The sequence below is a fragment of the Sycon ciliatum genome, chromosome 1, assembly GCF_964019385.1.
Source record: "Sycon ciliatum chromosome 1, ocSycCili1.1, whole genome shotgun sequence".
Taxonomy (NCBI): domain Eukaryota; kingdom Metazoa; phylum Porifera; class Calcarea; order Leucosolenida; family Sycettidae; genus Sycon; species Sycon ciliatum.
In genome coordinates this window covers 826,170-897,761 of record NC_088643.1, presented here as the reverse complement: position 1 = coordinate 897,761, position 71,592 = coordinate 826,170, and the positions used below count along the sequence as shown (strand labels likewise).

The following is a 71,592-nucleotide window of genomic DNA, read 5'->3' as shown; positions in this document are numbered from 1 at the left end:
GCTATGAACAGTTAAGAAGTGACAAATATTGTGTGTAGTTCATGGACAATAATGTGAAACACTTTGAATGCAGAAGAATGAGGACAGTGGCATCAAATGCTGCATGGATTCTGTTTGATATGCTACTTTTTTCCCTTCCATGGAAAGGTGAGTACATCCTCGAACTTCATCTCGAAACTTCACACAAACCTAGAATGGAACTTGGACAACATGAAGGGGCCATGGGCATGGTGTGTTCAGTGGAGAACTATTCCGAAAACAGGGTGTCATTCGCACTTACTCAATTCAAATTTGAGTACATTTCGTGAATAACTTACCTTGACATTCCGTCGTCTCCAAAGCAGTGAACTTCCAAAAAAAAATTAAAAGCCACGGCTCAACCTAAGGTAATGCGTGATACGTATCAGAAACAACCAGCTTTCGCTCTGGAGATCCAGAATAGGCCTCGAAGCATAGCAAAAACAATTGAGAAAAAGAAGATGACGACGACGTTTCAATCACGCATCAAATTTCGCGGGTCGAGTGCAGCAATCCTATGGATCCTCGGATCGTGAAATGTGTGGCGTGTCGCCTCCCGGTATTTTACGACTCCCTGCTCAGCACCAAGTCCAAGGCGACAAATCTCGTACCCGTACGAAACCTCGTAACCGTCCTCCCCAGCAGGGCCAGCCTGACCCAGCTGCAGCAGCAAACCAGCTCGACCCAGCCGATGCAGATGCTGGACAACAGTCAGGGCAGATCGACGTGGCCTCTGGCTCTGCACAGCACGAAACCCGTACCCGGCTTTGTCGATCCTGAGCCTGTGCAATCAGACTGCGAGAAGAGCCACCCTATCATGGCCGTCATCAAGGATGACAGTTGGAAATTAGTTGCGGCGGGCCCGCCAAGAAAGAAGCGATCTGTGTTCTTTGTGGGCAACTTGAGCCCCGACTGTACGGTAGACAGCCTCACTGAGTTTGTACACCGTAGGTCGGAAAGCGTGGGGACGCCTGTCAAAGCCCACCAATGCAGCCTACACACAGCCGGAAACGGGAAAGTGTCCGCCAGGATATCAGTTGATGCCACCTGCAAGCTGACAGTGATGTCAGCCAATTTCTGGCCAAGGCCGCTCTACTGCAGGCCGTGGAGATTCCACACCTCCACAAATGCAAATGCAGCCAAAAGCATCAGCAGCAGCAAGAGCAGCAGCCACAACAAGCACAACAACAGCAGCAGCAACAACAACGCCAACAACAACACCAGCAGCAGCAGCAGCAGCACCAGCAGTCGCCGCAGCAGCACCAGCAGTCGCCGCAGCAGCACCAGTGGTCACCGCAGCAGCACCAGCAGTCGCCGCAGCAGCAATAGCGACAGTAGCACCAACCAGTTGGAAGCACAGCAGCATGATCAAGAGCAACAGCAACTTGGGATTGGCGCCACAATTAATGACTTCCTGAGCGCGAGTCGTGGCCTGTCCGCTGCCGCTGCCGGCACACCTGTAACCCCCCTTCACAGCCACAAACGTTCCTCTGCAGAACGGTCACCAGATTCGCTGCCGCAGGATGCAAAGCGAGCTGACCAGCATAGTGCGCAGCCACCCCAGCAGGATACACAGACCCACGAGCCCACCACCCAACGTAGGCCATGCACCAACCCAAACAACGCCAACGGTCACAATGAAAACTAAGGCCCCCTCACTCCGTCTTCTGCTCACGAATGCATTCAGCATTTACAACCTGAGCATGATAAACAAAGCAACCACGTGGAACTTGACCTGACTCTGTCTCCTGACAGCAGCTGGGCCGAGGAGTCGGACTGTCCACCTGAGGGGAAACTCTCAGGGGGCGATGAGGCTAGAGCATTGGCGATATTGGCAGACTGCTTCCACAAGAGGCCGCGGGAGTCGACCTCCCCATTGGTAGTTTCTAGTGATAACCAGAGGAAGAAGAAGGCGAAAAAGATCACTGCGTCAAGCAATAAGCAGTTAACTTGGCGCAGATAACATCTTCTCCCCCTGTGTAGCCCTAGGTATACAAACACAATCTGGTTTTCCCTGTCCTACTTCAACCTCGTGTCTTCCTCCAGCTTCCTCATTCTTATCTTTAGCTTGATCCTTTTAGGTACTTCATTAGATTTTAGGACCCTTAGCCATACATGTAACTATGCACCCGCTTACGCCAAATGTCCCTCCCCTTTTTTAATTACTTCCTACTGCAATGAAGGGTAGCAAGCATCTTCGCATTCTCTGCACAAACGCTTTCGGCCTAGCCAGCAAACTTCCCGACCTACAGCACGCACTCCTGCAGCATCAGCCCGACGTAGCAATTGTGACAGAAACGAAGTTCACTGCGGAGAAAGTGCTTCCCTCTGACATTAGCTTCCCTGGATACAGCTCACCACTTCGGTTGGACAGAACGGCACATGGGGGAGGGGTAGCCATCTGGGTGAAGTCGTCACTCCCCTCCATGCTCATCCCTGAACTCATGTCCCCCGCACATGAGATCATCTGGGTTTCTCTCCAGCTGGCCCCAGGTCTCCGCACCGTCTTGGGAGCAGTGTATCGGCCGGGGTCCTGTGCCCCTGGCGATCTTACCTTAATCGATCATCTCGACAACATCCTCCCAGAAGCTAGACACCAGGGCTCCAACATCATCCTAGCTGGCGATTTCAACGTGCACAACCGGGCTTGGCTGAACAGCTCGAAAACTACGCCTGCAGGCGAGGCTCTCGAAGATATCTGCGCTGTCCATCTTCTTGTCCAGCATGTCACAGTACCGACTCGTGGAGACAACCCGCTAGATCTCATAATGTCAACGTTCACGTCCCCAGTAACTACACGTATACTTCCGCCCCTCGGTCGATCTGACCATGCAGTTGTACTGTCAGACTTTTCTTCCGTGCTCCCTAGACATGAACCCCCTGTTAAGCGAACAGTATTTCGCTACAACAGGGCAGACTGGGATCGCCTCAGGGCGCACCTTCGCAACGTGGAATGGGGTGATATCATCACGGAGGACCCAGAAACTTCCTGTGAGCAGGTTACCGCTTCGATTACTGCAGCTGTTGCACAGTTTGTCCCATCCAAAGTCCTGGAAACGAGGCCTTCCGATCCGGTATGGTGGACGCCTGAATGCACCCAGACCGAGAGGGAGAAGGAGAAGCGCTGGCGCGACTGGAGAAAACACCCTTATGACCCAGCACTTCAGCAGGCATTCACCGATTCCGTGACTGTAGCGATCGCCACCCAGTTCCGATCACGACGTGCAAAGGAGGACAGCCTCCGTCGCAGCCTCTCAACTGGGTCCCTCAGAGACAAACAGTGGTGGACGAAGTTGAAGAACGCTGCTGGCAACCGCACACAGCCCGGAATTCCCCTAGTTGTCGACTCTGACGGCCGCGAGTGGGCAACGAGCTCAGAGAAAGCAGAGGCATTCGCTCGCTTCTTCTCGAAGAAATGTAGCGTTGCCGGTCCGGACCTTGTGGAGGCTGACCTACCGGACCCTGCTCCCTCAGAGGCTCCACCTCTTCGCACCATCCGCTTCCGCCCACAGGCTGTACGCCGCCTCCTGGCAAGGCTCGACGTCTCCAAGGCTACCGGGCCTGACGGTATTTCTGCTCGCGTCCTTAAGGAATGTGCTCATGAGCTCGCAGAGCCACTGTCCAAGTTATTTGCTTTATGCTTTTGGTCTGGAGTGCAACCTAGGATGTGGAAGACGGCCAACGTGGTTCCGATCCACAAGCGGTCTTCCCGCTCAACCCTTTTAAAAGAACTACAGGCCCGTATCCTTACTGTGCATAATCTCGAAAGTAATGGAAACTCTTGTAAACAGACACATCGTAAACTATTTTGAAGACCATCATCTGCTCACGTCGCACCAGTTTGGATTTCGCAGAGGCCTCGGAACATCGGACGCTTTGCAAGCTCTCCAAACTGCCTGGGCAAGCGCTGTGGGCGGTGGAGGGGCGGCTCGTATCCTTGCTGTGGACATCGCAGGAGCGTTTGATCGTGTCTCGCATGTCGGCCTCCTCCACAAGGTACGTAGCCTAGGCATAGATGGTCCGCTTCAGAGATGGCTGGCGTCGTACCTGGACACCCGTTCCCTACAGTGCCTCGTTGGAGGGCGGACGTCATCTAGGTATACGACCTCCGCTGGAGTCCCCCAGGGAAGCATCCTTGGACCAACGCTTTTCCTGGCCTACGTCAACGACGCGCCAGATGTTCTCGCTGACGGCGCCAGCTTGGAAGCCTATGCTGATGATACAACTTTGTACAGCTTAGTCACCTCCCAGCAGACCCCAACAGCCGCCGCGTAGTCACTGCAGGTGTCCGTTGACCGACTGCACGAGTGGGGTCGTACATGGAAAGTGATGTTTGAACCGACCAAATCCCAGGCCATGACAGCCACCCTCAGACGCACCGGCTTAGATCTCCCCCCACTCCTGTTTGGTGGCACACTGGTGCCCGAGACAACCACCATCACCCTCCTTGGTGTGAAGGTGGACGCCAAGTTGACCTTCAGCGATAACCTACGCTCCGTAGCCACCCGTGCACGCCAACGGCTTGGGGTCCTAAGCAGAGCCGCCCACATACTCACCCCCGCCGGCCGGACGACCGTATACAAGGCGTTCGTACGACCAGTCATGGAGTATGCGCCTCTTGTATGGATGGGAGCTGCGCAGAGTCACCTCCAGCGTCTGAACAATGTTCAGCGCCGCGCGCTTCATGCTATCGGCCCTGGGGCACACCTACCCAGCCTGGCCATCCGCCGCACTGTTGCCTCGCTTGCCTGCCTGTACAAGCTGCACTACTTGCCTGGTCCTCCGCAGCTGCTCTCTGTGTTGCCACCGCGCCACATCATCTCTACCAACCCCAGAACTCGCAGCGAGCACGGTGCTGTCAGTGGCCATGACCACCAGCTCCAACACCAGCTGCCTGCATCTGCCCCGCTGGCACTGAAGCGCTCGTTCCCACACTGCAGCATCAGCGATTGGAACTCCCTCCCTGCCGCTCTCCTATCCCAGCCTCCCCACAGCAAGAGAATGCAATCATTCAAAACGAATGTTTACCGCCATCTTCGCAGCACAAACTGGCTCTGGGCAGTCGATTCCCTATGAATAGTATGACGCTAAGACAGTTTCTCCCCCACAATCGCTCGTGTTAAGCCTTGGGTTTTTGCATCTTTCTCACCTGTACAGCTCTATCTTCTTCTTTTTTCATTGTTTTTGGTGCGTGTTTTTGGCCGTGACGCCGAGACCTCAGGTCGGCAGAGTCATCAATGCCCCACCATCACTGCTGCGTCTCGGTGCAGCGCCTGCTCATTAGTTGTCACGTTTGTCCTAGTCTCCGTACCATTGTCTTTCCTTATTCTTTTCGAGCTGGTTATGTGAACGTAGTAAAAAAAAAAAAAAAAAAAAAAAAAAAAATGGATGAGCTTCAGCATACTCTGAAAAGCCTGCATGTAGACATCGCTGTCGTCACCGAGACCAAACTATCGCCCGACAAGGCTTCAGTTGCGGAAGTCTCAATCCCTGGCTATTACCCCCCAATACGTCGAGACCGGACAGCGCAAGGCGGCGGAGTCGCCATATGGCTGAAAGAAGGGATGGCGTACAAACAACTGGACATCAACTCTGAGTGTGAAACTCTTTGGATTAGTGTTGCTGCACCGTCAGGCATGAAATTTGGCATCTGTGCTGCCTACAGACCTGGGACGAGTGCAGACAGCGACTGCAGTATCTTCACCCAGCTGGAATCTGACATCGACAAAGCCCGGCAGTCCTGCTCACACATTATTGTGGCAGGGGACTTCAATGCCCACAACCGGGAATGGCTTGGAAGTCCACGCACCTCGGCTGCTGGAGAAGCTGCAGAAGACATGTGCTGTGTACATGGTCTCCGACAACACGTCACCTCAGCCACTCGTGGAGAAAACATCCTTGACCTCGTCATGTCAGATGTGCCTGGAACTGTGTCTACCACCACCCAACCACCTCTTGGCAGATCAGACCATGCTATTGTCATAGCCGACTTCCAGCTTACTGCATCTGTAGACCAACCCACCACTCGTACAGTATGGCGATACCAGCCGGCTGACTGGCCCCGCCTCTCTGCCTTCCTCCGGACTACTGACTGGGACACAATAATCGGCGACGACCCTAACATATCATGTGAGCTTCTGACCATGCGAATCACTGAGGGAATGCAACGCTTTATACCATCCAAGGTCTTCAAGACCAGACCGCAGGACCCAATCTGGTGGACGCCAGAATGCTCTGCAGCAGTTGACAGAAAGCGCAATGCCTGGCGGAAATTCCGCGATGACCCCAGAAATGGAGCGCTCCAGTGTACTTACAAGCTAGCATCCCTTGACTCAACAAGATGTCTAGCAAGAGCCAAAGCCAGACATCTCCACCATGCCAAGCAACGGCTCCGGACGGGCAGCCTGCAGGACAGAGAGTGGTGGAGCGTGATTAAACGAGTTGGAGGGCATGGCCAGGACAGCTCCATCCCAGTCCTGGTTGACCCCGATGGCATGGAATGCACCAAAAGCCACGACAAGGCTAACGTCATCGGGAAGTACTTTGCCCAGAAGTGCAGCCTAGACGATGACTTCGCAGAACAGTCGGGGCCGATCCCGCATGTCCGCCAGCGCACCGCAAATACGCTTGCAACAGTCCACTTCCGCCAAGCCACCGTACGCCGGACACTCCGAGCCCTGAACCCAAGTAAAGCCACAGGGCCTGATGCAGTACCTGCTAGAGTGCTGAGAAAATGTGCCGACTCTCTGGCCCTGCCCCTATCCAAGCTGTTTACCCTGTGCTTCTGCAGTGGTCATCAACCTGCCATGTGGAAAGTTGCCAACGTCGTACCGGTACACAAGAAAGGCCCCAAGTCGAACCCCAGAAACTACCGACCGATATTACTACTGCCCATAATGTCTAAGTGTATGGAGTCCATCGTGAACCGCAGCCTGTCCAACTTCCTGAAGAAGAATGACATCCTTTCTCACAGGCAGTTTGGCTTTCGCACTGGACTGGGAACCTCTGATCTGCTGATTGCTCTTTAGCATGAGTGGAGCCTTGCAGCTGCCAGTGGAGGCCTCGTCAGGGTACTCGCAGTAGATATTGCCGGGGCCTTCGACAAGGTCTCGCACAACGGCGTCCTCCACAAGGCTGAGCGGTGCGGCATAAGTGGCCTCCTCCTTGCCTGGCTCCGGAGTTACCTGACAGACCGCCACATCCGTGTCGTCATAGGTGGCCAGTCTTCACCGACCCACCGAATCCAATCTGGCGTGCCACAGGGCAGCATCCTCGGCCCCACCCTCTTCCTTCTGTACGTCAACGACGCAGAAGACCACCTGCCTGATGGGGCGAAGCTGGCTGTATACGCCGACGACACAACTCTCTACAAGTGCATCACCACCCGACTCAGACTGCCAGAAGAGACAGCAATCCTCCAGCAGGCAGTAGACTCACTGGCAGCATGGGGAAGCAGGTGGAGGATCAAGTTCGAGCCCACAAAGTCGCAGGCATTGACCATCAGCCACCACGGCTCGCCAACCCCCCCCCCCCCCCCCCCGAACGCAATACGCTTCCAAGGAGCAGTCGTGCCAGAAGTAGAGGAGCTCAAGCTTCTTGGCGTCACCTTCGACAGGCAGCTGGCATTCCGCAGCCATATCCGACAGCTTGCAGTACGCGGAGCCCAGCGGCTCGGCTGCCTCCGTAAGGCATCGGCTGTGCTAGACCCAAAGCACCGGGCAATCGTGTACCGTGGCTTTGTCCGCCCTGTGCTAGAGTATGGCATGCTGGTGTGGATGAGCGCAGCCCCCACCACCTTGGCCCGCCTCGCTGCCCTCCAGCGCCGTGCCCTGCACATAATTGGAGATGGATCATACCTCCCGAGCCTCGACATTCGCCGTACCGTAGCAGGGCTCTGCTTTCTGTACAAGCTGCACTTTGTGGAGGGCCCGGAAATGGTGAAAGCCATTCTGCCACCATCAGCAGCCGCACCGCAACACCGCATGCCTACTCGTGAGACAAGCAGATCTGCAACACATCATCCATCGCAACTCACCAGTATCCTTCCTCCTCAGGCACGAAACAACACGCTCCGCTCATTTCCCCACTCCCTCATCGCAACGTGGAATCAGCTCCCACCTACCCTTCTGCAGTCACCCCCTTCTCGCAGAGGCATGCACACGTTCAAGAAAAACGTCAACGACCACTTGCGGCGCAGCAAGTGGGAGTGGGCCACAGACAGGCTATGATCTCTGCCAACACACCAGCCTAATTATACTGACCGCACTCCAGCTCCCTTCTACCCCTCTTTGATCCCCTTCGCTCAGCCTTAAAATCCGATTATCAGTTCACTCCATCTTCCTACGGTGCACTGCTTTTACTATTGTTTTGTCCTATCCCAATCTCGAATTCTCCCCATTATCGTTTGCAAAGCCGGTGCTCCCCTCTTGGATGCACATGTTTCTTTCTCCTATGTATCGGCGCACAGGAGTAACGATGATTCCAAGACCTTTGGTCGGAGGAGTTACTTTTGCCCCGCCCCCACTTCCATCCAATATGCCACCGCCCCCGCTGTGCAGCATCTGATGGTACTGTGGTATTCAGTAAAAAAAAAAAAAAAAATCACCGCCATGACAATTCCACTGAAAAACTCTAAAATGATAGAAACCGTTCGTTAGAAACCGTTCTAATGGGGCACTTCAATTAATCTCTTTATAAATTTTGTTTGAACAGTTGATGAAGACAATTCGAACGCCCCCTAATTTTGTTTTACTTCAAGAAGGTTTTCCTTCGCTCTCAAGCCATCGTGCAGTGTTTTCCTGCTGAGTGTCCACCAGCACCTGAGAAATAGGAGTTGGATTCTCGCTTGCCGCCGGACAAGGAAACCAGCCCAGAGTTAGTTCGTCTCAGAACGTAAAGAAATCAGCGATCGCGGCGATAGAAATAACAGAGACACCCATCATTACTTCTTGGCCGGCGACTACATGTAAAGACGAACGACAGTACAGGGACAGCAGTGGCCAAGCAAAAAATAAGCTACGGCTTCTCCTTCTCTACAAAGCGAAAATTACAAACTCGGCGCGGCGACAAGTAGCAGTTTATTTGAAATAAATTTAGTAGTCTCGCTCGCGCGCTCCTCAGTCAAAATGATGCTGCAACTGTGTTCACTGCATGCATGCTGCTGCCACTGGAAACACAAGTGCAGGTGACGCGACTTTTGTTTGTCACCACTTGGCCAGGTAACTACATACATACGATTTTGCTCTCACATTCAGCCACCCTGATTGCCATGAAGTATCGCGAGTTCTCGCAACGTCTACAACCGAGATTGCTAACCACCTCCAGGAACGGAATCTAATCCTGAACACTAGCAAAAGCCATGTCCTTCGAATTTCCGGCCAAGACATTACTGTCAAATGGCGTGGAAACTCGCTACCAGCAGTTCCCCATGCGAAGTACCTGGGCATCACGATAGACGAGCACGTTCGATTTGACGAACACATTAACAATGCTGTGAAGAAGGCCTCGCAGAAGGTGGGAGCACTCTGGAGAGCCCGCCCTTGTCTTACATTAGTTACAAGAAAGTCCAGAGAGCAGTACGTGAAATCCGTTGTGATGCCAGATTTGCTCTACGGGTCCGTGGCGTTCTCTGGGTGCCTTCGACAAGACCAGCGGTCCCGCCTTCAGGTTCAGCAAAACCGTGCGGCACGCGCCGTGTTCGGCCTGCCACCTCGCAGAAGCGCCCAACCTCTGCTTGCTCGTCTGCAGCTGTATGGCATCGAAGAGCTCCACAAGCAAAAGACCCGTATTATGATCAGGCGTTGCTCGAATGGTCGGGCAAGCAATGCACTGCAAGCCCTTCTGGAGCGTCCCAGTACTCGAACAACGCGCGCGCACCGCAGATTGGGCCTTTGAGTGCCCAAATCTGCCTCCAAAGCCAGCCACGACCGTCCAACCGCTCGCGGGTCCATTTTATGGAACACCCTGCCATCCGACGTGCGTGGTATTACCCAGTACCACCAGTTCAAACAAGCCTGCCTCTCGTTCTGTCTTGCTAGCAGTAGCACCCACTACTGAACACTACAGGAACCTTTGAACGTTTGCGGTACTCCATAGTACCAGTCATGTGCTGTTTACCGCCTCCCCGTTGTTGTATTCTAACGTTAACGTTATTCATTGACTGAGCGTTCTTTGCTTTGTACTACACCCTGCTATCATGTTAGGCTATTTCCTACAATACTAGCAGCACCCCCGCCAGCGTTGCCTGGCCGAATGTGGCATGCGGGTACCGGGTGAAGCAATTACATGAACAGCACACGTGCTCAGCACGTGGTGGTGGCCAGACCGCTGAAGTCCTGGTGAGGGAGGTTCTTCATCGTTGGAAGGAGAAGGAGGGACGTCTGTTACGCCTTCGGGAGGCTGGTCAGGGTTGTCCATCACCTGGTGGCGGATGAAGCGGGTCAAAAAATTCATAAACTTACGAACAAAAGTGCGATGCGCTCTTCACTGCAGATCAGATGCAGAGTGCAGTCAGTGCAGATCTTTTGTATCCTTTTGTTGCAGATGTTTCTATTTGCAGAGAACGGTTCACGTGGTCCGCAGCGCTTGTGCGGCTGCTAGTGCTACCTATGGCCTAGGCTAGGTGGCTACATGATTCGCACGCTTCGCGTGCTCAGTGCTTCTGCGCGCGGCTGCTACTGCTACTCGTATACATATATGATCGTACTGATCGTGTCTGCTATAAGTATAAGCGCTACCATGCCACCGTACCTACAGGCTACACTGTTCGCACGCTTCGCGTGCTCAGCGCGTGGTGGTGGCTACACGATTCGAACGCTTCGCGTGCTCAGTGCTTCTGTGGCTGCTTCCGCTAGCTACACGATTCGCACGCTTCGCGTGCTCAGTGCTTCTGCGGCCGCTAGCTACACTGTCACTGTGCTACACTGTTCGCACGCTTCGCGTGCTCAGGGCAGCGTGACACAAATACACACGTCACAGGTGCCTCTTCTTTATAAGGAGCGTGACACACACACAGACACACGTCACAGGTGCCTCTCTTTTATAAGTAAAGATTTTACTGTTTCCATTCGCTTCCATGTAATTGGGCGACACCGCCCGTTTGGTTCTGCGAATTCAAATAAAAATGTACCTACCTACCTACACACCAACACAGATGACATCGTTACAGTCCATTGACTAGATTACTTGAGCATACAGTGATGTTGCACATAATAATTATGAGAGTGAAGCTAGCAGCCTTGAGTGTCATGTACCGCACAACATTACTATGTGATCTACATTTAAGACCAGTTACTCACTATGTACGTATGCATCCATTTTAAACTCTGCGTCACTCACCTTTCCCAATCTTGATAAGCTAACCACGCTTGCTTGTAAAGACCAAACGCACGCAGTTGCACGACACACATAATAATTTAAAATTAAAAATTATTAGTAGCTGCACTGGATGCATTGGGTGCAGTCCTTCCAGGTAGCTCTTCTGAAACTACTAGTACTAGTAGTAGCTGAATGCATTGAGTGCAGTCCTTCCAGGTAGTTTTCTTGAAAAAAGGTTAAGAAATGTATTGACGATGGATCGCTACCTCAACTGACAACCTCAGCGTCTCCTTCATTCGCCATGACTTAATAACAGGGGTAAGACGTAAGAAGAGCTTTCTTCCTCACCTTTAAATTCTTATGATATACACATAAATAATGCATAAAAAATTACATTGCTTAAAATGTAGTTTCCAGGTTCATAAAGAATTCAGCGACAAAATATTGAACATACATGTTAGTATCTAGCTCTTCCGTCAATGCATCCAACGTGTGTACCCAAACGTGTAAAAAGAAAAACTCTCAATTCCCTCAAGTGTTTTTTAGGAAACAATAAGATCAACAACGAAGTGATTTACAAACATAAGTAGTTGACGTGACCAACGTGTAGCCGGGGTGTTCCGACGTGGTGAAGGCCTACCCATGGCCACGTCGGGACATCACCAACCCCGTCTACAGAGAGCACCTTCTCGCGGCAGTGTCATGGTGATGACAAAAACTGTTTACAGCTGACGAGCTGAGACAAGGACGCCATGGGCAGAAGTTGGAAAGAAAAAGAAGAAGAAAGAGAAGTTTTATACAAGTAAAAAAAGAGCGAAGACGACATCAGGAGTAGTCTCCTAACCCCCTAGCATAACGAGGGTCAGAACCGAGTGCGATACCCATATGGTTCAAATGGTCCGCAGGGACCGGGGCTCTGCCAACCGCGGAAGGTTGTAGTAAGGTCACTGTTTTCGAACACAGTGTCCTCCTCCTTGTTTTATGCTGTCAATCTAACAATTATGTAAATCTCTCTACGGATTTTCGAAGGAAAACTCTTTCCTACGTTGGGTCCTCCTTAGGACTTTTTGAAATATTTTTTCGCATTTTCCCCATTTGTCCATGGCAACGTTCAAGCCGCGCGAAACACAAGGTACACACACCGTACACCAGTGACGTGCAAAAATAAAATGGAAAACGCGGTTTCGGTTCATGGTGCATGCGGTGGACGCATGCAGCCAACGCGTGTCCAAAGCAACAACGCATGTTTAGCAGTCGTGGAGAAATCACGTAGAACGAAACCCAGCAGCTCTGATTTTTACGTATGAAAATTCCGTACAGTTCCTACGTCATTTTCATACGTACTTCCGTAGAGCGAAACCTCCCTAATGGCCACCAGAACCTTTTTCTCTGCTGACAATAATTCCGCTACAATCTTTTGCTAGGTCCTCACATCAGTTTGAAACCCTTTAGAAAGGCAGCGACAATCGACGAAACTGATAATTAGTTTCGTCGATTGTCCTTGCCTTTCTAAAGGGTTTCAAACTGATGTAGTACTTGTGAGCATAATGACCTGACGTGTACTGACGATTACTTGCCACGTGCTATAGGTCCTCACATCAGTTTGAAACCCTTTAGAAAGGCAGCGACAATCGACGAAACTAATCATTAGTTTCGTCGATTGTCGATTAGTTTCGTCGATTGTCGCTGCCTTTCTAAAGTGTTTCAAACTGATGTAGTACTTGTGACGATATAAAGACCTGACGTGTCCTGCCGATTACTTGTGAGGATATAATGACCTGACGTGTACTATACTGCCGATTACTTGCCACGTGCTATAGTGTAGACTGTCCATACCATGTGGCTGTGATGACCGATCCTCTAAAACTTAAAGACTTTGATTGTCTGGGACACGTGGTACACACTTGACTGTCTTGTAGTCATTATATTACTACACTCTAAAGTCCAAAGGTGGAGCACTGTTTTCAACAGCTGATCCTCCACCCTGTTTTGTGTAGTCACCACCGGGTACATGTACTAGGTGTAGGCTGGACTGGTGAGCCTGATTGCACACCTACAGTCGCTACGTGGAAGGGATGCGTATTCTGTGCTAATTGCTCACCTCCCCTGCAGGCTGTCTGTTGCCCTGCTTCGTTCCAGTGTCATGTGTCTGCGTGGGGCTCGCCGAGTTTGGCAGCCTCCAATGGATGACTGTGCCTCCCTGGCTGTCGTGGAGGCTAGGGTGTCCCGTTGAGCCTTGGCCCGTGATTGCGCGGACTCTCCACGCTAGCTATATTCCGCCTGCCACTTTCCTCCGCGAATCCCTGCTATTACACGTAGTATAACACGCGACTCTGGGTCGGTGTTGTCACTTTGCTGTGTTCAGGTCGCATTTGCTGGTCGCGTTTTCCTGCTCTGTTGTATTCTCTTGTGCATTGATCCTAGGTCAGACGCAGTGGTGTACAGGTAAGATCACACGTTTGTAGTATTTCCAGTGCATTCATCTCATGAACTACTGTAACTTAGGGCTGCAACGAATATTCTAATAGTATGCCATTGATATTCGTTTAGAAACGCGATGGAAGGAATGCAGTTTTCTCTCCCTCCTTCCTTGCGCTGAAATTTGCCCGTCTGCAGTTTCCTGTTCTCAAAGGTGCTAACTATACACATAGAATATAATTTTGAATGTGTATAGTCTCTTTCTTCCCCCTCTTTTCAATTTGCATTTCTCTTCTGTTGGAATTACACTGGATTGACTTTCAATTTCATGCTACAGCAAACGCAGCACTCCGTTCAAAATGTCTTCTTCAATTTCTCTGGAGAAAATGATCCAAATTAGGGAACATCTCCTCCTCATTGTGCACGCAAAGACGTGCCAGCTTCTTGAGACTGCTGGCAACCGGCCCATCTGCGGGATACCGAACTGCAAGATGATGAAAGACGTCCTCACCCATCTGCGTGTCTGCCAGGCTGGTCTAGCTTGTGAAGGTAAGTGCAAGGTGCAAGTCACGTGAGTAAGCCGAGCATGCGTGAAGTAAAGTGCAACAAAAACAGACAACAAATGGACAAAACTAACGTGTTGTTGACGACCACCCTCACAACCTAATCGTGCATCCAATCTGCTCCTGTTTACAAAAGTTGGGTTTCTTGCTGTGAATATAAACAGCTTCTAAAACATTCAACAATTTCGCCCTGCATGCAGGTGACAAAATAGAAAAAGCAATCATTTGAGTGCACTGCGCGCCATTCAGGATGTTCTAACGGATGACAAGCAATGGACAAATCATACTTCTCAGAACTGACATTTAGAACAACCAGAATGTACAATGGGTAAGTCCGACATCACATGCCATTACCCCATCACTTTCTATTGGCTACCGCCCGACTTCTCATATATATTGGCAGTCTTCTGACGAGCCAGGAGATGTTGAATTAATAATAATAATAATGTGTATGGGCAACGCATTTTAGAGATGTTATTTTGTTCAGAAATGGAGGCTCATGTTAGCATCCTGTCGTCGTGTTGTCGTATTGGAGGAGAGAAATACGCGTCAAGGAGTGGACGGACGAAGTATCGTGTGGCAGATCATACTGAATCCATTTTGGCAATGTTTCATCTCAATGTGGATGAAACCAAATACACCCTGAACATTTTTGCCACACTTGCAAATTGGCCATGGAATGCACTGCTACTGCCAGGGGCCGGGGCCCAAAATTCTCTGGAGCTCCAGAGGTGGATGTACACCGCTCAAAGACTGGGAAGCACACCGTGGGACACACTGTCTGAAATGCAAGCCTTCCAAGCCTGGCAGGAAGTCCAAATGCAAAACACAAACGCAAGACAAACTTGCGGCATGGGAGAAAACGCGGGCCATCGCCCGCAAGCACGAGCACATGCACGCCGCCACCACTGACAGCAGCATCACCAACAAAACTTCGCCCCACCACACCAGTATCTGATTACTGGATAGTTTAGTCCGTTTGTTTTACGAATTCAAAAAAGGCAGACAAAATAACAAAACTAAAAACACGAGAGTCGCATGGACCGAATCTGATGAGCAGCAGCACGTCACACCCATATACCAAGCTTAGTAATAGTAGTAGTATAGTATTTGAAACTCGGGTATTGAGCCAATAATAAAAGTAGAAAGGAAAAGGACATATGGAAACGAGTTAAGAGTAACTCTCCACCACTGTAACTAGATACAGTCAGAAAGTGCAACAACCAGGCACAAAACTGACAGAGTACTGAGACATTCGACGTCCTGACACCTGGCTTCAACACATCTCCGTAGCGCTAACCGACAGCCTTCCAACTTGGAAGGTTCAAGGTTATGGAAAGACCAAAGAGGGGAAGGCAAGCGCAACGAAAACGAGCACAAGCTACAGTCCCAACGTAACAAAGAATGTCGATTGTCACTGGACGATAACGAGACCAGGAGGCAGTAGGGTCTTTCCATAACCTCTCTTTTGCCACTCTATCGTGTGCATGTTGCAAGTGCTCGGGCCGAACAATTCGCCTTTTGTCAGGACATCCATGAACAACTTTGATTTCAAACGGAAGACACGTGCGATGAGGTCGTTTCTGGCATGCGGTGACTGGGCGTCAAAAAGCTCTGCAGCTATCTCGGGCCACTTAGGATTGTATGTGGTGGTAATGAAAAGCTGTGGCCTGCCGCGCTCTCGAACATACGTCATTGCATCTTGAGTCTTTTCTTTCATGTATCGTGGGCCGCCAGTGAAAGTTGCGGGCAAAATGACCGACGTTTGCAGGATTTCCGTCATTGCTGATGGCGTCACGTAAATGAACGTAGTTATCTGCTCGGAGACTGGCCTGATTGAAGCGAATGAAGGATAAACGTTCAGATTCGATCTTCACATACATGTCAACAATGTACTGGTGGAATAACTGAGCACCTCTGAGGATTGTGTTGAAGGAGTCATTGCGGACCATCAGTTTGTACGCGTAGAAGTCACTCGCTGTCACTTTCTTGCTCGTCGGAACACGGGTCTGCGCATTGACCTGCCTATGTAGGAAGTGATAGCCATCTTCGCCATACGGCAGCAGCAAAGGGTATTGCAAGGAATCGTATGACCTGTGTGTGTCCGCTATCCTGTTCACAGACTCGTCTCTCAAACGCAGTACAATGTCCCTCTTTTCATGCGCATCGCCTGCTATCAGAACGGCAACTTCATTGACCGTGGGTGCATTGAAGCGACCAGGGTGTTCACCTTGTGGTGCTTGGTCTGCGCTCAACTTCAGTCACAAGTCTGGGACATTGCCAATATCCAATGCCGTCTTGATGTTGACGATGTGCGGATTGTGCGCATGGAGCATCGCCTGCAGGTCAGCAACAGTGACGTGGTGGAGGTTGTGAATAACTTCGCACCGCCTGCTAGTTTCTCGCTCGCTGTCGCCCATGAAATAAGTTTGCAATAACTTGTGCTCTTCGCCTGCGGGGGGAAGGATTGACCCAAGTCTGTGGTAGATTTGCCCTTTCACCTTGAACGTTGGCATGAAGCCGTCCATGTTCTGCTCATTCGCACCAAATGATGTCATTTGGAATGCACTGTTGTATTTGCGAATGCTCTGGAGGAAGTGCTTGGATTGGGAAGGCCAGAAAGCTGGTTTTTGAGCGGCTGAGGTGGCTCTGCATAGTCTGGAAGATCAATTTTTCCACTTGAGCAACATATACCTGGCGGCTCATTTTTCCACGTTCTGGCCTTGCAATGCTTACACAGGACGTTCATGCCATCTAATGTGATGGACCTGTGAGTGGGATAGTCCAAGTTGCTGTCGTAATGGAAGCCCAGTTTACCCCAGATATCTGGTTTAATGGTCTGTATGTTACGGGTGAAATTACCAGTACGCTCACCTGCTCTAGTAGTGACCATAGGCTGTTCGTGGGGATCTGGCCCTGTGGCGGATGCATTTTCATCGGGGGGGGGGGGGGGTGCTCCCACCCGCTGAGTATTTTGGCTTCTTCGTACCTCCGTGTCCCCTTGCGTCTCGAGTGACCTCGCTCTGGCAACTTGCATACGGCTTTGACTTCCGCGATGGTCTGCCTGCTCAGGTGTCTTATGCAAACGTGCCTCAGCAGTTCGGCGGCAGTCACGGTCTCTACGTTCCAGAGTTCGTTCATGCGTCTCCTGAGATCGTGTCGCAGCAGTTTGTCGACGATTTAGAAGTCTGCGGCGATCAGCCTGTTCTTCAGTTTCCTGTGACCTTGCCCTCTGCATTCGAACCCTGGCTTGTTCGCGTCTGCGGGCAATGGCCTCTTCATCGTCGGACGACGTTATTGATGAGGACCGGCGGCGTCTTTTCCCAGACCGCTGAAGTCCTGGTGCTCAGGGTTGTCCATCACCTGGTGGCGAATGAAGCGGCTCAAAACATGAAAAAGTGCAAAGCGTCGCCTAGGTCAAGTCTTCAAGTTTTTTGTATTTGCAGAGAACGGTTCACGTGGAAAAGGAAGCTGTAGATCTTTTGTATCATTTTTTGGAGATCTTTCTATTTGCAGAGAACGGTTCACGTGGTCCGTGGAAAAGGTAGCTGCACGATGCGCTCTTCACTGCAGATCAGATGCAGAGTGCAGTCAGTGCAGATCTTTTGTATCCTTTTTTTGCAGATGTTTCTATTTGCAGAGAACGGTTCACGTGGTCCGCAGCGCTTGTGCGGCTGCTAGTGCTACCTATGGCCTAGGGTAGGTGGCTACACGATTCGCACGCTTCGCGGCTGCTACTGCTACTCGTACTGATCGTGTCTGCTAGATACACTGTTTACATGTTCGCACGCTTCGCGTGCTCAGCACGTAGTGGTGGCTACACGATTCGCACGCTTCGCGTGCTCAGTGCTTCTGCGGCCGCTAGCTACACTGTTCGCACGCTTCGCGTGCTCAGGGCAGCGCTAGCTGCTCCGCAGCGCTTCTGCGTAACACACAGACAAACACACGTCACAGGTGCCTCTTCTTTATAAGTATAGATGGAGACTGCACCATTCACTGCGCCAGCTCTGGTAGGGTGCCCTTTTCCAGCATCGTCACTGGTCCGTGACATTTTGCAGGCCTCACCATCAAAGATGCTAGGTGATGCTGCTGATCGACTTGCTGGCATGATAGTCACAAGCATGACTAATGAAGGATGGCTGGAAGTCAAAACCAGCTGTAGATGTAGATTCCAGGTATGGTCACAGGACCGTGACAGCCTTTCGATCAGTCTAAGGTGGGGAGACGGGGCTGCAAGCCCAAAGCAGCGGGTATTATAGTGTTCGTCACCAGCTGAGCAAGAGAGCTTGCTGAGAGATTTTGGTAAACCTTCATGACTTTGTTGTAGTGTGGCGATGACAGCAGAATTTGTTCTCTTTATAGCTATTATAAAATTGTTGTCTCCGCGTCGATTAATTACAAGTATTATTTAAACAAACGGCGAGGAGACAATAATTTGATAACCGCAATCAATAAAATTAGCTGAACCGACATTTGTGTACTTTATTCATGCAATGTAAAAAACGGTGGAGACGATGTGTAATAAAACGATTAAAATATGAAGAAATGGTGTAGAGAAAAATATGGATTCAAACAAGTTTTCATACAACACTCATCAGGAATCGTCGTTGTACTAAAGGACACTGAAACAAAATTGAACTATTATAGAAAATCTAAGTTAGAGAAATAACACTAAGAACAACAGCAGTGAAATTTACAAGTGTGAAATTTAACAATCAAAGCGAGAGCAATTACGAATGCGTGTGCTAACAATAGACTTGCAAATGGAAAAATGAACAAACAAGAGAAAGAAAGAAGGAAGGACAAAGGGACACCACATAACAGCTGTACATTTCACCTAGAACATTAAGGTGGCAGACTAGTAGACTACCCAAAAATTCATATTGAGTGCTACGTCAGTTGAAAGAGCATAAATAGCTGCAAATTCTCTGAAAATTGTATCCCGATCTGACCAGCCGTTCAAGAGTTATGGCCGAAAATGTGCCCTTGCAAGGAAAGTATATTTTTGTTGCACGCTGTCATTTGTTGGCAGCACTGTATTTGAATGTGAGCAGACCGTGCGCAACTTGTCGTATTATGGAAACACGCGAAAGTGTGCAGAATTTTGCTCCAAGTCCAAAAAGTCCAAAAAATCACGCATTGGTCGGAGAGCAAAGCCTGCCGCCGTGCAGCAGGACTTTTGCCAGCACCCTCGTGACGTTGCAGATATGCGGCTTGATTATTGTAGTTGACGTTGATTTAGTAACTTTGGCAAGTTTGAGTCGTGTCAAGAAGCTAGGTAGGATTCAGTACTAGGCGGTAGCGGAACGTGAGTGGCAGTCTTTGCTGATTTTTGAGGGTCTCCTGGGTTTGGTGTGCAGCGCTGTGGAAATGGCTTGCTGTGGAGGTCCCAGCACTGGATGTTGTATCAAAGGTGCGACCGCGTAGCACACCCTAAACCTAAAAAAAATCAAAAAATTGACTTGGGTCTGTGGGAGTCGGTGAGAGAACGCCCACTCGTACCGTTGTGACAGATTGCAGGGCCACGTTGAGGGGCCCTACCCCACCACCCATGGCTGCTTCTGGACTTGTTTTAGGTTTGGATCCCGCGGACGGACAGAATAGGCACGAAAATGTGAACAAATTGTAAATGCATTTGTCTGGCTCCTGTGTGGCTCGCACACCGTGGCACTTTGCCGGAATTTTGAGTTTTTCCGGCCTGGAAAGCCTGTCAGTGCGGCGCAAGAACTTTTAAGTCATGTCCAGTATGAACATACTTTCTCATTTTCCATACTTACTTAGGAGACTCCCTTCGATAGGCATCTATTTGCCTCTGGAGGATTCGTGAAATAAAAATCAATCAATCAATCAATCAGAGGGCCAGCATAGTGGCAGGAGTGTGTGGTCAAAATTTCACTCAATTGAATGCCATATGAAATTTATGGGTAGGCTGCTACCTTAACGGACAAGCTTGGCCGCACCATACACGACACGTTACTTGATCAATTTCAACCCAATTATACTATCTTTCTGTGCACACAAATTAGGCTTATACGGACGCTGATAGATAGCTTGTGTTATCACTTTAACTGTAGTTAGGGACCGGCGGATTCTGCTCGAAAAGGTGGCAGATTCTGCAGTACACACAATCATACATGTACATGATTGTCCTGTACACTCGAGGCGATTGGCTTTGTAGTTGCAACTTGCAACTACTTCAAGTAGGTTGCCTCAAGCTTCACGCTTTTCAGCGACCATCAGACAGCGGCATGCCAAATGTGAAATGTGCGAATGCCAAATGCTGCTGTTTGATGATCGCGCAAATGCGTGACACATGAGGTTACAGCTACATGGCCGTTCGTCTCCGTTGTGTGCGTGCTTAGGATTCACAGTATTTTACGTCAGATGTAATGGTCTATCCTGCCCTTCTCGTTACCCCTTTCAGTCGCACACTGCTCATCATCGCGCCCGCTGCTCAAACACTGGTTAATCTGTGGATATCCGGACTGCAATGTCTGTAGTGCAATGCGGCCACTCTATCGACTATGTAAGTCGTTCTTGTGTTACTATCATGTTCATGGGTAGATGATCTCGTCTGATTTTGATAGATGAACTGTATTCTGAATAAAAGGGGTTTTGTCAACTTACGACCGCTCTATTTAGTTTCTATTCACTCTTGGCGCATGGGCTGGATGCAAATTCTTTTATTAGTGATGTCGAAAAAATAAAAAAATAAAAATATCGTTTCGGGCCAGTCACCCATCGTCGAAACAATTTACAAAGGGGGAACCTGGCCTTTTTTAACGAAAACAAGCGAGAGCGTATGTACACCAAGAACAAAACAAACGAAACACACAATAGCCGCGGATGAGTGGATGAATTTGCATGTACAACAGACAAGGAGAAGTGCGCTGAAAGAGAGGGTATGCAGCAGCTCAGCAGCTCCTATGTAGGTTCCCATGTAGGGAGCAACACAGAATTCTCCAAGTATCGCCACAGTCGCACCAACCTCTTCTTTACATTGTTGTCCCCAGCGCGGGCTTGCCAATTAGATGGTTTTTGGAGGCAACAACGTTATGAATGACCAACGGTCCTCAGCGCTTGTTCAGCACCTCCATGAGCGACACTGACTCACGCTGCTATCTGGTGTTCACGAGGTGTTTGTCGTGCCGGAAACGGAGCGTATCTGTAAGTTTGTATCCCTGGTGATGTTTGTGCCTGGACAGCACTATATGAGTGGTGTTCTTCAGGCACAATCTTCGTCAAACTACTCAAGCTCAACTGATGAGGGGTGAATTCCCCGAAACACTGTGTATTGAGCAGGGAGTGGTGCTTTCTTGCAGGTTTGCCGAGTGAACGGTTCGATTGACGTCTCGTGTGCTCTGGATGGCAGTCGTTAGTCAGTCAAGTGAGAATTCAATACTTGGGCCAAAAAACACATCTGTGCTCTCGGTGGTTCCGTGCTGCTGGTGATCATCCTGTGATGTGCTTCGTAGTAGTGTTCCTCGAAAGGGTCTCTTGCGACCCTGAATGTCTCCCTGAATGTCTCACCAACATACCACTTCCGACACAGGGCACACTTCATTATAAATAATGCCGGGGGAATCACACACACTCGCTATCTCTCTCCCCTTTCTCTCTCTCCCTCCTTCTCTCTCTCTCTCTATCTCTCCCCCTCTCGCTCTCTTCCCCCCCCCCTTTCTCTCTCTTTCTCTCTCTCTCTCTCCATCTCTCTCTCTCTCTCTCTCTCTCTCTCTCTACCTATCTTTCTTTCTTTCTATCTATCTACCTCTGTCTATCTCTCCATCTCTCCCCTCTCTCTCACTCTGTCTCCCTCTCTCTCTCTCTCTCTCTCTCTCTCTCTCTCTCTCTCTCTCTCTCTCTCTCTCTCTCTCCCTCTCTCTCTCTCTCTCTCTCTCTCTCTCTCTCTCTTTCGCCTTCCTTCGTTCTTTCCTGTAGCAATGCAATCGGGGCCTTTTCATCTTCTGTCGGATTGGGGACATGTGGAGGGCGATAGTTCTTATACAAGGCCATAATATCTTGCTTTAGCCTTGCTAATCCTGCCTCCTGTTCCACGGACAAATCGTCTGTCTTGTACTGACGCTTACCCTTGTAGACAAGCGGACGAATCGGTTATCTTAGGGTCTTTTAACATATCTTTTTGGCTAGCTCCCGAGTTAGTAACAGTACAGTGGACCCATTACCCTCCGCAACCCGAACATCATTGATTCCATGTTGGTTTCCAGTTTCTTTCACTCCATGGCTGTCATCTTACCCTGGGTAGCAGTAAGTATAGGACCTTTAGCAAGGACTTCCCTTTCCCAATGCCGTGACCTCAACACCGAGCTATATGGGTTTTGTACAGATCATCAGAAGGCCAGGAACTCAACACAGGGCGGCACGATGAATGGAGCTAACCCAGCGACAGCTGCTGCTCTCTCCATGATCAAAGTGGAACCGAGCACGGAAATGCTGCCGCCGCCAGGAAATGTTGTTGGTGCTGGTTCTGGTGCTGCTTCTTCTGGTGCAACGCCTAGCACTAATCTCGGTCTGCAGGATTTTTCAGACATGTACAAAAGTTTGCCGGACTGTGGCATGCTTCCTTCTGGTGGTAACCACATCGGTTCAGCTCCTCGTGGTTCGGGTATACATGGTGGTAATCCTGGCCTGCTACCCAATGCTGCGCTGCCTGTGGGTCAAGTTGGTGCTGGCAATATGCAACAGCCAATTTCTCACCCCATGGCTAACCAAGGCAGCACGCATCAAATGTAAGTTTTCCATTCTTAGCTATGGGACTGTGCGTGTGCACCTGTCTCTACTTCTCAAGTGAACTGAATTTCGTTTCTTTCTGATCCTTCAGAATTGTGCCTCATTGCTATTTGCAGAGGAAGCACTTAACACCAGTGTTATCCTGTTTTGTGCCAAACTCATCCTCTTACTTTGAGCATCGCTGGTTTACCAATTCCGTGTGAGAAGCATAGTAGTATTCTGGGGTTTTTTTCCACCTCATACTTCTATCATGAACACCTTTTAGTGACATGTCCCTGGCGAAGTCGTACTTACTAACAGCTTCGGACAATGTAATGTTTCCTCTGATAATGATGCTTTCGGTTCTTTTTAGGGACAGTTGTTGGCAAGTTTCTCCACCTGTGGCGAATCAACCTTGGCATCAGTATTCTTCCGTTGCTCGTCGCCAGGATACCATTCGCATAGTGTTAGTTCTGTTGTCATTGACAGGTTTTGAGTCTTTTTGGCAAAGCATCCACATGTAGTGTAATACTAGTTGCATTGCCTTGTTATACTGGTCTGGTATCGGGCTCATTCTATTGGACGTTTGCGTTTGTCCACCTGTGGCGAATCAACCTTGGCATGAATGTTATCCCAAGGGTAACCGTTGGGATATCATCCAAAGAGTGTGAGTTCTGTTTTCATTGCCAGGTTTGAGTGTGCTTGGCGGAGCCACCACATCCGTGTTTATACTAGTTACATTGCCCCGTTATACTGGTCTATCAAGCAGCACACGCCGTCATGGGGTGCGTCAACACTGAATACCAGGGGCACTTGTCAACTGCAGAAGGGGTTCTTAGCTAAAGAGGCTTCTTTAGGCATATGTTTTCAACTTTTCATGCCTACCCAATGTCATATTCTGTAAAAGTAACCACAAACTCCTGTCATTTTTTGAAATATTGTCGCTTCAGGTCCCAAATGTTCGCCATGCCTAACTTAGATCATGCGAGCTACCCCATTGGCCAGATTTTCAAGGACATGGAATGCACATACTTCTCTTATGCTACCTGTGAGGTGAGTTGCGACACGTTCTTTCTCAAATTCAACTATTATTTAATTCAAATACATGTAGTTAGGGGAAGCGAGCTGCCAGAAAAGCGAAAACTGCATGGGTTCTAGGTCAGTACGCTGAAAACCATTCTGTGAGTAGCATCAAATTTCATTGCCTTCGACTGGTCGAAAACTACGTCGAGGCTTGGACAATTCTCGACAGACACACTTGGGGCGAATTACTATTTAGGCGATTACCAACTAGGAGAGGGTTTTTTCTCCTCTACACTACAGAGGAGTTCGCCGAATTCTTGTCTTCTTACCAGCTAGTGCCAACATGCACAGTGAAACGTTTATGCAATTCCGAACATGACTCAAAAGTGTTACAAAATGTGCGGTCAGGCCTTCATCAGAATTTACTCCTCTAGGTTGTAAGCAAGATTATGTGCGATGCCCCTCAGGAAGACAACGAGTGGTTGCTCGTCATCATATCTTTGGACTAGGCAAAGCAGTTTCCAGGCACGATCCACAAACCTCTTTTACCGGTAAATTAACACAATGGTTTAAAATGCAATAATTTACACAATGGTTTAAAATGCACTAATATCGACAAACCCCTTTTTCAGGTTGGAGGTGCATGACGCGCGGTCAAGTGTTTCTGACGCTGTGATGCGCTGCGCTCTCAAGTCTTCCGCTTGTGATGATCCTGCAAATGCTAGTATAGCGACAATTCACTGGGCTGGAGAAAACAACGATGCCAGGCTTCTTGTGCGGCCAAGTTAGCTGGCGGAACATTGCATTTCGGGCTTGGTCACAGTCGCGAATTGTCACTGGATCAATTGACCACCTCGAAACGTCACGTGACTAGCCCTTGGCGGATTATGCCGGCTAATATTTGGCATAATCTTGGGATTTCGTCAAAAAATTATGCTCCGGCATAATATATGGATTCCAACGTGTAAGGTCGGCATAATCTTTCGGTTTAGACAAAAATTATGCTTCGGGCATACTACAGCTTTGTCCTCCGGCATAATAATTATATGGATTCCAACGTGTAATGTCGGCATAATCTTTAGGTTTAGACAAAAATTACGCTTAGGGCATAATACAGCTTTGTCAAAAAATTATGCTCCGGCATAATAATTATACGGATTCGAACGTGTAAGGTCGGCATAATCTTTCGGTTTAGACAAAAATTATTATGCTTAGGGCATAATACAGCCTTGTCAGAAAGCCCTGGGGCCGCGTGTGTGTATGCGTGGTTTCTCAATCCTCTATGTACAGCGTGAATACATAGTGGAACCGAGCATATTTCAGCATATTTGTTGGCATAATTGTGGCATAATCAAAAGCATAATTTGACGATTGGCCGAGCATAGTCCGCCAATGGCTACTGGTGACGAAATGGCATGCTCCTAGCTGACCGGATACCAGTTCTCGTGGGGTTGTCAGTATTTTCGTTTTCTGATAGTTCGCTTCAACGTACTGAACCAAGTTAAGTACCCCATTCCTAAGTTTTTAGGAAATTAGAGGTCACATGCCACGTACTGCTCTTTCCAAATTTGAAATTACCCCATTCCTCTTTCAATTAATCATTTTCTTTCACATCTGCCAGTACGTAACAGTAACTGACCGTGGTTGTTCCCATCTATACACATAGTTTGCTGGCTTTGTGGAAAAACAAAGATGAAAAACGTACATCGTGATAGATAATGCTCAGTTTGCTGGGTCTCCTGGGACTCGAAGACGGAGAAAGGTGGAAACGTTCTAGATGTTCAGGAAATATTATTATTATTATTATGTATGAATTTAAACGATCTCTCTCAGAACAAGAACTCTTCCTCTCCTCCATGCGCTCTCACAGCCGACTCACTGCTACCCTCGGTAGCCATTACACACACCAACCAAGGAAGGGTTGCAGGTAGATACTGAAATTCCTCCTTAGATTTTATTGGCCGAATAGTACCGTTCACCATTTGAAATAATCTCTCAGAACACTTCACAAAAGTATTTCCTAGCACTAAAATATGCTGTAGCAATGACACTAGCAATGACAATGTTGTGAAATTTGATTGATTTGATTTTTCTGATTTATACATTTGTAAATTCAACTCGGATGGAGAGCCAAAATATAAAATTAAAAAATTGTGGTCCTCTCTTATAAAATTTTTATACATAATAATTATTATGTATGGATTCAGATGGAGAGCCAATGTTTAATTTATACAAAGAGAAAGACCAATGAACTACAAGTTACGCTATACTGTCCACTAACACCACCAGTTACTAAACAATCAGCTCATGCGATAACATTGCACGACACTGACCGACGGTACTGACGTTCTACAACTAACCTACTTACAGCTCTAGCACATCTTGTAACTTGTGGTGTTAGTGGACAGTATAGCGTAACTTGTAGTTCCTTGGTCTTTCTCTTTGTATAAATTACACCTTGGCTCTCCATCTGAGTCCATTCCTGCACACCTGATGAGCCGTCTTTATCTATACGGCGAAACGATCTTCGTGTGAAACTGCTGCTTATTGTCCATCTAAATTGTCATAGTCGAAGTACCGTGCTGTTTTACTGAGGCGTTCGGTTTTTTCATGATTCTTGTTCGCATAGCTTCCCTTTTATTGATCTTCGCATCTTTTGAGCCACACAAGTTGTGTGGAATGTGGCTTTGCGCTCCTGAATCGTGGTTTGACCGTATTGTCCAATGATATTGCCAGTATCGTCATCGACATGCATGAACATCCGCCAACGTCCCTCACAGCTGAGACTTTCAGCTCGTGCTTATCTTGGTTGCGCTCACCTTCCTCTCCTTATGTTATTTCTATAACTTAGAACCTTCCAAGTTGGAAGGCTGTTGGAGTGCGCATCCAAGATGTGCTAGAGGTATTAGCCAGTTAGTTGTAGAACGTTAGTACCGTCGGTCAGTGTCATGCAGTGTTATCGCATGAGCTGATTGTTTAGTAACTGGTGGTGTTAGTGGACAGTATAGCGTAACTTGTAGTTCCTTGGTCTTTCTCTTTGTCTAAATTATTATGTAGGAGGAGTATATGATGATGTTTCCAGCCATGTTTGATGCTTACCTATTGGTGGAGTGTATGAAACTCCACCACCACCAGCAGCAGCAGCAGCAACAACGAGAACAACAACAGCAGCAGCAGCAAGACCGAGAACAACGGTAGCAGGAAAAAGCAGATGGAGGTATATTTACGATGGCACTGTTATTCTCTACTGTGTGTAGAATGCATGCTGTAGGTCAGTGTTGCAATGTCAGCTAAGTGTTTTGGAGGATCCTGTGCAAAGATAAAGTTGTACGATACTGATCCTCCTGATTCTACCCCTTTTTATTCTTTTCTTCAGCTAACCCCAAAATGGACATTGCAGCAGCAGCGGCAGCAACAAATGATGGCGCAGCATATTGCTGCAGTGCAGCAGCAGCAACAACAATATCACTGCCAGCTTGTTCACCAGCAGCTTCAGCTCTATAGTTCATTCAGAGAAACAATGTTTTTGTTAATAGCCCAATATGTTTATCGCTACCTTGTCCTTTTCTTGGTGTCAGGATTTTTTGTTATGGGTGTGCGTGTGAGTGTGTGAGTGAGAGAGGACGTGTGTGTGTGCTTGCATGTGTGTGTGCGCACGTGTATGTGTATGGGAGAGAGAGATTTAGAGAATGATTGTGTGTGTGTGGGTGCGCGCGTGAGTGTTGGTGTGCCTGTATGTGTATGTGAGAGAAGGAGAGAGTGTGGGTGCGTGAGAGTGTGTGTGCAAGAGTGAGAGAATATTATGTGTGTATGAGTATGTGTGGATTTGGCACTTCCGTCCCCGGCTCTAATCAATTAAATTCATACCAGAACTGCTGCTGCATAGCTCAAGTCTGAAGACTTAGCAACTTACTTCTCGCCTGCAGCTGACTCGGGCACTATTATTCCCCTCAGCATTATTTTCTCACCTCGCCCCCCCCCCCTTATGTTCAGGCTCCTTGTTTTGGAGCCATCATTTGCCTGACGATCCTAATTTTAACATGAAACTCTGAGTTGCCACACAGCTTCAAATCTCTCTCTTAGCTCTTGTGTACAAGGCTCTGCCCTCTATGAGTAATGAGCACTCTTCGGACAGTGGAGCACGCCACTTGATTATAAGTAGATGGAGTATAACGAACATTTTTGCCATCCATCGTTGACGCTACCATTTTGACAGAGTTTATGAAACGCCACCAACAACATCATCAAAAACAACGAGAACGACAGTAGGTAGAAAAATCATGTACCGGTAATCGCTGATTGACATGGTACTGTAACAGTGCCAACTTACAAATGTACATGTAGTTTTAAGATAGTTTTAACTGAAAAAAAAACAATCAAAACATGCCATGCATCAGGTTATAAAGTGAAGAACACAACTAAGAACCAATCAGAAGGTGCAAGAGAAATGAGCCAGCAGTGTCAAGGTGTGAACAGACGGTGCATGTGGTGGGAACACACTGTGCATGTGTGACAGTATCAAAGGTGAGAGCAATGAGAAGGTGACAACTTACTTGGCAGTTGTAGTGGAAACTGTTACACCATCCCCATTCCCCTTGTTATCTTAAACAGAACTGTTTTTAAACAAGTGGTAACATTAGTGTTAAGAACGACTGTGAATCTAGGGTCACGGTTAAAGCCGATTCATACTTCATGTTGGTAACCTCAGCAGGGAGACAACTGAAGACCGGTTACGCGAATTTGTTGATTTGCGTAGCAGGGCCGTCAACTCCGACACCCCAGTAGTGCTTCACACCTGTAGCCTGCATGCCAAAAAGGCTCGAGGGATAAAAAAACAAATCTGAAAATTCGCTTACCAGATCTGCCTTGATCGTGTCCTTATCAGAAAGACTGCGATCGCTTGGCGCTGCTTTTACCATTGCACACTGTTCGGGCCACCGTGGTGGCAGAAATGCGAGAGCCTTCAATGTGGCTCTTGATAGAAGCGGGGCGGCAATGCCTTCATAAACGTGTTTTGCAGTGCGGCAACTCTGACCCGTTTTCCTGATCAAACTGCAATGATACTAAAATAAATACGCTCTACGAATCTCATAGAGAACACTAACAATGAGATTTTTGTGTCTTGTGATTTGATCATTTGTATGCTGCATATATTCAGTTGTTGTCACTACTCAGGCAACCTGCCTTGCTGCTTGCACGGCAACAACTACAGCGGCAGCAACAGCAACGGAGTATAGATTTGAAAGAGCAGCAGCAGCAGCAGCAGCAAAGCGGATTTCAAGGTGCTGTTTAATTTAGTATTGTGAACAGCCTAATATTCTGGCACAGCGCTCTCCTTCTTACCACCACGACCATCAGTTCTCACCTGGCGCCTAGTCGATGCATGGTGACGGTATCCAACATAGCAGGCTGGTACATCAGGCATAGCGCATGTGACATGAAAGATGACACAGCAACGCCATAGCTTGATTGTTAGCACGCTTCGTGCCCGTCATATTGCCAGGTGTGTGTTTTATCACCATAATTATTAATCAGCCATAAGTACAGCTGCAGTGGTGTTTTCAACTTCATTCTCCCGGGTGAAGCGCCTCGAAACTCCACAACCTCATCCGATGGGACCGGTGGATTAATTTCGAAGAGTTTGGAATAGCTACGTCACGTAGAACGTGGAGATGGTCGATCTGATCGGACGTCATCATCGCCATGACGTCATCATCGCCATGACGTTTCCACTGAAAAACTCTAAAATGGTAGAAACCGTTCTAATGGGTAGGCACCCGCGGATTATGCCCGCGAAATCATGGAATTATGCTTTCATGGATTCTCGCATTATGCTCCCAAAATCCTCATATTATGCTTTGGCACGCGGGGATACATATTCACTTTGTTGTGCTTATGGAGCCTCAAAGTTTGGAAAATTGTGCCTTTTCGTACTTGCAAGTGGCCATAAGTACAACAAAATACATGAGTGTCCCCATACCAAGGTGTCCATGCATACTAGAGATCTACCCGGAAAAGAGAGAACATTACTTCTTCTATTCATAAGTTGACTTCTTTTGCTTTGAAAGATTTTTTCCTTACCTTTGAAAACTGCCATGTTCAACTTTCTTCGTAATCGTCATACTTGTCCAACCGATGTCACCCTAACCCTGCGAATTCTCATCAGCTCATCTCTCCCGTAGCTCCAGCTCTCCTTCCATCATTACCAAACATCAACTATACCTCAATTTGTTTAGTTATTAGAGCAGTACCCAAAGCCTGCACAGTCATAGCTGCTAAGATCCAGACGTCATGACTTCGTAACAACCTTAGTGTACATGTACGCGGAGTTTTGCGGACTACCCATCACTATCTCGTCCGTTCCGGGATACCTGATAATTATAATAAAGGCTGATTCACTCGCATCTTCTGCCACATGTACTGTATCAGGGTGAGAAAGAACTTTGAGAAGACGAGTTCGAGCACACAAAATGTTTCCCATGATTTCTACCCTGCTTTTCATTGAAAACACTATCTGCATGACCCCCGAACCCTTTACCATGCAGACCACCAGCACTGATCAGGTGCATTGTACACAATTGTGTTGCCTACATACTAGAACTGTGATCCAATCATGCAGTTATGCTCCTACCTCCAAATTATGCCAATAATTATGCCGGCATAATCCGCCGGTGCCTACTAATGGGACACTTCAACTAATCTCTAAATTTGTTTGAACAGTTGATGAAGACAATTCGAACGCGCTCTAACAACATCCTATGTACTGTAGTGCACATGGAAATCCAGTCGATTGACCGGGGCCGGCGCCCTCAGCGCGTACAGAACGCTGCGTGCAGTGCATAGTCATGTACATACATTGCATGTTGATCCGATGCGACAGCGCGCGGCAGCGCATAAGTGCATGTGTGTACTGCTTTAAACAAATCCACGGCTGCATGGCCAGCGCCCTGGGTCCGCTAGATGTGCGACCGGATTTCCATGTCCACAACAGTAGGTCTACATGCACTGGATCTCGGAGGCAGAGAAGCTTGACGATTTCCGCCTCCAGGTTGCCGAAAACCCGCTGTTGTCTCTGTTCTTATCGCGCGAGGCATTCTCCTCTTCCAAGACCTGCGCAATACTGTCGCCATGGGGTAGAGACCGGGTCGTGTTTCGTTTTCGAAGCAGTTCTTCGTCACACTCACGCGAATGGTGGTGCTGCTCAACAATCGTTACATGAACGGATGGTGTGACCACCGTGACGTAGCGAAGCCATAATGGTCTGTGGCGGGACAAAAACGCAATCTCTTGTGCGGAACACTGATCGGCTTCAGATGGGTTCAGTCACTCAGGGCGCGCTTTGACTTTTCGAGGAGTTTCGTTTTTCTGAAGAGGTGGCCTTATTGGTCTCTTCAGAAAAACGAAACTCCTCGGAACTCCACAACCTCAGCCGATGGCAGAGGTGGATTAGTTCCGAAGGGTTTGGTAAAGCTACGTCACGTAGTACGTGGAGATGATCGTCATCATTATGATGACTACTGGCACTGCACTGACTGTGGACAGTTGTGACTTTTTCAGCTCCGTAGTGTTTGACAGGCCAGCCGGCAACAGGCCGGTCTGGAAGTAGGACAGTAGTATTAGTGGCAGTGTAGGGTAGTAGGGTAGCGTAGTGTAGGGGTAAGCAGTCAAAATCAGGGAGAACCTCTGCGCCATGGGCGAGCTCGCAGGAGAGCCTGCGATGAAACTGCTCTGCTCCCTCCCGGGCATAGAGCAGACTCTGCTCAGCGTGCTGCAGACCCTGGCGTCTCATATCAGCGAGTCGAGGGATCGTGAGGGTCGTCTCCATCAGCGTGTAGACGATCTCTCCACGCAGCTCCTAGCCCTACGTGAGGAATTTTGTTCACTGCAGAAATCCGCCATTGTTGTTCCCGACAAGGCCCCTTCACGATCTACTCAGCACCAGGGAGTCGTAAAATACCGGGAGGCGACACGAGATGCACAACCGCGTCGGATGATTGACTCAGCTCGGGCACGAGTGCTGAGGGAAAATATAGAATCCCCATGAGGTCAAAGCGGCGCAGGTCATGCACAAAGGACGCGTTCGCTGTTTGGTCCCAAAAACCAAAAAAATAATCCTGCCCCCAAGGAATCGTCCGAGTGTCAGCAGTTGATTTGGTGATTCTAAGTTTGTGCCTTGACGGGGTAAAGGATGATGGAGCTTGACAGAGATGCCTGCCAAAGTGATGAGTCCACCGTGGAAGATGTAGATGACGCCACGTATCCACTTGGTGACCTGAGTTGTGGAGATGTTCAGCTGTGGACTACTGGTGAGATTCTCTCGTCTGCATTTTTTGGTCTCGTCTTGTCCTTGTGAACACGAATGTATAATCTGTAGCATACTAAGCGCCCCAAACTCACCCGAAAAATGGAAGTCTGCCCACGGTGCATTGTCTGTTCACTATGACATGTGACAGTGTTGAACCTGTGACAGGATATTATTTTATTCGTGTCCTGAAAATTACGTGTTTACCTAGTACGTAAATTGTTGACATAAACCTCCGCCCTCAACCCTTGCTTTGCCTATGTGCAGATCCATGTAAGAGTGGCAGTGCCACCATGGTGTACAGGCCTATGGAAGGTGAAATAATCCATGGAATTTGCGAACTGCTGACAATGAGACAGGCGAGTGTTACTCAGGCGATGGCGTCATTCCTGCATGTTATCAGGACACAGTTACACAAGGCATCAGGTTTTGGAAATCTGCTACGCCAGGAAGTGTGCCAGCTGAAGGCATGCAACGGTGCTGGCATTTCGCAAGCATGGCAACAAGTGCTCTCCAGCATCTCAACAGCTTTTCCCAAAGTGAAGCTCTGTATAAGACACAATATGACACAGCTAAAAACAACTGAAGCAGTGACATGTGAATGTTGCACGAGCATGCGTGTGTGTATGTGTGTGTGTGTGTGTATATGTGTGCGGCTGTGCCAAAGCCTAGAGTGTTCATTTGCGGCTGTGGCAGGGACTTCAGCGTCGGCCCAATGATCTAACTCGCCACAGGAAATACTGCAACTCCTGATGCTATCATTGCACGGAGCAATGGGCATCCAAAGGTCCAAAGGTGTATGTGCGTTGTGCATTGGTGGTCGATTCACATGGCTTTGCCAGTTGTGTGGATTATACAGTTATCTGGTGCAGGTCTTGATCTGTCTCATCCAGATCTTGTTCGCTATCGTTGCTATAAGAGAAAATCTGTGGTTGCACATCCAGTGCATTTGCAGACGTGCGTTCTTCTCTTGCGACGGGCGTATGCATGGTATGTGTGTGCGTGCGTGTGTATGCTTCTGTGATAAGTGGATCAAGCAGTATACAGGGTATTCACAGGTATTCGCCTTGAGTGCATTTGCCGATAGTGTGACTTTCGTCGCAGAGAACTTTGCTCAGTCGGTCAGGCGACTCGGCCTTACGTTTCCTGAAGGCAATGTGTTCAGAACACAGTTACTTCAAGTATGAACAGCTATGAACAGTTAAGAAATGACAAATATTGTGTGTAGTTCATGGACAATAATGTGAAACACTTTGAATGCAGAAGAATGAGGACAGTGGCATCAAATGCTGCATGGATTCTGTTTGATATGCTACTTTTTTCCCTTCCATGGAAAGGTGAGTACATCCTCGAACTTCATCTCGAAACTTCACACAAACCTAGAATGGAACTTGGACAACATGAAGGGGCCATGGGCATGGTGTGTTCAGTGGAGAACTATTCCGAAAACAGGGTGTCATTCGCACTTACTCAATTCAAATTTGAGTACATTTCGTGAATAACTTACCTTGACATTCCGTCGTCTCCAAAGCAGTGAACTTCCAAAAAAAAATTAAAAGCCACGGCTCAACCTAAGGTAATGCGTGATACGTATCAGAAACAACCAGCTTTCGCTCTGGAGATCCAGAATAGGCCTCGAAGCATAGCAAAAACAATTGAGAAAAAGAAGATGACGACGACGTTTCAATCACGCATCAAATTTCGCGGGTCGAGTGCAGCAATCCTATGGATCCTCGGATCGTGAAATGTGTGGCGTGTCGCCTCCCGGTATTTTACGACTCCCTGCTCAGCACCAAGTCCAAGGCGACAAATCTCGTACCCGTACGAAACCTCGTAACCGTCCTCCCCAGCAGGGCCAGCCTGACCCAGCTACAGCAGCAAACCAGCTCGACCCAGCCGATGCAGATGCTGGACAACAGTCAGGGCAGATGGACGTGGCCTCTGGCTCTGCACAGCACGAAACCCGTACCCGTACGGACGACCCCGGCTTTGTCGATCCTGAACCTGTGCAATCAGACTGCGAGAAGAGCCACCCTATCATGGCCGTCATCAAGGATGACAGTTGGAAATTAGTTGCGGCGGGCCCGCCAAGAAAGAAGCGATCTGTGTTCTTTGTGGGCAACTTGAGCCCCGACTGTACGGTAGACAGCCTCACTGAGTTTGTACACCGTAGGTCGAAAGCGTGGGGACGCCTGTCAAATCCCACCAATGCAGCCTACACACAGCCGGAAACGGGAAAGTGTCCGCCAGGATATCAGTTGATGCCACCTGCAAGCTGACAGTGATGTCAGCCAATTTCTGGCCAAGGCCGCTCTACTGCAGGCCGTGGAGATTCCACACCTCCACAAATGCAAATGCGGCCAAAAGCATCAGCAGCAGCAAGAGCAGCAGCCACAACAAGCACAACAACAGCAGCAGCAACAACAACGCCAACAACAACACCAGCAGCAGCAGCACCAGCAGTCGCCGCAGCAGCACCAGCAGTCGCCGCAGCAGCACCAGTGGTCACCGCAGCAGCACCAGCAGTCGCCGCAGCAGCAATAGCGACAGTAGCACCAACCAGTTGGAAGCACAGCAGCATGATCAAGAGCAACAGCAACTTGGGATTGGCGCCACAATTAATGACTTCCTGAGCGCGAGTCGTGGCCTGTCCGCTGCCGCTGCCGGCACACCTGTAACCCCCCTTCACAGCCACAAACGTTCCTCTGCAGAACGGTCACCAGATTCGCTGCCGCAGGATGCAAAGCGAGCTGACCAGCATAGTGCGCAGCCACCCCAGCAGGATACACAGACCCACGAGCCCACCACCCAACGTAGGCCATGCACCAACCCAAACAACGCCAACGGTCACAATGAAAACTAAGGCCCCCTCACTCCGTCTTCTGCTCACGAATGCATTCAGCATTTACAACAAAATGGATGAGCTTCAGCATACTCTGAAAAGCCTGCATGTAGACATCGCTGTCGTCACCGAGACCAAACTATCGCCTGACAAGGCTTCAGTTGCGGAAGTCTCAATCCCTGGCTATTACCCCCCAATACGTCGAGCCCGGACAGCGCAAGGCGGCGGAGTCGCCATATGGCTGAAAGAAGGGATGGCGTACAAACAACTGGACATCAACTCTGAGTGTGAAACTCTTTGGATTAGTGTTGCTGCACCGTCAGGCATGAAATTTGGCATCTGTGCTGCCTACAGACCTGGGACGAGTGCAGACAGCGACTGCAGTATCTTCACCCAGCTGGAATCTGACATCGACAAAGCCCGGCAGTCCTGCTCACACATTATTGTGGCAGGGGACTTCAATGCCCACAACCGGGAATGGCTTGGAAGTCCACGCACCTCGGCTGCTGGAGAAGCTGCAGAAGACATGTGCTGTGTACATGGTCTCCGACAACACGTCACCTCAGCCACTCGTGGAGAAAACATCCTTGACCTCGTCATGTCAGATGTGCCTGGAACTGTGTCTACCACCACCCAACCACCTCTTGGCAGATCAGACCATGCTATTGTCATAGCCGACTTCCAGCTTACTGCATCTGTAGACCAACCCACCACTCGTACAGTATGGCGATACCAGCCGGCTGACTGGCCCCGCCTCTCTGCCTTCCTCCGGACTACTGACTGGGACACAATAATCGGCGACGACCCTAACATATCATGTGAGCTTCTGACCATGCGAATCACTGAGGGAATGCAACGCTTTATACCATCCAAGGTCTTCAAGACCAGACCGCAGGACCCAATCTGGTGGACGCCAGAATGCTCTGCAGCAGTTGACAGAAAGCGCAATGCCTGGCGGAAATTCCGCGATGACCCCAGAAATGGAGCGCTCCAGTGTACGTACAAGCTAGCATCCCTTGACTCAACAAGATGTCTAGCAAGAGCCAAAGCCAGACCTCTCGACCATGTCAAGCAACGGCTCCGGACGGGCAACCTGCAGGACAGAGAGTGGTGGAGCGTGATTAAACGAGTTGGAGGGCATGGCCGGGACAGCTCCATCCCAGTCCTGGTTGACCCCGATGGCATGGAATGCACCAAAAGCCACGACAAGGCTAACGTCATCGGGAAGTACTTTGCCCAGAAGTGCAGCCTAGACGATGACTTCGCGGAACAGTCGGGGCCGTTCCCGCATGTCCGCCAGCGCACCGCAAATACGCTTGCAACAGTCCACTTCCGCCAAGCCACCGTACGCCGGACACTCCGAGCCCTGAACCCAAGTAAAGCCACAGGGCCTGATGCAGTAACTGCTAGAGTGCTGAGAAAATGTGCCGACTCTCTGGCCCTGCCCCTATCCAAGCTGTTTACCCTGTGCTTCTGCAGTGGTCATCAACCTGCCATGTGGAAAGTTGCCCAACGTCGTACCGGTACACAAGAAAGGCCCCAAGTCGAACCCCAGAAACTACCGACCGATATCACTACTGCCCATAATGTCTAAGTGTATGGAGTCCATCGTGAACCGCAGCCTGTCCAACTTCCTGAAGAAGAATGACATCCTTTCTCACAGGCAGTTTGGCTTTCGCACTTGACTGGGAACCTCTGATCTGCTGATTGCTCTTTAGCATGAGTGGAGCCTTGCAGCTGCCAGTGGAGGCCTCGTCAGGGTACTCGCAGTAGATATTGCCGGGGCCTTCGACAAGGTCTCGCACAACGGCGTTCTCCACAACTTAGCGGTGCGGCATAAGTGGCCTCCTCCTTGCCTGGCTCCGGAGTTAACTGACAGACCGCTATATCCGTGTCGTCATAGGTGGCCAGTCTTCACCGACCCACCGAATCCAATCTTGCGTGCCACAGGGCAGCATCCTCGGCCCCACACTCTTCCTTCTGTACGTCAACGACGCAGAAGACCACCTGCCTGATGGGGCGAAGCTGGCTGTATACGCCGACGACACAACTCTCTACAAGTGCATCACCGTCCGACTCAGACTGCCAGAAGAGACAGCAATCCTGCAGCAGGCAGTAGACTCACTGGCAGCATGGGGAAGCAGGTGGAGGATCAAGTTCGAGCCCACAAAGTCGCAGGCATTGACCATCAGCCACCACCGCTCGCCAACCCCCCCCCCCCCCCCCCCCGAACGCAATACGCTTCCAAGGAGCAGTCGTGCCAGAAGTAGAGGAGCTCAAGCTTCTTGGCGTCACCTTCGACAGGCAGCTGGCATTCCGCAGCCGTATCCGACAGCTTGCAGTACGCGGAGCCCAGCGGCTCGGCTTCCTCCGTAAGGCATCGGCTGTGCTAGACCCAAAGCACCGGGCAATCGTGTACCGTGGCTTTGTCCGCCCTGTGCTAGAGTATGGCATGCTGGTGTGGATGAGCGCAGCCCCCACCACCTTGGCCCGCCTCGCTGCCATCCAGCGCCGTGCCCTGCACATAATTGGAGATGGATCATACCTCCCGAGCCTCGACATTCGCCGTACCGTAGCAGGGCTCTGCTTTCTGTACAAGCTGCACTTTGTCGAGGGTCCGGAAATGGTGAAAGCCATTCTGCCACCATCAGCAGCCGCACCGCAACACCGCATGCCTACTCGTGAGACAACCAGATCTGCAACACATCATCCATCGCAACTCACCAGTATCCTTCCTCCTCAGGCACGAAACAACACGCTCCGCTCATTTCCCCACTCCCTCATCGCAACGTGGAATCAGCTCCCACCTACCCTTCTGCAGTCTCCCCCTTCTCGCAGAGGCATGCACACGTTCAAGAAAAACGTCTACGACCACTTGCGGCGCAGCAAGTGGGAGTGGGCCACAGACAGGCTATGACCTCTGCCAACACACCAGCCTAATTATACTGACCGCACTCCAGCTCCCTTCTACCCCTCTTTGATCCCCTTCGCTCAGCCTTAAAATCCGATTATCAGTTCACTCCATCTTCCTACGGTGCACTGCTTTTACTATTGTTTTGTCCTATCCCAATCTCGAATTCTCCCCATTATCGTTTGCAAAGCCGGTGCTCCCCTCTTGGATGCACATGTTTCTTTTCTCCTATGTATCGGCGCACAGGAGTAACGATGATTCCGAGACCTTTGGTCGGAGGAGTTACTTTTGCCCCGCCCCCACTTCCATCCAATATGCCACCGCCCCCGCTGTGCAGCATCTGATGGTACTGTGGTATTCAGTAAAAATAAAAATAAAATAAAAAATCACCGCCATGACAATTCCACTGAAAAACTCTAAAAATGATAGAAACCGTTCGTTAGAAACCGTTCTAATGGGGCACTTCAATTAATCTCTTTATAAATTTTGTTTGAACAGTTGATGAAGACCATTCGAACGCCCCCTAATTTTGTTTTACTTCAAGAAGGTTTTCCTTCGCTCTCAAGCCATCGTGCAGTGTTTTCCTGCTGAGTGTCCACCAGCACCTGAGAAATAGGAGTTGGATTCTCGCTTGCCGCTGGACAAGGAAACCAGCCCAGAGTTGGTTCGTCTCAGAACTAAAAGAAATCAGCGATCGCGGCGATAGAAATAACAGAGACACCCATCATTACTTCTTGGCCGGCGACTACATGTAAAGACAAACGACAGTACAGGGACAGCAGTGGCCAAGCAAAAAATAAGCTACGGCTTCTCCTTTTTTTTTAATGTTTATTTGAATTCGGATAGCTCAACAGTACAGAAGTACAACTACAAAGAGTACCGAATAGAAGGCCCCGAGAACGGGAAACCAAAAAAACAAAAAAAACAAAAAAAACAGCAACATCATCTTCTCTACAAAGCGAAAATTACAAACTCGGCGCGGCGACAAGTAGCAGTTTATTTGAAATAAATATTTTAGTAGTGTCGCTCACGCGCTCCTCAGTCAAAATGATGCTGCAACTGTGTTCACTGCATGCATGCTGCTGCCACTGGAAACACATGTGCAGGTGACGCGACTTTTGTTTGTCACCACTTGGCCAAGTAACTACATACATACGATTTTGCTCTCACATTCAGCCACCCTGATTGCCATGAAGTATCGCGAGTTCTCACAACGTCTACAACCGAGATTGCTAACCACCTCCAGGAACGGAATCTAATCCTGAACACTAGCAAAAGCCATGTCCTTCGAATTTCCGGCCAAGACATTACTGTCAAATGGCGTGGAAACTCGCTACCAGCAGTTCCCCATGCGAAGTACCTGGGCATCACGATAGACGAGCACGTTCGATTTGACGAACACATTAACAATGCTGTGAAGAAGGCCTCGCAGAAGGTGGGAGCACTCTGGAGAGCCCGCCCTTGTCTTACATTAGTTACAAGAAAGTCCAGAGAGCAGTACGTGAAATCCGTTGTGATGCCAGATTTGCTCTACGGGTCCGTGGCGTTCTCTGGGTGCCTTCAACAAGACCAGCGGTCCCGCCTTCAGGTTCAGCAAAACCGTGCGGCACGCGCCGTGTTCGGCCTGCCACCTCGCAGAAGCGCCCAACCTCTGCTTGCTCGTCTGCAGCTGTATGGCATCGAAGAGCTTCACAAGCAAAAGACCCGTATTATGATCAGGCGTTGCTCGAATGGTCGGGCAAACAATGCACTGCAAGCCCTTCTGCAGTTCTGGAGCGCCCCAGTACTCGAACAACGCGCGCGCAACGCAGATTGGGCCTTTGAGTGCCCAAATCTGCCTCCAAAGCCGGCCACGACCGTCCAACGGCTCGCGGGTCCATTTTATGGAACACCCTGCCATCCGACGTGCGTGGTATTACCCAGTACCACCAGTTCAAACAAGCCTGCCTCTCGTTCTGTCTTGCTAGCAGTAGCACCCACTACTGAACACTACAGGAACCTTTGAACGTTTGCGGTACTCCACAGTACCAGTCATGTGCTGTTTACCGCCTCCCCGTTGTTGTATTCTAACGTTAACGTTATTCATTGACTGAGCGTTCTTTGCTTTGTACTACACCCTGCTATCATGTTAGGCTATTTCCTACAATATTTTACTGTTTCCATTCGCTTCCATGTAATTGGGCGACACCGCCCGTTTGGTTCTGCGAATTCAAATAAAAATGTACCTACCTACCTACACGCCAACCCAGATGACATCGTTACAGTCCATTGACTAGATTACTTGAGCATACAGTGATGTTGCACATAATAATTATGAGAGTGAAGCTAGCAGCCTTGAGTGTCATGTACCGCACAACATTACTATGTGATCTACATTTAAGACCAGTTACTCACTATGTACGTATATATCCAGTTTAAACTCTGCGTCACTCACCTTTCCCAATCTTGATAAGCTAACCACGCTTGCTTGTAAAGACCAAACGCACGCAGTTGCACAACACACATAATAATTTAAAATTAAAAATTATTAGTAGCTGCACTGGATGCATTGGGTGCAGTCCTTCCAGGTAGCTCTTCTGAAACTACTAGTACTAGTAGTAGCTGAATGCATTGAGTGCAGTCCTTCCAGGTAGTTTTCTTGAAAAAAAGTTAAGAAATGTATTGACGATGGATCGCTACCTCAACTGACAACCTCAGCGTCTCCTTCATTCGCCATGACTTAATAACAGGGGTAAGACGTAAGAAGAGCTTTCTTCCTCACCTTTAAATTCTTATGATATACACATAAAAAATTACATTGCTTAAAATGTAGTTTCCAGGTTCATAAAGAATTCAGCGACAAAATATTGAACATACATGTTAGTATCTAGCTCTTCCGTCAATGCATCCAACGTGTGTACCCAAACGTGTAAAAAGAAAAACTCTCAATTCCCTCAAGTGTTTTTAGGAAACAATAAGATCAACAACGAAGTGATTTACAAACATAAGTAGTTGACGTGACCAACGTGTAGCCGGGGTGTTCCGACGTGGTGAAGGCCTACCCACGGCCACGTCGGGACATCACCAACCCCGTCTACAGAGAGCACCTTCTCGCGGCAGTGTCATGGTGATGACAAAAACTGTTTACAGCTGACGAGCTGAGACAAGGACGCCATGGGCAGAAGTTGGAAAGAAAAAGAAGAAGAAAGAGAAGTTTTATACAAGTAAAAAAAGAGCGAAGACGACATCAGGAGTAGTCTCCTAACCCCCTAGCATAACGAGGGTCAGAACCGAGTGCGATACCCATATGGTTCAAATGGTCCGCAGGGACCGGGACTCTGCCAACCGCGGAAGGTTGTAGTAAGGTCACTGTTTTCGAACACAGTGTCCTCCTCCTTGTTTTATGCTGTCAATCTAACAATTATGTAAATCTCTCTACGGATTTTCGAAGGAAAACTCTTTCCTACGTTGGGTCCTCCGTAGGACTTTTTGAAATATTTTTTCGCATTTTCCCCATTTGTCCATGGCAACGTTCAAGCCGCGCGAAACACAAGGTACACACACCGTACACCAGTGACGTGCAAAAATAAAATGGAAAACGCGGTTTCGGTTCATGGTGCATGCGGTGGACGCATGCAGCCAACGCGTGTCCAAAGCAACAACGCATGTTTAGCAGTCGTGGAGAAATCACGTAGAACGAAACCCAGCAGCTCTGATTTTTACGTATGAAAATTCCGTACAGTTCCTACGTCATTTTCATACGTAATTCCGTAGAGCGAAACCTCACTAATGGCCACCAGAACCTTTTTCTCTTCTGACAATAATTCCGCTACAATCTTTTGCTAGGTCCTCACATCAGTTTGAAACCCTTTAGAAAGGCAGCGACAATCGACGAAACTAATAATTAGTTTCGTCGATTGTCCTTGCCTTTCTAAAGGGTTTCAAACTGATGTAGTACTTGTGAGCATATAATGACCTGACGTGTACTGACGATTACTTGCCACGTGCTATAGGTCCTCACATCAGTTTGAAACCCTTTAGAAAGGCAGCGAAAATCGACGAAACTAATCATTAGTTTCGTCGATTGTCGATTAGTTTCGTCGATTGTCGATTAGTTTCGTCGATTGTCGCTGCCTTTCTAAAGGGTTTCAAACTGATGTAGTACTTGTGACGATATAAAGACCTGACGTGTCCTGCCGATTACTTGTGAGGATATAATGACCTGACGTGTACTATACTGCCGATTACTTGCCACGTGCTATAGTGTAGACTGTCCATACCATGTGGCTGTGATGACCGATCCTCTAAAAGACTTTGATTGTCTGGGACGCGTGGTACACACTTGACTGTCTTGTAGTCATTATACTACTACACTCTAAAGTCCAAAGGTGGAGCACTGTTTTCAACAGCTGATCCTCCACCCTGTTTTGTGTTGTCACCACCGGGTACATGTACTAGGTGTAGGCTGCACTGGTGAGCCTGATTGCACACCTACAGTCGCTACGTGGGAGGGATGCGTATTCTGTGCTAATTGCTCACCTCCCCTGCAGGCTGTCTTTTGCCCTGCTTCGTTCCAGTGTCATGTGTCTGCGTGGGGCTCGCCGAGTTTGGCAGCCTCCAATGGATGACTGTGCCTCCCTGGCTGTCGTGGAGGCTAGGGTGTCCCGTTGAGCCTTGGCCCGTGATTGCGCGGAATCTCCGCGCTAGCTATATTCCGCCTGCCACTTTCCTCCGCGAATCCCTGCTATTACACGTAGTATAACACGCGACTCTGGGTCGGTGCTGTCACTTTGCTGTGTTCAGGTCGCATTTGCTGGTCGCGTTTTCCTGCTCTGTTGTATTCTCTTGTGCATTGATCTTAGGTCAGACGCAGTGGTGTACAGGTAAGATCACACGTTTGTAGTATTTCCAGTGCATTCATCCCATGAACTACTGTAACTTAGGGCTGCAACGAATATTCTAATAGTATGCGATTGATATTCGTTTAGAAACGCGATGGAAGGAATGCAGTTTTCTCTCCCTCCTTCCTTGCGCTGAAATTTGCCCGTCTGCAGTTTCCTGTTCTCAAAGGTGCTAACTATACACATAGAATATAATTTTGAATGTGTATAGTCTCTTTCTTCCCCCTCTTTTCAATTTGCATTTCTCTTCTGTTGGAATTACACTGGATTGACTTTCAATTTCATTCTACAGCAAACGCAGCACTCCGTTCAAAATGTCTTCTTCAATTTCTCTGGAGAAAATGATCCAAATTAGGGAACATCTCCTCCTCATTGTGCACGCAAAGACGTGCCAGCTTCGTGAGACTGCTGGCAACCGGCCCATCTGCGGGATACCGAACTGCAAGATGATGAAAGACGTCCTTACCCATCTGCGTGTCTGCCAGGCTGGTCTAGCTTGTGAAGGTAAGTGCAAGGTGCAAGTCACGTGAGTAAGCCGAGCATGCATGAAGTACAGTGCAAGAGAAAAACAGACAACAAATGGACAAAACTAACGTGTTGTTGACGGCCAACCTAACAACCTAATCGTGCATGGTGATATACAGGTAACATCACAATGAACATGAACCCTTGCGCTGTTGTTTTGGCTCACCTCCCACCTCCCTTGCGCTGTTGTTTTGGCTCACCTCCCACCTCCCTTGCGCTGTTGTTTTGGCTCACCTCCCACCTCCCTTGCGCTGTTGTTTTGGCTCACCTCCCACCTCCCTTGCGCTGTTGTTTTGGCTCACCTCCCACCTCCCTTGCGCTGTTGTTTTGGCTCACCTCCCACCTCCCTTGCGCTGTTGTTTTGGCTCACCTCCCACCTCCCTTGCGCTGTTGTTTTGGCTCACCTCCCACCTCCCTTGCGCTGTTGTTTTGGCTCACCTCCCACCTCCCTTGCGCTGTTGTTTTGGCTCACCTCCCACCTCCCTTGCGCTGTTGTTTTGGCTCACCTCCCACCTCCCTTGCGCTGTTGTTTTGGCTCACCTCCCACCTCCCTTGCGCTGTTGTTTTGGCTCACCTCCCACCTCCCTTGCGCTGTTGTTTTGGCTCATCTCCCACCTCCCTTGCGCTGTTGTTTTGGCTCACCTCCCACCTCCCTTGCGCTGCTGTTTTGGCTCACCTCCCACCTCCCTTGCGCTGTTGTTTTGGCTCACCTCCCACCTCCCTTGCGCTGTTGTTTTGGCTCACCTCCCACCTCCCTTGCGCTGTTGTTTTGGCTCACCTCCCACCTCCCTTGCGCTGTTGTTTTGGCTCACCTCCCACCTCCCTTGCGCTGTTGTTTTGGCTCACCTCCCACCTCCCTTGCGCTGTTTTTTTGGCTCACCTCCCACCTCCCTTGCGCTGTTGTTTTGGCTCACCTCCCACCTCCCTTGCGCTGTTGTTTTGGCTCACCTCCCACCTCCCTTGCGCTGTTGTTTTGGCTCACCTCCCACCTCCCTTGCGCTGTTGTTTTGGCTCACCTCCCACCTCCCTTGCGCTGTTGTATTGGCTCACCTCCCACCTCCCTTGCGCTGTTGTTTTGGCTCACCTCCCACCTCCCTTGGGCTGTTGTTTTGGCTCACCTCCCACCTCCCTTGCGCTGTTGTTTTGGCTCACCTCCCACCTCCCTTGCGCTGTTGTTTTGGCTCACCTCCCACCTCCCTTGCGCTGTTGTTTTGGCTCACCTCCCACCTCCCTTGCGCTGTTGTTTTGGCTCACCTCCCACCTCCCTTGCGCTGTTGTTTTGGCTCACCTCCCACCTCCCTTGCGCTGTTGTTTTGGCTCACCTCCCACCTCCCTTGCGCTGTTTCTATCACCTCTCTGATGTAGTTTTAAATCCATTGTTTATGTTCATTTTGATGTTACCTGTATATCACCTGATGATACGGCACTAAGGTATACTAGCAAAACATTCCAATATACAGTCAGCTTCGCTTATAACGACATTCGGCGAGGCATCACCGGATGCGCAGTGACCTCTACGATGTACGCCAGCGCTAGGCATCTTTTTTGGCTGCATGTTTCCTTTTGCGTTGCCAGCTTTTCTGTTTGATGCTACATGTACGCGTGTCGCTCTTTGCTTTTCAGAACTCTTTTTTGAGTTTCAGTTTTATTCCACTTTGTAAAGAACAAGTAATGGTTCGAAGGAAATCTTGTCTGCCATGGCCACAGGGCCGCAACATGGTTCTTCGAGCCGGATGAGCAGTTCTAAAGAAATATACAGTCTTCAGATCACAGAAACACAGCAATGTTGCTGCGAAATCGTAGGGGGAAGAGAGAAACGGATATGGCCGATGTCGCCAAGCAGGCTGCTGAGCTGGAGTTGCCAGCATCCCCTGCCTCACTCGCCCCATCGATGAGATCGTCCTCCTCCGTAAAACGGCAAAAAGCGGAGGCCAATTTGGAGATAGCACGGCGTTTGATGGCAATTGAGGAGGCGGATGCGCAACATCGACTGTATAGGCAGAGGTGTTGCTTCAATTGGAGTTGGAGGCGCGCCATGCCCAAATCGAAAACACCTCGTCCTCTCGTTCGCGACGATCGTCTCGTCCTGCATCCAGTGCGCCGACTCAGCATTTGAGGCCGTTGTTGGCACCGTCGACTACCCGATCAGCAGCGTCGTTGATCAGCTCTGGCCAGGAGAATAAAGTAGAAGTAAGCTCATCTCAGCCACGATTAGAAACAGTGTGTAAACTTCCAGGAAAGTCCGCCTCGACAGCTACTAGGCATTGGGTAGAGACCCAGAAACCTGGCACTGCACACGCCACACTTGCGGCAGGGACAACAGCAACAAAGCCAGCTCAGAAGAGTCCTGAGGCTGGAGGCCTGCACCAAGCGCAAACAGCAAACGGCATGCAGAAGTTTCTAATCCAACAGACAGTTGGTCGTGACTTGCTGGCATTCTCTGGCAACTCCAAGGAGTGGCCCATATTCGCCTCTACCTACCAGCTGCTTTCAACACACTTGTCAACCTGTGGATGCGGAGACAAGTTATCTCTGAAGCAACCCGCCTGAGGTTGTTTGATGCATTTGTGCTATCTATTTTGACCAACAACTGTGGCGTGTGGGTGCTTTCATCCCGGGATGCTACAGCGATGGATGCGTTCCACAGAAAGCAGCTCCGCCATCTATTAGGGATATCTTACCAGGATATTATCTCCAACACAGACCTATATACCTACTGCAATGCTGAGCCAATATCCGTACTAAGCAGAAGAGCACAGTGGAAACTGTTTGGTCATATTCTACGCCTCCCTGAAGCAACTCCAGGGCAAGTGAGCATGACAGCGTATTTCCAGCAACAGAATCAGGGCTGGCTAGGACGCCCGCGCATCACCCTACCAGTGGTGATAGACAACGAATTAGCCAAGGCAATGTCCATGCGTCTCCAGAGTCTGAAGGACCTGGAGACACTGCGTTTGGTGGCTCGGAACAGGCAATCATTTAACAATATAATCGCACAGGTCACATTTTGGAGTGCAGATCACCTAGTGCTTTCAACAGTAATAACGTACTTCCACATTATGAGAATTTGGTATAACCCCACACCCATCATTGTTGAATATTCGATAATAGCGGGGATTTCCCCAACAATATATTTTCATTTTTTGTTATCCTCTCCCATGCCGTTGTACATAAGCGGCTTGCCGCGGATATGCCAATACTACTACTACCAGAGGACGTCAGACGAGTGTGGGTTTTCGCCATCGGAAAACGTAACTCGTCTGCGACGTTGCCTAAAAGGCCCAGCCAAGGCTGCCGTTGGAGCGATGCTCACCGTGCGGGAGAACCTGCCGACTGTACTCCAGGTCCTGGAAAGCCGGTTTGGTCGACCGGATGCTGTGATTGCTGCCATGATCGGGAAAGCCAAGGCCATTGGACAGGTCAAGCCAGGAGACTTTGATAGTCTTATCAACCTGTCCACTGCTGTGACGACTCTAGTAACTATCATGGAGCACCTTCGAAGTGAAGGTCACATGTACAACCCTCAGCTACGTCAAGAGCTTGTTGGTAGGTTGCCAACATCCCTGCAACTGCAGTGGGGAGAGGTACTTGTGCGTCAGGGTAGCCATGACATCAGCTTGGGAGTGTATTCTATGTGGCTGGCGGACAAGGCTGAAGCAGCTGTGCGCGTCGTGGATCTGCCCCGTACCCCAACCGACAAGACGCAGCGGGTGTACAGTCACCAGGAAGTTTCGACAATACAGCACAGCAGCAGCGACAGCACCAGCAAGTGCAACCAGTAAAACTCAGTCAGCCTGCCTTTGCTGCAAACAAGTGCAGCATTCCCTCAGCGAGTGTTCAGCATTCAAGAAGGTTGGCCAGAAAGCCCGTTTTGAGCTGGTCAAACGTCACCGTCTTTGTTTTTCTTGCCTGGCCAGTGGACAAGCTACCAGGGAGTGTGGCAGCAGAAAGCAGTGCAGTGAGCCTGACTGCAAGTACCACCATCATGAGCTCCTGCACAAAGGCAAGGCCGCAGAGAAGCCAGTCGACACCTGTGGGCCCACCAGTATTCCTGGTACAACCCTAGTGTTGCTGAGAGTGTTGCCAGTGACGGTTAGTGGCCCAAAGGGCTGTGTGGAGACACTTGCTCTGCTGGACAAAGCCTCAACTGTCAAGCTAACGAACAAGGCATTAGATGATAATATAGGTGCTGTTGGACAGTCGGATCCCCTGCATATGGCATGAACGAATTCGACGACGCACACGGACAACTCGTCATGCAGAGTCTCTGTATTGGTCAATGGCAGCGATGGCACCCAGCATCAAATAGATGATGTGAGAACAGCCAAGGACCTCAAGTTGCATTCGCAGTCAATGGACGGCAGAGGGCTGGCGAGTCGATGGCCTCATTTAGATGACTCCAGAGTGGCGTCATAACCAGCAGTACAACCGAGGACATCACGGTTCACGTTGGTGACCGGTATGATACAGGCCTCCTCTGGAAGTCAGATCACCCCAAGCTAAATGACGCACTGCCCCCAGGCCCAGATTTGCTGAACCGGCTCGTGGGTGTCCTGATGAAGTTCCGCCAACATGCTATTGCCTTTGCGGCTGACATCAAAGAGATGTTTCATCAAGATCGGATACGCCTAGAAGACCAGCCAGCTGAGCGCTTCCTGTGGCGACAACCTGGTGAGACTGGCCCGCCTGACACGTACATCATGGAAGTCATGATCTTTGGCGCAGTGTCATCGCCACGCTCCGCGCAGTTCACGATGCGGCGCAATGCTGAGGAGAACCGCGAGGAATTCGCTGCTGTAGCTGCAGCATGTGAGGAGAACTACCGTATACTGGCAATATTATGTTGCCGCGTAACGCAGGGGGGTGCGGCGTAACGCGCGACCAGGCTAGTGCGACAAATTTTCGTTGCGTTCGTAACGCGCGTCCGGCGGGTTGCGGCGATCTTTTCATTGCAGTTTGCAAAAAATGATGCGGAAATAGCAAAAAAAATGATGCGGCAATAGCAAAAAAGTGATGCGGCAATAGCAAAAAAAGGACTGCGGCAATATAGAAACCTGTGTAACGGCTCCTGTGCGACATTGCATGTAACGCCCTGCGTGCGGTAAACATGTGCCAAAGTAACGCTTCATGCCAACATGGCCTCACTGCGACCATATTATATTGCCAGTACGGTACTACATGGACGACTACCTGGACAGTGTTGACACTACCGACCAGGCGGTACAGCGTGTAGCCGATACAATTGAGATCCAGCAGCGAAGTGATGATGAGTGTGCCAGCTTTTTCTCTTTTTTTTTTTTTCGAGAAACCACGAACCTCGAGAACAGAATACTGCATGGTAGAGGTGGTTGCAGACGCAACTGTGGTGGTGAAACTGGAGCATCTCCGCCGACCTGAGGTCTCGGCTTCAGCGACACTTCAGAGTACCAAAAACTGGGGAGGAGTAGGCACAGGGGGAGGGGAGGGGGGGGGGGGTACATTTATATAGAGGAAGGAAAAACGGAAAGATGATACATGTGAAAGAGGAAGAAAAAAATAATAATAAGAAAATAAAAAATATAAAAGAGAAAAGGACATATGGATACGAGTTTAGAGTAACTCTCCATCACTGTAACATGATACTATATACAGTCAGAACGTGCAATAACTAGGCACAAAACTGACAGAGTACTGAGACATTCGACGTCCTGACACCTAACTTTAACACATCTCCGTAGCGCTAACCGACAGCCTTCCAACTTGGAAGGTTCAAGGTTATGGAAAGACCAAAGAGGGGAAGGCAAGCGCAACGAAAACGAGCAAAAGCTACAGTCCCAACGGAACAAAGAATGTCGATTGTTACTGGACGATGACGAGACCAGTACGATATTTGACAAAGCGGTCTAACTACAATTCGAAGCAGCAAAGCAGCACACCACCCAACTTGGGTGGGTCATAAATATCAAAGATAAGTAAAGAAAGGGAAGCTTTGCGAAAACGAATTGTACAAGCCGAAAGCCAAACTCCTACAGTACTCCTCATGCATGACATTGTGATGGACTAGTTGACTACAAAACAAGTTGTTTCACACGACGTACGTTTCGCCGTATGGTTCGTGACGGCTCATCAGGTGTGCAATTTGAAACTCGGATGTTGAGCCATAAATAAATGTAAAAGAGAAAAGGACATATGGATACGAGTTTAGAGTAACTCTCCATCACTGTAACATGATACTATATACAGTCAGAACGTGCAATAACTAGGCACAAAACTGACAGAGTACTGAGACATTCGACGTCCTGACACCTAACTTTAACACATCTCCGTAGCGCTAACCGACAGCCTTCCAACTTGGAAGGTTCAAGGTTATGGAAAGACCAAAGAGGGGAAGGCAAGCGCAACGAAAACGAGCAAAAGCTACAGTCCCAACGGAACAAAGAATGTCGATTGTTACTGGACGATGACGAGACCAGTACGATATTTGACAAAGCGGTCTAACTACAATTCGAAGCAGCAAAGCAGCACACCACCCAACTTGGGTGGGTCATAAATATCAAAGATAAGTAAAGAAAGGGAAGCTTTGCGAAAACGAATTGTACAAGCCGAAAGCCAAACTCCTACAGTACTCCTCATGCATGACATTGTGATGGACTAGTTGACTACAAAACAAGTTGTTTCACACGACGTACGTTTCGCCGTATGGTTCGTGACGGCTCATCAGGTGTGCAATTTGAAACTCGGATGTTGAGCCATAAATAAATGTAAAAGAGAAAAGGACATATGGATACGAGTTTAGAGTAACTCTCCATCACTGTAACATGATACTATATACAGTCAGAACGTGCAATAACTAGGCACAAAACTGACAGAGTACTGAGACATTCGACGTCCTGACACCTAACTTTAACACATCTCCGTAGCGCTAACCGACAGCCTTCCAACTTGGAAGGTTCAAGGTTATGGAAAGACCAAAGAGGGGAAGGCAAGCGCAACGAAAACGAGCAAAAGCTACAGTCCCAACGGAACAAAGAATGTCGATTGTTACTGGACGATGACGAGACCAGTACGATATTTGACAAAGCGGTCTAACTACAATTCGAAGCAGCAAAGCAGCACACCACCCAACTTGGGTGGGTCATAAATATCAAAGATAAGTAAAGAAAGGGAAGCTTTGCGAAAACGAATTGTACAAGCCGAAAGCCAAACTCCTACAGTACTCCTCATGCATGACATTGTGACCCCCAACAAAGAATGTCGATTGTTACTGGACGATGACGAGACCAGTACGATATTTGACAAAGCGGTCTAACTACAATTCGAAGCAGCAAAGCAGCACACCACCCAACTTGGGTGGGTCATAAATATCAAAGATAAGTAAAGAAAGGGAAGCTTTGCGAAAACGAATTGTACAAGCCGAAAGCCAAACTCCTACAGTACTCCTCATGCATGACATTGTGACCACCCAAGTTGGGTGGTGTGCTGCTTTGCTGCTTCGAATTGTAGTTAGACCGCTTTGTCAAATATCGTACTGGTCTCGTCATCGTCCAGTAACAATCGACATTCTTTGTTCCGTTGGGACTGTAGCTTTTGCTCGTTTTCGTTGCGCTTGCCTTCCCCTCTTTGGTCTTTCCATAACCTTGAACCTTCCAAGTTGGAAGGCTGTCGGTTAGCGCTACGGAGATGTGTTAAAGTTAGGTGTCAGGACGTCGAATGTCTCAGTACTCTGTCAGTTTTGTGCCTAGTTATTGCACGTTCTGACTGTATATAGTATCATGTTACAGTGATGGAGAGTTACTCTAAACTCGTATCCATATGTCCTTTTCTCTTTTACATTTATTTATGGCTCAACATCCGAGTTTCAAATTGCACACCTGATGAGCCGTCACGAACCATACGGCGAAACGTACGTCGTGTGAAACAACTTGTTTTGTAGTCAACTAGTCCATCACAATGTCATGCATGAGGAGTACTGTAGGAGTTTGGCTTTCGGCTTGTACAATTCGTTTTCGCAAAGCTTCCCTTTCTTTACTTATCTTTGATATTTATGACCCACCCAAGTTGGGTGGTGTGCTGCTTTGCTGCTTCGAATTGTAGTTAGACCGCTTTGTCAAATATCGTACTGGTCTCGTCATCGTCCAGTAACAATCGACATTCTTTGTTCCGTTGGGACTGTAGCTTTTGCTCGTTTTCGTTGCGCTTGCCTTCCCCTCTTTGGTCTTTCCATAACCTTGAACCTTCCAAGTTGGAAGGCTGTCGGTTAGCGCTACGGAGATGTGTTAAAGTTAGGTGTCAGGACGTCGAATGTCTCAGTACTCTGTCAGTTTTGTGCCTAGTTATTGCACGTTCTGACTGTATATAGTATCATGTTACAGTGATGGAGAGTTACTCTAAACTCGTATCCATATGTCCTTTTCTCTTTTACATTTATTTATGGCTCAACATCCGAGTTTCAAATTGCACACCTGATGAGCCGTCACGAACCATACGGCGAAACGTACGTCGTGTGAAACAACTTGTTTTGTAGTCAACTAGTCCATCACAATGTCATGCATGAGGAGTACTGTAGGAGTTTGGCTTTCGGCTTGTACAATTCGTTTTCGCAAAGCTTCCCTTTCTTTACTTATCTTTGATATTTATGACCCACCCAAGTTGGGTGGTGTGCTGCTTTGCTGCTTCGAATTGTAGTTAGACCGCTTTGTCAAATATCGTACTGGTCTCGTCATCGTCCAGTAACAATCGACATTCTTTGTTCCGTTGGGACTGTAGCTTTTGCTCGTTTTCGTTGCGCTTGCCTTCCCCTCTTTGGTCTTTCCATAACCTTGAACCTTCCAAGTTGGAAGGCTGTCGGTTAGCGCTACGGAGATGTGTTAAAGTTAGGTGTCAGGACGTCGAATGTCTCAGTACTCTGTCAGTTTTGTGCCTAGTTATTGCACGTTCTGACTGTATATAGTATCATGTTACAGTGATGGAGAGTTACTCTAAACTCGTATCCATATGTCCTTTTCTCTTTTACATTTATTTATGGCTCAACATCCGAGTTTCAAATTGCACACCTGATGAGCCGTCACGAACCATACGGCGAAACGTACGTCGTGTGAAACAACTTGTTTTGTAGTCAACTAGTCCATCACAATGTCATGCATGAGGAGTACTGTAGGAGTTTGGCTTTCGGCTTGTACAATTCGTTTTCGCAAAGCTTCCCTTTCTTTACTTATCTTTGATATTTATGACCCACCCAAGTTGGGTGGTGTGCTGCTTTGCTGCTTCGAATTGTAGTTAGACCGCTTTGTCAAATATCGTACTGGTCTCGTCATCGTCCAGTAACAATCGACATTCTTTGTTCCGTTGGGACTGTAGCTTTTGCTCGTTTTCGTTGCGCTTGCCTTCCCCTCTTTGGTCTTTCCATAACCTTGAACCTTCCAAGTTGGAAGGCTGTCGGTTAGCGCTACGGAGATGTGTTAAAGTTAGGTGTCAGGACGTCGAATGTCTCAGTACTCTGTCAGTTTTGTGCCTAGTTATTGCACGTTCTGACTGTATATAGTATCATGTTACAGTGATGGAGAGTTACTCTAAACTCGTATCCATATGTCCTTTTCTCTTTTACATTTATTTATGGCTCAACATCCGAGTTTCAAATTGCACACCTGATGAGCCGTCACGAACCATACGGCGAAACGTACGTCGTGTGAAACAACTTGTTTTGTAGTCAACTAGTCCATCACAATGTCATGCATGAGGAGTACTGTAGGAGTTTGGCTTTCGGCTTGTACAATTCGTTTTCGCAAAGCTTCCCTTTCTTTACTTATCTTTGATATTTATGACCCACCCAAGTTGGGTGGTGTGCTGCTTTGCTGCTTCGAATTGTAGTTAGACCGCTTTGTCAAATATCGTACTGGTCTCGTCATCGTCCAGTAACAATCGACATTCTTTGTTCCGTTGGGACTGTAGCTTTTGCTCGTTTTCGTTGCGCTTGCCTTCCCCTCTTTGGTCTTTCCATAACCTTGAACCTTCCAAGTTGGAAGGCTGTCGGTTAGCGCTACGGAGATGTGTTAAAGTTAGGTGTCAGGACGTCGAATGTCTCAGTACTCTGTCAGTTTTGTGCCTAGTTATTGCACGTTCTGACTGTATATAGTATCATGTTACAGTGATGGAGAGTTACTCTAAACTCGTATCCATATGTCCTTTTCTCTTTTACATTTATTTATGGCTCAACATCCGAGTTTCAAATAAAAAATAAATAAAATAATAAAATAATAATATATAAATGAAAAAGCTGATATGAGAGCAGCTAGCTGGAGTCGTCGACCTCAGCTCACGACTTCCTGTGGAGCGCATGCTACAGGCAGAAAATATTGATCACCATCTGGCGGTGCATCAACGCCCGCACCAGCCCTGTGCTCGCCCAGCTTCTGACCCCGGCACAAGGCACCCCTACCCGCCATCAGCAGTCAAATGGCCTACTAAGCCAGGCAAACCGTAGCCGCCGCGGTCAGCGGAGATTTTCTGTTGATGGTGCTCTGCTTTGGAACGCTCTCCCTGGTGAGGTCCGCACAATTACCCGGCTACCTGAGTTTAAGCATGCATGTGTACCATACGCCTGTAGGGAGTAGTTCGAGTTGCTGCTGATTGCTCTGCTCTCCCTCCCCGTGCAGTTCAGTAACCCGCACGTAGTATCACAGATACATCGTATTCTCTCTCTCCCCCCGTTTACCCGCAGTTATTAGTATCCTATTCTCTTACTATGTGCTTCCATAGCCTTTACTATGTTCTTCCATAGCCACTTCTAGGCTAAGCCTTCGCCGTCATTTTATTGGGTCGTCATCCCGTTTGAATGTGCGAAGTGAAATAAAAACCAACCAACCAACCAACCATGCTGGGTCTTCGGTACGGTGGGTAGGGTCCGGCGGATTCTGCCGGCAGAAAAATTGGCAGAATTCGGTACTTTTTCTGGTAAGTTTCATGCATGTTTGGTATGTGGATAAAAAATGGAGCAGAATTATCGAGCAGAATTCGAGGAATTGCCCGCCATAAGGTTTGTATGGTTCTGCCGATTTCACTGCTTTTCGAGCAGAATCTGCCACCTTTTCGAGCAGAATCCGCCGGTCCCTAACGGTGGGACCAGAACAGTGACCAGTTCCTGTTTCAACTCAACGTGACACGCCAAGAGCAGCTCCGGCTGTCCATGCATGCGACGCGCGTTCATTCAATATGGCGGCCAAATTTTAATCTTTTTCATTTTTTACGCGACCTGGCCTAGTCGTATGTTTGCAATTTCGCTCGACTTCCATCTCAAACGGGCAAGGTCAACCTAAACCACGGGTGTTTGCCAGGTCATTCGATAGAGTTTAGAGCTTGGACTGGCCTTGCCTTCGACTGTGCCGCCGCTCGAGCGATCTTCTTGGGTTGCCCATGCGCTACGTATGGTTTCTTTCTCGACGTGGGTGCAATTATTTTTGGATCGTCGCTCGATTTCAAGGGCTCACCAACCTCGTCAGCGAATTTTCTCCGCCTCGCAGGCAATTTTCTAGTATCCATCGATGTCCTAGCCTTTCGATTTCGTGTATTCCTAAGCTTGACGTGCATCACTGTAGCTTTTCGTGGACATTTTAGAGACGTTATTTTGTTTAGAAATGGAGGCTCATGTTAGCATCCTGTCGTCGTGTTGTCGTATTGGAGGAGATAAATACGCGTCAAGGAGTGGACGGACGAAGTATCGTGTGGCAGATCATACTGAATCCATTTTGGCAGTGTTTCATCTCAATATGGATGAAACCAAATACACCCTGAACATTTTTGCCACACTTGCAAATTGGCCATGGAATGCACTTCTACTGCCAGGGGCCCAAAATAATTCTCTGGAGCTCCAGAGGTGGATGTACACCGCTCAAAGACTGGAAAGCACACAGTGGGACACACTGTTTGAAATGCAAGCCTTCCAAGCCTGGCAGGAAGTCCAAATGCAAAACACAAACGCAAGACAAACTTGCGGCATGGGAGAAAACGCGGGCCATCGCCCGCAAGCACGAGCACATGCACGCCGCCACCACTAACAGCAGCATCACCAACAAAACCTCGCCCCACCACACCAGTATCTGATCACTGGATAGTTAAGTCCGTTTGGTTTACGAATTCAAAAAAGGCAGACAAAATAATAAAACTAAAAACACGAGAGTCGCATGGACCGAATCTGATGAGCAGCAGCACGTCACACCCCTATACTAAGCTTAGTAATACAGTAGTAGTAGTAGTAGTATTGTATTTATTCATATTTCTCTAGGGCTTAGTGGGTAAATCTCTGCATCCACAACAGTTCAGATAGGAATACAATAACACACGCACAATGTCCACTTTGTCACCGTGTGGTAGGGAGAGAAGTGTTTGCAGCTTGCTGGTAGACGTTCAGCCGTGCATGCATTAGCAAATGGCTAGAGCAGACGGCCCGCTGCCCTTAGTGTAAGGCACACACGCAAGCGTCAGAGCTACAGCAGCCAAACAGCATAGTTTATGGATTCATGGAAGACTGCACCATACACTGCGCCAGCTCTGGTAGGGTGCCCTTTTCGAGCATCGTCACTGGTCGGTGACGTTTTGCAGGCCTCACCATCAAAGATGCGAGGTGATGCTGCCGATCAACTTGCTGGCATGATAGTCACAAGCATAGCTAATGAAGGATGGCTGGAAGTCAAAACCAGCTGTAGATGTAGATTCCAGGTATACCAGAAAATTACTGACGCCAGCACTTTATCCGATGCCCCATCAGCATCAACTGTACTGGGAGGGAGAAAGACCCAAGTGCCATCAGTATGTGTGGCACGTGTTGTGAGCTGCCTTTGGAGTGAAAAACTGGTCAGCGCCTTCTAGGTTCAGCCCGGTCCCATAGCTCAGTGGTTAGAGCATTGCTCATGACAAGCAAGGTCCTGGGTTCGAGTCCTGGTGGGTCTGGCGGTTTTTTTCTCTTTTCAGGCAGTTCACTTCCCCAATTGATCCTTTAAATTTGAAGTTCTCCCAATCCTTTCAAAAAATATTATTATTACAAGTATTCCTTTCTACTTTTATTATTGGCTCAATACCCGAGTTTCAAATTACAAGTATTATTTAAACAAACGGCGAGGAGACAATAATTTGATAACCGCAATCAATAAAATTAGCTGAACCGACATTTAGAGAATGAAGTTGAAGACACCACTGCAACTGCACTTATGGTTGATAAATATGGTGGTAAAGACACACTTGGCAATATGGCGATAAACACACGCCTGCCCACACACGCTCTCCAAGCTGCAAAGTTCTAGCACAGAGCTCTCCTTCTCACCACTTCATTCTCCCGAGTCAAGCTCCGTATGAAGACATCCAAGAAGAAGATTGCCTGATGAGTCCAGCGGGGACGAAACGTACGTCGCAATCGAGCTATGTCGTTGCTGTGTCATCTTCTATGTGCCCTGCGCTACTTGATGTACCAGCCTGCTATGTCGGATACCGCCAACCATGCATCGACTAGGCGCCAGGCGCGAACTGATGGTGGTGGTGGTGAGAAGGAGAGCTCTGTGCTAGAACTTTGCAGCTTAGAGAGCGTGTGTGAGCAGGCGTGTGTTTACCGCCATATTGCCAGGTGTGTCTTTACCACCATATTTATCAACCTGAACCGACATTTGTGTACTTTATTCATGCAATGTAAAAAACGGTGGAGACGATGTGTAATAGAACAATTATAATATGAAGAAATGGTGTAGAGAAAAAATATGGATTCAAACAAGCTTTCAAACAACACTCATCAGGAATCGTCGTTGTACTAAAGGACACTGAAACAAAATTGAACTATTATAGAAAATCTAAGTTAGAGAAATAACACTAAGAACAACAGCTGTTGTGTATCGGTAGAAAGACTTTTCATGGCTCTTTTTGTTGTGGTCCTTTCGTTTATTTTGGATTGTTTTGCGTTCTGCTTTGACTCGTATTTGACTGGTTTGGTTGCATGTATAGTTTGTACATGATCCAAGTAACGGTTACGTCATTGTCATACGTTGTGTTTTGTTGCGCGCATGCTCGTATGCTGCCATCCCCCCGTTTACCCGCAGTTATTAGTATCCTATTCTCTTACTTTGTGCTTCCATAGCTTTTACTATGTTCTTCCATAGCCACTTCTAGGCTAAGCCTTCGCCGTCATTTTATTGGGTCGTCATCCCGTTTGAATGTGCGAAGTGAAATAAAAACCAACCAACCAACCAACGATAAATGTTAGTCTTTTTCTTCAGTTATCAGTTTACCTCGTCGTGTCCGGTCTTCTTGTCTGTCCGTCTCCGTCTTGTCAAGAAATTATGTAGAACTCTTAGTTCAGTTTCGTTGTTGTGTGTGGCGGGTCGGATGGGCAGGGAGGCTGGGCCCCTGACGCCTGGACAACATGTGCGCGTGCACAAAAACAGCAGTAAAATTTACAAGTGTGAAATTTAACAATCAAAGCGAGAGCAATAACGAATGCGTGTGCTAACATAATAATAATAATTCTCGTCTACGTTCCAAAGGGAACTCACGACAATGGAGTGACAAAAAGCACCGCGGCAACAAAAAGCACCGCGGCAAAAAGAGAGAGAAAAGAGAAGATATGATATTTGACGAAAACAATCACGGTGTAGATTTCACATGAGTTCCAATACACCACATCAGCAAAGCTCATTCTTAGAAAAATAAAAAAATAAGATAAATGAAATGAAATCATTGGTCATCACAGTTAGTCATGTGCGTCCACACCAAAATCACAGCCGGTCATGTGTGTTCACACCACCGCAGAGCAAATGTTACTCCACTTCTGCCGGTCAACTGCACAACTTCTTAGGGTTTCGAGGTGCCGGCTCGTCTTCAATGCGACGGCGGTGAACTTGACGTCTTGCTGGAGGGTGGTGACTAAACAGGACCTTGGAGCTCCCCTCCTGTGCCTCACAGCGTACTCCATTGATGCGTATGCAATCATTGCTTGATTGCCTGGTGTCGATGATGGCTGGCGTAGGATGTGTCCAAGCAGACGCCATCTCGCTCGCTTTGCCATAGCGGATATTGGCTCAGTGTGAGCAAGCTCATACAGGTCATCATTCGACACGACACGAGGGTAGAAGATACCAAGCATATGCCGAAGTTGCTTGCGATGGATCTTATCCAGGGAGTCTTCCAGTGCCTTAGAGAGGCCTGCGCAGCCAATATTGTACGTGAGGATAGGAAGAACGTATGCGTTGTAGAGTCGTACCATGGTGTTAGTTTGTAGATGTTGCCGCCGAAACCAGATCGCCTTCATTCGACCAAATGCCACAGCAGAAAGACCAATCCTGCGTGTCACATCTTGTGCAGTGCCAAACAGAGAGCCCAGAGTCCTGATGCTTCTCCATTGCTCTTGACCACGGTGCACTGTTGTTTCTGAAACTGGTTGAAGGTACATCCTGACCCATTCCGTTTTAGAAACATTGACTTTCAGGTCCCACTTGTCGAAGATGTCCTCTGCAAGTGCCAGAAGCTGACGGAGGTATGTGTGGGACGTTGATATGAAGTCAGCATCGTCGGCATATGCTGTTTCCGGTGGTATCTGCGCATCTGCAGTCGGTCTTGGTGGTAGTGCTGATCGAAGATCACGCAGTGCAGCTTCGAGGTATACCGTAAACAGTACAGGTGAAAGTCCGTCTCCTTGTGGGGCTAACAATAGACTTGCAAATGGAAAAATGAACAAACAAGAGAATAAAGAAGGAAGGACAAAGGGACACCACATAACAGCTGTACATTTCACCTAGAACATTAAGGTGGCAGACTACCCGAAAATTCGCTGAAAAATCGAATTTTTAAATTCATATTGAGTGCTACGTCAGTTGAAAGAGCATAAAATAGCTGCAAATTCTCTGAAAATTGTATCCCGATCTGACCAGCCGTTCAAGAGTTACGGCCGAAAATGTGTCACTGCAAGGAAAGATATTCTTGTTGCACGCTGTCATTTGTTGGCAGCACTGTATTTGAATGTGAGCAGACCGTGCGCAACTTGTCGTATTATGGAAACACGCGAAAGTGTGGAGAAGTTTGCTCCAAGTCCAAAAAAGTCCAAAAAATCACGTATTGGTCGGAGAGCGAAGCCCGCCGCGGTGCAGCAGGACTTTTGCCAGCATCCTCGTGACGGTGCAGATATGTGGCTTGATTATTGTAGTTGACGTTGATTTAGTAACTTTGGCAAGTTTGAGTCGTGTCAAGAAGCTAGGTAGGATTCAGTACTAGGCGGTAGCGGAACGTGAGTGGTAGTCTTTGCCGAATTTTGAGGGTCTCCTGGATTTGGTGTGCAGCGCTGTGGAAATGGCTTGCTGTGGAGGTCCCAGCACTGGATGTTGAATCAAAGGTACGACCGCGTAGCACACCCTAAACCTAACAAATATCAAAAATTGACTTGGGTCTGTGGGAGTCGGTGAGAGAACGCCCACTCGTTCCGTTGTGACAGATTGCAGGGCCACGTTGAGGAGCCCTACCCCACCACCCATGGCTGCTTCTGGACTTGTTTTAGGTTTGAATCCCGCGGACGGACAGAATGGGCACGAAAATGTGAAAAAATTGTAAATGCATTTGTCTGGCGCCTGTGTGGCTCGCACACTGTGGCACGTTGCCGGAATTTTGAGTTTTTCCGGCCTGGAAAGCCTGTCAGTGAGGTGCAAGAACTTTTAAATCATGTCCAGTATGAACATACTTTCTCATTTTCCATACTTATTTAGGAGAATCCCTTCGATAGGCATCTATTTGCCTCTGAAGGATCCGTGAAATAAAAATCAATCAATCAATCAATCAGAGGGCCAGCATAGTGGCAGGAGTGTGTGGTCAAAATTTCACTCAATTGAATGGCATATGAAATTTATGGGTAGGCTGCTACCTTAACGGCCAAGCTTGGCCGCACCATACACGACACGTTACTTGATCAATTTCAACCCAATTATACTATCTTTCTGAACACACAAATTAGGCTTATACGGACGCTGATAGATAGCTTGTGTTATCACTTTAACTGTAGTTAGGGACCGGCGGATTCTGCTCGAAAAGGTGGCAGATTCTGCAGTATTCACAATCATACATGTACATGATTGTCCTGTACACTCGAGGCGTTCGGCTTTGTAGTTGCAACTTCAACTACTTCAAGTAGGTTGCCTCAAGCTTTACGCTTTTCAGCGACCAACAGACAGCGGCATGCCAAATGTGAAATGTGCGAATGCCAAATGCTGCTGTTTGATGATCGCGCAAATGCGTGAAACATGAGGTTACAGCTACATGGCCGTTCGTCTCCGTTGTGTGCGTGCTTAGGATTCACAGTATTTTACGTCAGATGTAATGGTCTATCCTGCCCTTCTCGTTACCCCTTTCAGTCGCACACTGCTCATCATCGCGCCCGCTGCTCAAACACTGGCTAAACTGTGGATATCCGGACTGCAATGTCTGTATTGCAATGCGGCCACTCTATCGACTATGTAAGTCGTTCTTGTGTTACTATCATGTTTGAAAGGGTAGATGATCTTGTCTGATTTAGATAGATGAACTGTATTCTGAATAAAAGGGGTTTTGTCAACTTACGACCGCTCTATTTAGTTGCTATTCACTCTTGGCGCATGGGCTGGATGCAAATTCTTTTATTAGTGATGTCGAAAAAATAAAAATAAATAAAAAATATCGTTTCGGGTCAGTCACCCATCGTCGAAACAATTTACAAAGGGGGAACCTGGCCTTTTTTAACGAAAACAAGCGAGAGCGTATGTACACCAAGAACAAAACAAACGAAACACACAATAGCCGCGGATGAGTGGATGAATTTGCATGTACAACAGACAAGGAGAAGTGCGCTGAAAGAGAGGGTGTGCAGCAGCTCAGCAGCTCCTATGTAGGTTCCCATGTCGGGAGCAACACACAATTCCCCAAGTATCGCCACAGTCGCACCAACCTCTTCTTTACATTGTTGTCCCCAGCGCGGGCTTGCCAATTAGATGGTTTTTGGAGGCAACAACGTTATGAATGACCAACGGTCCTCAGCGCTTGTTCAGCACCTCCATGAGCGACACTGACTCACGCTGCTATCTGGTGTTCACGAGGTGTTTGTCGTGCCGGAAACGGAGCGTATCTGTAAGTTTGTATCCCTGGTGATGTTTGTGCCTGGACAGCACTAGATAAGTAGTGTTCTTCAGGCACAATCTTCGTCAAACTACTCAAGCTCAACTGATGAGGGGTGAATTCCCCGAAACACTGTGTATTGAGCAGGGAGTGGTGCTTTCTTGCAGGTTTGCCGAATGGACGGTTCGATGGACGTCTCGTGTGCTCTGGATGGCAGTCGTTAGTCAGTCAAGTGAGAATTCAATAGTTGGGCCAAAAAACACATCTGTGCTCTTGGTGGTTCCGTGCTGCTGGTGATCATCCTGTGACGTGCTTCGTAGTAGTGTTCCTCGAAAGGGTCTCTTGCGACACTGAATGTCTCCCTGAATGTCTCACCGACATACCGCTTCGGACACAGTGCACACTTCATTATAGACAATGCCGGGGGAATCACACACACTCGCTATCTCTCTCCCTCCTTCTCTCTCTCTCTATCTCTCCCCCCTCTCGCTCTCCCCCCCCCTTTCTCTCTCTTTCTCTCTCTCTCTCTCTCTCTCCCTCTCTCTCTCTCTTTCTCTCTCTCTTTCGCCTTCCTTTGTTCTATCCTGTAGCAATGCAATCGGGGCCTTTTCATCTTCTGTCAGATTGGGGACATGTGGAGGGCGATAGGTCTTATACAAGGCCATAATATCTTGCTTTAGCCTTGCTAATCCTGCCTCCTGTTCCACGGACAAATCGTCTGTCTTGTACTGACGCTTACCCTTGTAGACAAGCGGACGAATCGGTTATCTTAGGGTCTTTTAACATATCTTTTTGGCTAGCTCCCGAGTTAGTAACAGTACAGTGGACCCATTACCCTCCGCAACCCGAAAATCATTGATTCCATGTTGGTTTCCAGTTTCTTTCACTCCATGGCTGTCATCTTACCCTGGGTAGCAGTAAGTATAGGACCTTTAGCAAGGACTTCCCTTTCCCAATGCCGTGACCTCAACACCGAGCTATATGGGTTTTGTACAGATCATCCGAAGGCCAGGAACTCAACACAGGGCGGCACGATGAATGGAGCTAACCCAGCGACAGCTGCTGCTCTCTCCATGATCAAAGTGGAACCGAGCACGGAAATGCTGCCGCCGCCAGGGAATGTTGTTGGTGCTGGTTCTGGTGCTGCTTCTGCTGGTGCAACGCCTAGCACTAATCTCGGTCTGCAGGATTTTTCAGACATGTACACAAGTTTGCCGGACTGTGGCATGCTTCCTCCTGGTGGTAACCACATCGGTTCAGCTCCTCGTGGTTCGGGTATAAATTGTGGTAATCCTGGCCTGCTACCCAATGCTGCGCTGCCTGTGGGTCAAGTTGGTGCTGGCAATATGCAACAGCCAATTTCTCACCCCATGGCTAACCAAGGCAGCACGCATCAAATGTAAGTTTTCCATTCTTAGCTATGGGACTGGGCGTGTGCACCTGTCTCTACTTCTCAAATGAACTGAATTTCGTTTCTTTCTGATCCTTCAGAATTGTGCCTCATTGCTATTTGCAGAGGAAGCACTTAACACCAGTGTTATCCTGTTTTGTGCCAAACTCATCCTCTTACTTTGAGCATTGCTGGTTTACCAATTTCGTGTGAGAAGCATAGTAGTATTCTGGGGTTTTTTTCCACCTCATACTTCCATCATGAACACCTTTTGTGTTTGAATTTGGAGTGACATGTCCCTGGCCAAGTCTTACTTACTAACAGCTTTGGACAATGTAATGTTTCCTCTGATAATGATGCTTTCGGTTCTTTTTAGGGACAGTTTTTGGCAAGTTTCTCCACCTGTGGCGAATCAACCTTGGCATCAGTATTCTTCCGTTGCTCGTCGCCAGGATACCATTCGCATAGTGTTAGTTCTGTTGTCATTGACAGGTTTTGAGTCTGTTTGGCAAAGCATCCACATGTAGTGTAATACTAGTTGCATCGCCTTGTTATACTGGTCTGGTATCGGGCTCATTCTATTGGACGTTTGCGTTTGTCCACCTGTGGCGAATCAACCTTGGCATTAATGTTATCCCAAGGGTAACCGTTGGGATATCATCCAAAGAGTGTGAGTTCTGTTTTCATTGCCAGGTTTGAGTGTGCTTGGCGGAGCCACCACATCCGTGTTTATACTAGTTACATTGCCCCGTTGTACTGGTCTATCAAGCAGCACACGCCGTCATGGGGTGCGTCAACACTGAATACCAGGGGCACTTGTCAACTGCAGAAGGGGTTCTTAGCTAAAGAGGCTTCTTTAGGCATATGTTTTCAACTTTTCATGCCTACCCAATGTCATATTCTGTAAAAGTAACCACAAACTCCTGTCATTTTTTGAAATATTGTCGCTTCAGGTCCCAAATGTTCGCCATGCCTAACTTAGATCATGCGAGCTACCCCATTGGCCAGATTTTCAAGGACATGGAATGCACATACTTCTCTTATGCTACCAGTGAGGTGAGTTGCGACACGTTCTTTCTCAAATTCAACTATTATTTAATTCAAATACATGTAGTTAGGGGAAGCGAGCTGCCAGAAAAGCGAAAACTGCATGGGTTCTAGGTCAGTACGCTGAAAATCATTCTGTGAGTAGCATCAAATTTCATTGCCTTCGACTGGTCGAAAACTACGTCGAGGCTTGGACAATTCTCGACAGACACACTTGGGCGAATTACTATTTAGGCGATTACCAACTAGGAGAGGGTTTTTTCTCCTCTACACTACAGAGGAGTTCGCCGAATTCTTGTCTTCTTACCAGCTAGTGCCAACATGCACAGTGAAACGTTTATGCAATTCCGAACATGACTCAAAAGTGTTACAAAATGTGCGGTCAGTCCTTCATCAGAATTTACTCCTCTAGGTTGTAAGCAAGATTATGTGCGATGCCCCTCAGGAAGACAACGAGTGGTTGCTCGTCATCATATCTTTGGACTAGGCAAAGCAGTTTCCAGGCACGATCCACAAACCTCTTTTACCGGCAAATTAACACAATGGTTTAAAATGCAATAATTAACACAATGGTTTAAAATGCACTAATATCGACAAACCCCTTTTTCAGGTTGGAGGTGCATGACGCGCGGTCAAGTGTTTCTTCCGCTTGTGATGATCCTGCAAATGCTAGTATAGCGACAATTCACTGGGCTGGAGAAAACAACGATGCCAGGCTTCTTGTGCGGCCAAGTTAGCTGGCGGAACATTGCATTTCGGGCTTGGTCACAGTCGCGAATTGTCACTGGATCAATTGACCACCTCGAAACGTCACGTGACTAGCCCTTGGCGGATTATGCCGGCTAATATTTGGCATAATCTTGGGATTTCGTCAAAAAATTATGCTCCGGCATAATATATGGATTCCAACGTGTAAGGTCGGCATAATCTTTCGGTTTAGACAAAAATTATGCTTCGGGCATACTACAGCTTTGTCCTCCGGCATAATAATTATATGGATTCCAACGTGTAATGTCGGCATAATCTTTAGGTTTAGACAAAAATTACGCTTAGGGCATAATACAGCTTTGTCAAAAAATTATGCTCCGGCATAATAATTATACGGATTCGAACGTGTAAGGTCGGCATAATCTTTCGGTTTAGACAAAAATAATTATGCTTAGGGCATAATACAGCCTTGTCAGAAAGCCCTGGGGCCGCGTGTGTGTATGCGTGGTTTCTCAATCCTCTATGTACAGCGTGAATACATAGTGGAACCGAGCATAATTCAGCATATTTGTTGGCATAATTGTGGCATAATCAAAAGCATAATTTGACGATTGGCCGAGCATAGTCCGCCAATGGCTACTGGTGACGAAATGGCATGCTCCTAGCTGACCGGATACCAGTTCTCGTGGGGTTGTCAGTATTTTCGTTTTCTGATAGTTCGCTTCAACGTACTGAACCAAGTTAAGTACCCCATTCCTAAGTTTTTAGGAAATTAGAGGCCACATGCCACGTACTGCTCTTTCCAAATTTGAAATTACCCCATTCCTCTTTCAATTAATCATTTTCTTTCACATCTGCCAGTACGTAACAGTAACTGACCGTGGTTGTTCCCATCTATATACATAGTTTGCTGGCTTTGTGGAAAAACAAAGATGAAAAACGTACATCGTGATAGATAATGCTCAGTTTGCTGGGTCTCCTGGGACTCGAAGACGGAGAAAGGTGGAAACGTTCTAGATGTTCAGGAAATATAATTATTATTATTATGTATGAATTTAAACGATCTCTCTCAGAACAAGAACTCTTCCTCTCCTCCATGCGCTCTCACAGCCGACTCACTGCTACCCTCGGTAGCCATTACACACACCAACCAAGGAAGGGTTGCAGGTAGATACTGAAATTCCTCCTTAGATTCTATTGGCCGAATAGTACCGTTCACCATTTGAAATAATCTCTCAGAACACTTCACAAAAGTATTTCCTAGCACTAAAATATGCTGTAGCAATGACACTAGCAATGACAATGTTTTGAAATTTGATTGATTTGATTTTTTTGATTTATACATTTGTAAATTCAACTCGGATGGAGAGCCAAGATATAAAATTAAAAAATTGTGGTCCTCTCTTAAAATATTTTTATACATAATAATTATTATGTATGGATTCAGATGGAGAGCCAACGTTTAATTTATACAAAGAGAAAGACCAATGAACTACAAGTTACGCTATACTGTCCACTAACACCACCAGTTACTAAACAATCAGCTCATGCGATAACATTGCACGACACTGACCGACGGTACCGACGTTCTACAACTAACCTACTTACAGCTCTAGCACATCTTGTAACTTGTGGTGTTAGTGGACAGTATAGCGTAACTTGTAGTTCCTTGGTCTTTCTCTTTGTATAAATTACACCTTGGCTCTCCATCTGAGTCCATTCCTGCACACCTGATGAGCCGTCTTTATCTATACGGCGAAACGATCTTCGTGTGAAACTGCTGCTTATTGTCCATCTAAATTGTCATAGTCGAAGTACCGTGCTGTTTTACTGAGGCGTTCGGTTTTTTCATGATTCTTGTTCGCATAGCTTCCCTTTTATTGATCTTCGCATCTTTTGAGCCACACAAGTTGTGTGGAATGTGGCTTTGCGCTCCTGAATCGTGGTTTGACCGTATTGTCCAATGATATTGCCAGTATCGTCATCGACCTGCATGAACATCCGCCAACGTCCCTCACAGCTGAGACTTTCAGCTCGTGCTTATCTTGGTTGCGCTCACCTTCCTCTCCTTATGTTATTTCTATAACTTAGAACCTTCCAAGTTGGAAGGCTGTGGGAGTGCGCATCCAAGATGTGCTAGAGGTATTAGCCAGTTAGTTGTAGAACATTAGTACCGTCGGTCAGTGTCATGCAGTGTTATCGCATGAGCTGATTGTTTAGTAACTGGTGGTGTTAGTGGACAGTATAGCGTAACTTGTAGTTCCTTGGTCTTTCTCTTTGTCTAAATTATTATGTAGGAGGAGTATATGATGATGTTTCCAGCCATGTTTGATGCTTACCTATTGGTGGAGTGTATGAAACTCCACCACCACCAGCAGCAGCAGCAGCAACAACGAGAACAACAACAGCAGCAGCAGCAAGACCGAGAAGAACGGTAGCAGGAAAAAGCAGATGGAGGTATATTTACGATGGCACTGTTATTCTCTACTGTGTGTAGAATGCATGCTGTAGGTCAGTGTTGCAATGTCAGCTAAGTGTTTTGGAGGATCCTGTGCAAAGATAAAGTTGTACGATACTGATCCTCCTGATTCTACCCCTTTTTATTCTTTTCTTCAGCTAACCCCAAAATGGACATTGCAGCAGCAGCGGCAGCAACAAATGATGGCGCAGCATATTGCTGCAGTGCAGCAGCAGCAACAACAATATCACTGCCAGCTTGTTCACCAGCAGCTTCAGCTCAATAGTTCATTCAGAGAAACAATGTTTTTGTTAATAGCCCAATATGTTTATCGCTACCTTGTCCTTTTCTTGGTGTCAGGATTTTTTGTTATGGGTGTGCGTGTGAGTGTGTGAGTGAGAGAGGACGTGTGTGTGTGCTTGCATGTGTGTGTGCGCACGTGTATGTGTATGGGAGAGAGAGATTTAGAGAATGATTGTGTGTGTGTGGGTGCGCGCGTGAGTGTTGGTGTGCCTGTATGTGTATGTGAGAGAAGGAGAGAGTGTGGGTGCGTGAGAGTGTGTGTGCAAGAGTGAGAGAATATTATGTGTGTAATGGTATGAGTATGTGTGGATTTGGCACTTCCGTCCCCGGCTCTAATCAATTAAATTCATACCAGAACTGCTGCTGCATAGCTCAAGTCTGAAGACTTAGCAACTTACTTCTCGCCTGCAGCTGACTCGGGCACTATTATTCCCCTCAGCATTATTTTCTCACCTCGCCCCCCCCCCCTTATGTTCAGGCTCTTTGTTTTGGAGCCATCATTTGCCTGACGATCCTAATTTTAACATGAAACTCTGAGTTGCCACACAGCTTCAAATCTCTCTCTTAGCTCTTGTGTACAAGGCTCTGCCCTCTATGAGTAATGAGCACTCTTCGGACAGTGGAGCACGCCACTTGATTATTAGTAGATGGAGTATAACGAACATTTTTGCCATCCATCGTTGACGCTACCATTTTGACAGAGTTTATGAAACGCCACCAACCACATCATCAAAAACAACGAGAACGACAGTAGGTAGAAAAATCATGTAATCGCTGATTGACATGGTACTGTAACGGTGCCAACTTACAAATGTACATGTAGTTTTAAGATAGTTTTAAGTGGAAAAAAAACAATCAAAACATGCCATGCATCAGGTTATAAAGTGAAGAACACAACTAAGAACCAATCAGAAGGTGCAAGAGAAATGAGCCAGCAGTGTCAAGGTGTGAACAGACGGTGCATGTGGTGGGAACACACTGTGCATGTGTGACAGCATCAAAGGTGAGAGCAATGACAAGGTGACAACTTACTTGGCAGTTGTAGTGGAAACTGTTACACCATCCCCATTGCCTTTGTTATCTTAAACAGAACTGTTTTTAAACAAGGGGTAACATTAGTGTTAAGAACGACTGTGAATCTAGGGTCACGGTTAAAGCCGATTCATACTTCATGTTGGTAGCCTCAGCAGGGAGACAACTGAAGACCGGTTACGCGAATTTGTTGATTGGCGTAGCAGGGCCGTCAACTCCGACACACCAGTAGTGCTTCACACCTGTAGCCTGCATGTCAATGCTAGCGGCTGCATGTCTGCAAGAGCGTTTGTGGATGTCAGCTCCCTGCATATCCTGCTGGCTGCCAACTTCTGGACAAGGCCACTTTACTGCAGGAGGTGGACCTTCCACACATCCGACATTCACAAGACGGCACCAGGGTCAGCTCAGCCTGGCTGCCCACCACCTGACAAGCCAGACACATCCCCATCCCTACCCAATCCACTGCAAAGCGCAGGTAGCAACAAAAGCAGCAGCGCAGATACTGCAAGCAAACAACAATGAAAATCCTCCTTACAAATGCTGGTGGAATCATGTCCAAATTTGGAGAGTTTCACCACGCGCTTGTATCCTCCAAAGCTGATATCGATGTTGTTACTGAAACCAAGATCACCTCAGAGAAGTTCTCCCTTCACGAGTCAGCCATCCCAGGGTACTCCGGCCCACTTCGGCGTGACAGGACTGAACATGGTGGTGGAATAGCAATCTGGATACGCAGCCCATTGGCGTACCATCATCTAGATCAGTACGACTCATCTCTTCACGAAGTAACTTGGCTCACAATGCAGTCTGCCCATCATGGTAAGATAGTGCTGGGTGCTGTATACAGGCCAGGATCCGCCTCAGACACTGATATCTCAACACTTGAGCACCTCGATGGCATCCTGGATAGCGTCAGAAAACACGGTACCCACACCGTGCTGGTCGGAGACTTCAATGTCCACAACACGGCTTGGCTCGGCAGCTCTAACACCACCCGTGCAGGGGAGAGGGGGGGGGGTACATGGAGGAACTAAGCGCTGCCCACAGCCTCATGCAGCATGTCCAAGAACCAACCCGAGGTCTCAAAACCCTGGACTTAGTGCTCTCTGACTTCACTGGTACTGTGACCACCGGTATCTCGCCGCCGATAGGAAGGTTAGACCATTGTGTTGTCCACACTAAGCTCGCTCAAGCCTCACTAGAAAATGAGCCCAGCACACGGAGGCGTGTGTGGCGATATGGCCAAGCCGACTGGAACAGACTGCGTGCCCACTACCGTCGCATTGCCTGGACAGCTGAGTTTTCAGAGGCCCCAGAGGAAGCATGCAGCCTTGTCACTAGACACGTCGTGTCCGGGATGCTGCAGTTTATTCCCCACAAGATGCTGGAAACAAGGCCGTCCGATCCGAGCTGGTGGACACCAGAATGCACTGAGGCTCAACGTGCGAAAGAGAAAGCGTGGAAGGCCTGGCGTCACCAGGGGCCCAGCGAATGCCTGAAGCAGTCGTTCATGACAGCTGTCACTCAATCTATTGCAACCCAACATCGTGCACAACAAGCTGAAGAGCACAGAGTCCGAGAGCGTCTCACACGTGGTTCCATGAGAGACAAGGACTGGTGGAGGAATGTCAAGCGCGCCGCCGGTCTGGGTAGGACTACAGACGTGCCAACACTCACTGATGCTGACGGGCACGAGCACAGTACATCGAAAGCTAAGACTGGCAAGAGTGACAAGAGCGAGTGCCTTGCTAGATTCTTTGCTGAAAAATGTAGCCTTGGCTTGGGGATAATGACATCGACAATGCTGAGTTACCAGCAACACCCCGCACTACCACACCGGGCCTGCAGCGCATCCGCTTCCGCGTCTCCGAAGTCCAACAGTGCCTGAAGCGTCTCAATACATCAAAATCCACTGGTCCAGATGAGATCCCAGGACGAGTACTCAAGGAGTGTGCAGCTAAACTAGCACATCCGCTGGCTAGATTGTTTCGCCTGTGTTTTGCAAATGGAGTTCAGCCCCAATCATGGAAAATTGCCCGTGTCGTTCCAGTGCACAAGAAAAGGCCCAAATCCATGAGGAAGAACTACCGGCCTATATCTCTTCTGACGATCCTCTCTAAGATCATGGAAGGTATCATCAATCGGCAGCTTGTGAATCACCTGGAAACCCATCAACTCTTCTCCTTGTCCCAGTTTGGCTTCCCACGTGGACTGGGCACAAGGGACCTACTGACGGCTCTCCAGCATTCCTGGGCCACTACCCTGGCTGGCGGTGGTCTTGTGCATGCGCTGGCAGTTGATATTGCCGGGGCATTCGACAAGGTTTCCCACGCATGTGTCCTTGCGAAGGCACAGCAATGTGGCATCCACGCCAACTCCAGGCTTGGCTAAGGTCGTATCTCCATGGCCGAAAACTGACTGTAGTTGTTGGCTGTCAGTCCTCCTCACTGTTCCTGATCAAGGCTGGAGTGCCCCAGAGTAGCTTCCTAGGTCCCACTCTTTTCCTGTAATATATAAATGATGCAGAACAGTGTTTGGCCCCAGGCTCCAATCTAGCTGTCTATGCGGACGATACAACACTCTATGCCCTTATCAGAAACCCAGATACCATCGCTGCTGCTTGCAATAGCCCCCAAGCATCTATTATTGACCGCCTACAGACTTGGAGTGCCCAATGGAAGATAAAGTTCGAGCCATCAAAATCTCAGGCAATACTCCTTGACCGCCACAGACCATCCCTGGATGTCCCACAGCTCACATTTGATGGCATGCAGGTGCCTGAGAGCCCTCAGCTTGAGCTGCTAGGAGTGTTACTTGACAGTACTCTCTCCTTCCGGGCCCACATCCGTTCCCTTGCCGTTAGAGCCAACCAGCGACTCGGCCTGCTCCGAAAGGCGTCTCGGATCCTGGACACTGCAGGGCGCCTAACTGTGTACAAAGAATTGGTACGGCCTATAATGGAGTACGCCCCTCTCGTCTGGGCAAGTGCGGCACATTGTCACTTCCATCAGCTGGACCTGGTCCAGCGTCGAGCCATGAAGG

General features: G+C 48.3%; 3 protein-coding genes across 3 annotated transcripts; all 3 read left to right on the top strand.

Annotated features, from left to right (window-relative positions):
• Window positions 1-13,629: 13,629 nt before the first annotated feature.
• LOC135809804 (CREB-binding protein-like) lies at window positions 13,630-27,637 on the top strand. Its single transcript, XM_065323235.1, has 8 exons — window positions 13,630-13,779; window positions 14,090-14,301; window positions 20,740-20,841; window positions 22,660-23,062; window positions 23,416-23,508; window positions 23,993-24,095; window positions 27,123-27,282; window positions 27,442-27,637. Exons 2-7 carry the CDS (start codon window positions 14,112-14,114, stop codon window positions 27,261-27,263), a joined length of 1,032 nt encoding a protein of 343 aa, XP_065179307.1. The 5' UTR covers window positions 13,630-13,779; window positions 14,090-14,111; the 3' UTR covers window positions 27,264-27,282; window positions 27,442-27,637.
• Window positions 27,638-35,462: 7,825 nt separating this feature from the next.
• Window positions 35,463-36,803, top strand: LOC135806765 (uncharacterized). Its single transcript, XM_065320989.1, has one exon. The coding sequence runs from the start codon at window positions 35,463-35,465 to the stop codon at window positions 36,801-36,803; it is 1,341 nt and encodes a 446-aa protein (XP_065177061.1).
• Window positions 36,804-42,855: 6,052 nt separating this feature from the next.
• On the top strand, window positions 42,856-68,157 carry LOC135806771 (histone lysine acetyltransferase CREBBP-like). The gene is made up of 8 exons (XM_065320994.1): window positions 42,856-42,982; window positions 43,293-43,504; window positions 60,874-60,975; window positions 62,606-63,008; window positions 63,376-63,468; window positions 63,953-64,055; window positions 67,052-67,211; window positions 67,371-68,157. The coding sequence occupies exons 2-7, from the start codon at window positions 43,315-43,317 to the stop codon at window positions 67,190-67,192; spliced, it is 1,032 nt and encodes a 343-aa protein (XP_065177066.1). The 5' UTR covers window positions 42,856-42,982; window positions 43,293-43,314; the 3' UTR covers window positions 67,193-67,211; window positions 67,371-68,157.
• The last annotated feature ends 3,435 nt before the right edge of the window (window positions 68,158-71,592 follow it).

What these genes read in the sequence shown, in the direction of transcription:
- LOC135809804 (XM_065323235.1), top strand. Translation starts at nt 14,112, where the DNA reads ATGTCTTCTTCAATTTCTCTGGAGAAAATGATCCAAATTAGGGAACAT. An exon ending in CAAGGCAGCACGCATCAAAT is followed by an intron (nt 23,063 to 23,415) that starts GTAAGTTTTCCA and finishes GGTTCTTTTTAG; the next exon opens with GGACAGTTGTTGGCAAGTTT. An exon ending in CAGGATACCATTCGCATAGT is followed by an intron (nt 23,509 to 23,992) that starts GTTAGTTCTGTT and finishes TTGTCGCTTCAG; the next exon opens with GTCCCAAATGTTCGCCATGC.
- LOC135806765 (XM_065320989.1), top strand. Translation starts at nt 35,463, where the DNA reads ATGGCGTACAAACAACTGGACATCAACTCTGAGTGTGAAACTCTTTGG.
- LOC135806771 (XM_065320994.1), top strand. Translation starts at nt 43,315, where the DNA reads ATGTCTTCTTCAATTTCTCTGGAGAAAATGATCCAAATTAGGGAACAT. An exon ending in GGCTGGTCTAGCTTGTGAAG is followed by an intron (nt 43,505 to 60,873) that starts GTAAGTGCAAGG and finishes TACCCCTTTCAG; the next exon opens with TCGCACACTGCTCATCATCG. An exon ending in GCGGCCACTCTATCGACTAT is followed by an intron (nt 60,976 to 62,605) that starts GTAAGTCGTTCT and finishes GGTTTTGTACAG; the next exon opens with ATCATCCGAAGGCCAGGAAC.